Source organism: Peromyscus leucopus, chromosome 2 (assembly GCF_004664715.2).
Source record: "Peromyscus leucopus breed LL Stock chromosome 2, UCI_PerLeu_2.1, whole genome shotgun sequence".
NCBI lineage: Eukaryota > Metazoa > Chordata > Mammalia > Rodentia > Cricetidae > Peromyscus > Peromyscus leucopus.
The window spans coordinates 123,586,658-123,657,334 of NC_051064.1; the positions used below are offsets into that span (position 1 = coordinate 123,586,658).

Sequence of the window (70,677 nt, forward strand, 5' to 3'; positions counted from 1 at the left end):
AATTGATATTTAAAACCTTGAAAGGATCACATCAAGATGCTTTTAAGGTGCCCATCACACATTCATTTGGAATTTTATTTTGAATACACACTGGAGAAACCATAATTGGTCAAAACCCCCATGTAGCATACTGCCCGTTAGGCCCTTTACGCCATAAAGGTTCTCAATCTTCCTAACGCTGCGACCCTTTAATATAATTCCTCAGATTGTGGAGACCCCAACCATAAAATTACTTCCGTTGCTACTTCATAATTGTAATTCTGCTGCTGTTTACCGAATCGTAATATAAACATCTGAAATGCGATCCCTGTGAAAGGGTCGATCGACCCCCAGGTTGAGAACCACTGCTTTATGGTCTCCTCTCTCCTGGCAGCCCCTCCAGCAGCCACCCTTTGCCCACAGCCCTCCAGTTCCACTATTGTGCGACCCGAGATAAGATGTAAGCTCTGTGTGCCTCGGTATCCCTCCTCCGGATTGCCCTCAGAGTCTGTTCGGGTTGGTCATCAGGACCTGGCAGAAGCGCGCGGAAGGCGTGTGACCCCGGAGCATCAGAGCGTGCGCGCGTCGGAGGGAGCTGCCTGCAGGTTGTGCTCCTAGGAAAGCAAAAGGGGAAGGTGCCTGGCAGGCGACAAGCTGCGGAGGCTGGGATCTGGCTGCTTCTGGCGACGGAATGTGCCCCACCCTTGCGGCATGGCTGGCATCCGCCCGGCCCCGACGGCAGATAGTATGGGCACGTGCGGAGACGCGTGGTTGTGGGTCCTACCACAGCTCCGGGACTCAGGGTCCTCTCCAATGCGGAATGACCCGGCCCACATAGGACGACCCAGCCCAGGGTGCAGGTGCCTGCTTCAGAGACTCCGACGTCTCCGCACGCAGCCCGGAGTGCGCCCCGGCAGCTGGATGGGGACCCAGAACACCCTTGATGGCCTCTCCCCGACCCTCCACCCCCGACCCTCCGATACCTACCTCGAGGTCTCACCGGTTGCTCCCACCACCCAGCGCCGCAGTAGCGGTACAGACACCAGGTGAACCGGTGTCCGCGCTTGGGCCCGCCCCCGAGCCCCCATTGGTCGTGTCCCGGGCAGGGCGGGGCCGAGGAAGAGCTCCTGGGTCTAGCCCCCCGAAGGCAGGTCACGCTCCTGACACTCGCGGGTCGGCGCCCCGGGAGCCCACGTTGCCCTGCGGGTCCTACAGGCGCTGCAATCACCTGCCAAGCGCGTGGCGCTCAGTCACTGCGGAGCTGTCAGTGACAGGTGCGAACTCAGGGGATCCTCTGCGCCGTCCGGTCCTCGACGTCCGGGAGTCGCTGGATGCGCGTCCGCTGAGCATCCGAGATGGCCACGCGGATCGGACTCCTCTGGCTGCTGGGCCTGGTTCTGTGCGTTCTGGGCGTCGGCCACGGCCCGCGTCCCCCGTATGTCTTTCCCCAGCGTCGCCTGGGAGTACACGAGCGCCGAAACATGCAGCGAGAGATCCTGGCGGTGCTTGGGCTGCCTGAGCCGCCCCGACCCCGTGTGCCACCCGCTGCCTCCCCGCAGCCAGCGTCCGCGCCGCAATTCATGCTGGACCTGTACCACGCCATGGCCAATGACGACGACAGTAGGTCCCTGCATTCTCACCTGGGACGCTCCGACCTGGTCATGAGCTTCGTCAATATGGGTGAGTGCGAGGAGGGCCGTCTCCACATGGAGAGCTCATGGCCGCCTGTCTAGAAAGGACGTTCCTAGTCACCTGTTGGGAATGCTGTCCTCCAGGAGTGCGAGGACAGGGAAACACGGTGCAGCAGACACGACCACGGGAAAGGGGACTGCAGGGGTCAGGACCGGAAGATCTGAGGGCTAGAGCGGGTTCCCCGAGAGTGGGAATCTGGGGATGCCCAGGTCCCCTAGGTGGCACGGGAAAACAGTCGGTCCTGAAGACTGATGAGTAAACAGAGGCTGTGATGCTGTCGTGATAAACGCAGCCCTGAAGAGAGGGACAAAGTTCAGTGTAGACATCTGTGGTCATATCATCAAAGTGACCAGGGCTGACCCATACGCCCTGACGGCAGGTTCTGTGTAGCAGGAAGCGGGTGGGTGGGGTGCACTGTCAGGAGGTGAAGTAGACAGACTCAGACCATGACTAGTCCTGTGGGCCTGGGCCCCAGCAGTTGGACCTTGGCTTGGCATAGAGCGAGTGTCCAGGACAGTGAATGACCCAAGGTGAGGCTGTGACACTCTTCAATCTCCCAAAGGGTGGCTCCTTTCTCCAGGTATCTCTTGACCTCGGGACCACATTCTCCTACCAGTTTTTTTTTTTTTTTTTTTTTTTTTTTTTTTGGTTTTTCGAGACAGGGTTTCTCTGTGTAGCTTTGCGCCTTTCCTGGAACTCACTTGGTAGCCCAGGCTGGCCTCGAACTCACAGAGATCCGCCTGGCTCTGCCTCCCACGTGCTGGTATTAAAGGCGTGCGCCACCACCGCCCGGCTCTCCTACTAGTCTTAAAGGCATTTTCCCCAAAGCCTTTTATCTGTAAGCATGAGTGTTTGCTTTTGGTCAGGTCCCCACCTGCTTTGCTTCTGTCTGCGACGGGCAGCCTGGGGTGTAGCAGACACTAGCCTGGGTCTGGTACCAGGCCTTGAGCTGAGAGCAGGCAGAGGAAGGACCTTGCCATGGCCACCAGTTCCTTTGTGTTGTCCATCCTCCCAGGGGCACCGGGAACAGCCACAGTCTTCACACCTATTTCCCAGGCAAGGGCAGAGAGACAGTGGCAGCCTGTAAACCGCCTGGTAAAGGCCCAGGCTACATGGCTCTGTATCCAGTGCTCAGCCACGTGGCAAGGTATAGATTTACAGAAATGGATTAATTTAAGATAAAAGAACAGTTAGCAAGAAGCCTGCCACGTCCATACAGTTTATAAGTAATATAAGCGTCTGAGTGATTATTTTATACGTGGATTGTGGGACTGGGGGGCTTGGTGGAACCTGGAGAGAAGCCCTCCAGCAACACACAGGTGCTGGTGGCTACAGTAAGGGAGAGCACAGTGAAGGCCGAGGCAGTCCTTCGTCAGCACTGAAATCCCACAGCCAGGAGGGGGCTGCAGCAGTGGGATCTGGAGACTGCCTTCCTGCTTAAAGACCACGATTGGGTACTTAAGACAGACCACGTGTGGGACCGAGACTGGCCCTCCATCCTCAGGAAGGCTGGCCTAGAGTGCAGGAATAGAAAAACTAAAAATAGGATAGAGTTGTCCAAGAATGTCCCCCCCAGGGGAACCTCTGATCCAAATGAGTCACCACCCAGCCCATGCCTGACTCCCCTCCCCCATCTTTCTCCTTGGGTCAAGACAGGAAACAGCCCTGGTGGGAACTGTTGCGGTGGACAGAGCAGGATCCTGCAATGCACCTGGAGAGGCATCCTTTGCTCTCTCCAAGCCGCACATCCCTTCCTTCTGGGACCCCTAGTAAATCACTAGAGATAACAAATGGACGAGCAGGAAGCCAGTGGAGGGTGAACCAGGTCCAGTCCCTGCTACCTATCTCTGCTGCTACCCGCAGCTCAGCTTTGCACATACAACAAAATTCTCAAGTGAGCTGCTCATGGTGACTTCTGCTTGTAATCCCAGTCCTCGGGAGGTTGAGACAGGAGGATTACTACAGCTTCAAGGCCAGTCTAGGCATCAAAGTGAGGCCCTGTATCCAAACACACATATGAACGCAGAAAGAGGGCATGAGGTAGATATTCCCGTATGTCTGTCTTGTGCATATTTAAACCTAGAAACAGCTAAAAGCCAGCCAAAAGCTGCATGTCCTGTCTTTAGAATTTTCTTAGAGTCCAGAAGATCTTTGGCCTTTCGTATGCTTCCATTTGTTACTGGCTCCTAGCAACAGTACATGAATTGTATGGGAACCCCTGCTTTATGAACTCAGGTTCAATGGCTAGCCCAGGCCGACACAATGTGTCGAAGGCCACATCCATAGTTATGGATTCCAAATCATGTTTCCTACCATGTTGTGTTTCCCCCCATATTGCCTGAGTGTCCCAGTAGGATCTGTGGAGTTAACAAGCAGGCCATTGTTTGGTGCGGACTCACTGTGGACAATCCGTTAGAGCACCCCCTTTATTTTGATGCACTGGCCACACTAGTCAACTCTCCTAGCTAGAGTGATTTTACCAGCTGAGTGCCAGGCCCTGTGTGTCAGGCACGTACCCGGATGCCTTCTGTTGGCAAGCCCAGGCCCAAGCCTGAAGGTCAGGGCCCGGGAACCAGCATGCCACTGACAGCAGCAGCATCCTAGGGTGTCAATGGCTGTGACCCCGTGGAGCAGTGTGACAGCAGACTCCTGTCCCTGGTGTCCCTGAGCTAAGTTGGTATTCTCAGCACCAGACCCTAATCTTGTCCCCTCCCGCCCCACCCTCAGTCCCTGCTGGTCTCCGTCATTGTGTGCTCCCCTCAGTGGTCTTCTGTTTCTTGTCTGCCGTGACAGTATCAGAAAAGCAAGATGCCTCCCAGCCCGGACCCTCGGCTCTGTTTCATTGGCACCTGCTGGCCTCACTGTCCCATCCCTGGGCTGGGCAAGACCTTCCCAAGGGTGGAAGGGGGCAGGAAGGACCAGCTCTGCTCATGTCAGGGGACAGGCAGGCAGCTGTGTTCTGGATGGGGAAACTGAGGCACAAATAGCACCAACAGTCAGAGTCCAGGCAGGACCACATGGAGCCGTCTGCACGTGCATGGGCCCCTTTCCCAGCCCAGGAGCTTTTCTTCTGGGACCTCAGATGGCGAGGCAGGGCAGCAATGAACTGAGGGAATGAGAGACCAGGCCTTGGTCCCGCTCTGTCCCTGCCAGCCATGTGACTTTGAGGGTGATGCTTTCTCACCACTGACCTCAGGGTCATGTCCTTTGACCCTTTACCAGGGAATTCGGTCATTTCTTTACTCACTTGCTCATCCATTCATCCATTTCTTCCACAAGTAGTCAGGCAGTACCTACTATGTGCCAGGAGGCCTGGCTCTGGTTTAGTTGCTGGGGAAGTCGCACTGAACAGGCGCTGCCTGTGTCCTTTCAGAGACGACCTTCCAGTGGGAGAGACCACATGTGTCATGAAGGTGGCTGTCAGGGGTGACATAGAGCCACCCCACCCCCAATTTGGAAACAAGAGGACCTGAGAAGGGCTGAGTCAAGGGGCTCTTGACCTGGGACTCACATGGAGAGAATTCCCCTCTTGACTACTCTCACTGTGGTTGGCCTTTCCTGGCTTCCCTCTCTGAGCCTCAGTTTCCCCCTCTGTGAAATGGAGCTGTTGGTCTTTAAGGGGCTTCCAGTGCTGACTGAGATAGCAGCGCTGACTACATGGCCAGACCTCCACACCTGTTCCTGCACTTGCATTCAAAGAACTGCCTCAGGAGAGTGAGGCTCAGAGGAGGCTGGTGATATTCCCAAGGCCACACAGCAATTCGTCTGCATCCTGTGCTTATGCCCTCCTTACAGCTGCCTCCTTCCTCAGTCGGGGGCCTGTCCTGTCTGTCCCTAGATGCAGTAAGAGCTACTGTATTAGACTAAATGTGAATGTATGCTGTAAGCTGAGAATCCTGTTCATAACGTGTTCCTGAGTTCACAGTATTTTCACATGCTCACCATACAAAATTCAAACCATCCAAAAGCAGGGACTTGTATGGGAATCCTAATTTTACTAGCCAGGCCCCCAGGGCTTTGTAATTCCTATTGGCAAAGATGAGTTCGGCTTGTTTTATTTAAAAAAAAAAAACCACACACATTTGTATTTTTTATTTTAATTATGTATGCACTATATGTACATCTGTGCATACACATCCATGTGTGTGGGCATTTATGTGTACCCAGGTGCACATGCTTGTTGGGGTGGGCAAAGCTGATGTTCCATGTCTTCCTCACTTTATTTATTGGGATAGGGTCTGTCTCAGAACTGAGAGTGCATTGCTTCTACCGAGTTTAGCTGGCTAGCCTGCTTGCCCTGCAGACCCAATCCCTGCTACCCGAGTGCTGGGAAATACCCCAGGATGGAGCCTGGGTCTCACCACAGCACTGAGGCTCCTGGTGGGAGACATTCCTTCAGGTGCAGAATGCACAGGTCACCAGCCCCAGGACCCCACCCTCCTCTGAGGTCCTGCATGAGCCCAGGAGCCCAGGGTCTTGTAAGACTGGTGTGGGGCCCTCAGCCTTTGGTACCAGCAGCATAGGGCAGTCTTGCCCGGCCCCGCCTCCTCAGGGCTTGGGAACCTGTCCCCACCCTCAAAGGGCCCCGCCAGGGAAGGAGGCAAATCTCACAGCAAGGGCAGACACCAGTGGCCTCTGATGGAGACTCGCTGTGACGTGGCTGTCGCTCAGACGAGCAGTAGCACCCCAGCCCCAGGAGCTGTGAGTGATGGACCCTGAGCCAGTGTCCTGGGGAAGAACAGAAGGTCACTCTCTCTGTCCCTGGAACACAGTGGCTTGATGAACAGGCTGCTGCCATCCATCCATCCACCAGCCATGTTCAGTTACTGCCCTAAAGAGCTCACCATCTAGAGGGGACATACCCCACTGACACACTACACCACTAAGGGAAGTCAGGGAAGGAAATCAAGCAAGGCAGGACCCTGGAGCTGGGTACTGAAATAGAGGACCACAGAGGAAAGCTGCTTACTGGCTTGCTCAATGTGGCTTGCTCAACTTGCTTTCTTATACAACTCAGGACTACCTGCTGAGGGGTGGCACCGCCCACAGTGGGCGGGGTCCTTCCATATCAATCATTAATCAAGACAGTATCCTACAGGCTTTCCCACAGGCCCATTTTATGGTGGTAATGTCTCAACTGTGCTTCCCTCTTCTCAGATAACTCTAGCTTCTGTCAAAGTGACATAAAGCTAGCCAGCACAGGTACCTGTGGAACTGAGTGTCGCTTTCTCTGTGGCCAGGGCATTGCTTTTTGCATATCTTTCGATGGTTTTGCCCAGCATGTCTGGGATTCTTGCACAGCATGGTCAATTCTCTTGATTTTGCAAAATGTCTCTACACAGCATTGCTATCTGTATCTGTCTTACCTGGTGACAGTTTACCTGTCTGATCTTAACTATTACTTTCTCAAAGGCTGTACTGACCTTGTGGAAAGCATCCAACTCTTCTCCATCATTCTTGAACCTATGACACCTTCTCTGCCTTAACACCAGCTACAAAGAAATGACATTCCCTAGTTGACTTTTTTTTTTTTTTTTTTTTTGAGGTGGGGATGGTGTAGGATCAAATTCTATACCTCACACATTTACAGATTGTTTTTATCTTTACATTCCTCTTTTCTTCTTTTTCTTTCTTTCTTCTCCTTCTTTCTTCTCCTCCTCCTGCTCCTCCTCCTCTTCTTCTTCAACAGGGTCTCAGTATGTAGCCCTGGCTGTCCTGAAATTCACTATGTAGACCAATTTGACTCAAAATCGCAGAGACCTGTCTGCCTCTGCTTCCTGTGTGCTGGGATTAAAGGCGTGTGCCACCACCTGGCCCTCCCTTGTTTTTAAACCCCATTAGTGCTGGGCTTACCTGTCTTGTTCACCTCAGTGTTCCCACGGTCTAGGACAGCTGTGCAGAAATGGGCAGAGAACCACAGCTGTTAGAGAGACACCAAAACACTTGCTCTGACAGTAAAACTTCGGAGACATGCTGAGGTGTAATGGGACTCTATCCTTCCCATCCTGGGGCTGGAGCCTCCTACCTGCCTTTATAGAGGCGAACCTGTCACCCAGGCCACCCCAGCCCTGCTGTGTGCCGGCCACTGCAAGCTTAGGTCCTCACGGAAAGACAGGAAGCTGGCTTCAGCTTTGCTCTAACAGTTCAACCTGGTGCTTTGTAGAACCTGGCTTGTGGTCAGAAAGCCTAGTACCACAGAGGGAATTGTTAAAGACTTGGAAATAAAATCTCTGTTAGGTTTGGAGAAGACACTGGGCTGCTTCAGCCCCTGCTTACTGGCAACTCCGAGTTTTTTGTCATTTGAAAGTGAAAGGAGGGCCTGGATGGTGGTAGCATACTTTTTTAATCCCAGAACTCAGGAGGCAGAGGCTGGTGTATCTCTTTGAGTTTGAGGCCAGCTTGGTCTGCAGAGCAAGGGCTATACAGAAAAATCCTGTCCCTAAAAACAACAAACAAAAGAAAGGAAGGAAGAAAGGAAGGAAGGAAGAAAAGAAAGAGAAAGAAAGAAGGAAGGAAGGAAACAAAGAAAGAGAAAGGAAGGAAGGAAGGAAGAAAGGAAGGAAGAAGGAAGAAGGAAGAAGGAAGGAAGGAAGGAAGGAAGGAAGAAAGAAAGAAAGAAAGAAAGAAAGAAAGAAAGAAAGAAAGAAAGAAAGAAAGAAAGAAAGAAAGAAAGAAAGAAAGGGAAAGGAGAATTCCCTAAATATTCTTCCGTGGGCATCTCAGTGCAGCTGGGCCGATGTGGGATTTGTTCTTCAGATTTAGCCTCTGCCCTGATAGCTGTCCCCACCCTGGCCACCTCAGCTGTCACCTCCATCCTCTCCTCCCCTCACCTTCATGGGGTCTTGTAGTTGGGCTCCCCCACTACGTGGCTCCCACTGGTCAGAGCACAGCAGTGTTCTCAGCGCTGGGCTCCAGCTCACTGCAGACATGCCCCCACTTAACTCAATGCTACACCCCACAATGGTGGTCTGTGTGCAGCAGCCCCTCACCAGTGCACAACATCTCTCCTCACTTAGAGCACCCTTTGCCATCTGCTAAGACTGCTTCCCGTCATCCTCCGGGGCCTTCTGAAAGCTCCCCTCCTCCAAGAAGCCTGTTTAGCTCCCAAAACACAGTGAGACAGACTTCTTCCAGCACTTGATGGCCTGTCCAGGAGTTTGTTATCCTACGTGTGATTTTTATTCCTTTCTACTTCTGTTCTTCCACTTTTATTCTGTACCCTAGAGGACATGTATGTCCTTTGTGCCCTGGTTGATGGCACTGGGTGTCCCTCCATTTCCTAAGGTCCTTCAGCGGCCGACTTTGTAATGTGGCCTGCACTCTGCACATCCCTCTCCCAGGACACTGAGGGAAATTCAAACAGAACTGACAGCTCAGCTCAGCTGTCACATCTGAGCTCCCCCTGCCCACCCTCTCATCAAGGGCAGGCTCTGGGTGTCCTCTGTCCCACTGAAATTCAGCCAATGATGTCCCTGTAGACAGGCTTTTACCCTGGAACTGTGATAATGTTCTGCCTTGGGACCAATGTCCATCTTGCCATTGGCTCAGGAGCTCTGAGAGAAGACATTTTGATTCACTGATGGGTCCAGGGACCTGCTGAGCTCTTGCTGAGTTTCCCACTACACCGCCTCCTGGGGCCTGGTGTGCTCCCAGAGCGGACCACAGCCTGTGTGTAGAACAGGAGCCGACCCCACTCAGGCTGCCTGGGGTCCTACTCTGAGCACAAGCCATCCTGGCTCCCGGTGATGACCTCACTCCCATTTTGTCTTCCAGTGGAACATGACCATACCCTGGACTACCAGAAGCCACACTGGAAGGAATTCCTCTTTGACCTAACCCAGATCCCTGCTGGGGAGGCTGTCACAGCTGCTGAGTTCCGGATATATAAAGAACCCAGCACCCACCCACTCAACACAACTCTCCATGTCAGCATGTTCGAGGTGGTCCAGGAGCACTCCAACAGGTACCTTCACTCTGCCCAGATGCCCACCTCGCCTCACGGTCTCGTGGTCTAGGCTCTGGCGGGCCTGTCCAGAGGGGGCATTTCCAAGAAAGGAAAAGGGCGCCTCCTAGAAGAGGTGCCAGGAAGTGAGAAAAGGACTTGGCCTGGAACTCCCTGCCCTGCCACTGTGACTGTGGAGCCCTCGATAGGCCACCGTACTGAGCCACTGAGCCACTGAGCCAGTGTGCCAATCAGTGGCACACGGACACAGTAAAATGCCAGGGGTTGGTTATCAGTGGACTGCGGTACCAAAGGAGGCCAGTCCAGAGCCAAGCAGGGAAGCAGCTCTGAAAGAGGACCCCAGGCAGGCACAAGACACAGGCAGCCACGCCAACCTCAGCCCTTGGTTAATTCTTCTTTCATGTCCACAGGGAGTCTGACTTGTTCTTTTTGGATCTTCAGACGCTTCGATCTGGGGACGAAGGCTGGCTGGTGCTGGACATCACAGCAGCCAGTGACCGATGGTTGCTGAACCATAACAAGGACCTGGGACTCCGCCTCTATGTGGAAACTGAGGATGGTGAGGCTCCGGGGCTTAGCAGGAAGCTGCCCCAGGGGTGGGGGGGAGGAGGTTCCAGCACAGGCTGCCAGCCTAGTACACGGAGCCCTCTCACTGGACCATGCTTGGCCTTTCTTGAGGACTCAGTGGGTAGAGTGGCGAGGTCCTGGACAGGGGAAGGCCCCAGGCTCCTGCCTCCAGTCTGAGAGATTCTGCAGTAGGAAGGAGGGGTGGGGGATCTGCACCCCAGGTTCTGAGTGCAGAGGCCTGGGCTGTCCCTGCTCTGCAGTGTTGGAACTCAGTACCTGAGCCTCAGTTTCGTGTCTACACAGGTTAATATCACTGCTTCACTCGCAGGGTTTTCCCGGGACTTTCCTTCTGTCAGCAGTGAGGACAGAAAGGACAGCAGGACAGGAGACTGGCCCGTCCCACGTCCAACAAAAGGCTGGAGGGATAACTGGAAGGAGAGGGCAGAGAGGTGGCAGGGGTCACTCTGAGTTAGGGGAAACTGGCAAAGTGCTTGGAGAGTTTAGAGCGGTTTAAAGCAGTGGGTGACAGATGTGACTGTGGTTTTAAAAGACCAGGCTAACTTCAGCCCCGCCAGTAGGGGATCCTAACCACGCCCCCAGGTGAGTTCTTCTGGGTACCATGGGGCCCCAGAACTCACTGCCAGTTGTCAGCAGCATTTGCAAGGGTTTCCAGTGTCTGTCCAAGATCTTGCCAGACAGGCCGGAGGCAGGGATGGCCAAGGGTGTCCTCAGCCAGTGAGACCCATGGCGATCCCAGTCGGTGTCCTCCCTGCTCTATGACGCAGCGCAGAGGCGGCGTGGGGCAGGCTCACAGGGTGCATCTGGCCTTTCCCTCTCTGTCCCGGTCCTGGGAACCGCGTGGCCCGTGGACCATGGCGGCGCTGAGGCTTCTGGCGTGGGCGCTCCCGCGCGGGGTCTCCGCCCGCCGCCTACAGCCCGCGCTGCCCCACCGCCTTGTCCTCCGCTTTGCTAGCGACCGCTGCGGGCGGGTCCGCTTCTACAAGGACCCGGTGAAGGCGTTGGAGGGCGTCAAGGACGGCTCGACCGTCATGCTCGGGGCTTCGGGCTCTGCGGCATCCCTGAGAACCTGATCGGCGCACTCAAGACCAAGGGCGTGAAGGACCTGAAGATCATCAGCAGCAACGTGGGCGTGGATGACTTCGGCCTGGGCATCCTGCTGGCCTCCAAGCAGGTCAGGCGCGTGGTGTGCTCGTACCTGGGGGAGAACGCTCTGTGCGAGCAGCTGTACCTGTCGGGCCAGGTGGACCTGGAGATGACGCCTCAGGGCACCCTGGCCGAGCGCATCCGCGCAGGTGGCGCCGGCGTGCCCGCCTTCTACACGCCTACCGGCTACGGCACGCTGGTGCAGGAAGGGGGCGCCCCCATCCGGTACTCGCCCGACGGCCACCTGGTCACCCTGAGCCAGCCGCGAGAGGTGCGCGAGTTCAACGGGCGCCACTACCTGCTGGAGCACGCCATCCGCGCCGACTTCGCCCTGGTCAAGGGCTGGAAGGCCGACCGCTCGGGCAACGTGATCTTCCGGGGCAGCGCACGCAACTTCAACGTGCCCATGTGCAAGGCCGCGGACGTCGCGGTGGTGGAGGTGGAGGAGATCGTGGACGTGGGCTCTTTCGCCCCGGAGGACATCCACATCCCCAACATCTACGTGGACCGAGTGATCAAGGGGCCGAAGTACGAGAAGCGCATCGAGCGCCTGACCACGTGCGACAGCCCGCCCTCGACCATGAACAAGAAACAGGCCGAAGCCAGGACACGCATCATCAAGCGCGCGGCTCTCGAGTTCGAGGACGGCATGTATGCCAATCTGGGCATCGGGATCCCTGTCCTGGCCAGCAACTTCATCAGCCCCAAGATGACGGTCTATCTGCACAGTGAAAACGGGATCCTGGGCTTGGGCCCGTTCCCCTCGAAAAAAGACGTGGATCCCGACATCATTAACGCGGGCAAGCAGACAGTGACCGTGATTCCCGGGGGCTGTTTCTTTGCCAGCGATGACTCTTTTGCCATGATCCGCGGGGGACACATCCAACTGACCATGCTCGGTGCCATGCAGGTTTCCAAATACGGCGACCTGGCCAACTGGATGGTGCCAGGCAAGAAGGTGAAGGGCATGGGCGGGGCCATGGACTTGGTGTCCAGTGACAAGACCAAAGTGGTGGTCACCATGGAGCACTGCACCAAGACAAAGCAGCCCAAAATCATGGAGAAATGCACCATGCCGCTGACCGGCAAGCGCTGCGTGGACCTCATCATCACCGAGAAGGCTGTGTTTACTGTGGACCGGAAAAAGGGGCTGACGCTGACGGAGCTGTGGGAGGGCTCGTCCGTGGACGACGTCAAGGCCACCACAGCCTGCCCCTTTAGGGTGTCCCCCAACCTCAAGCCCATGGAGCAGATCAAACCTGATGCTTGAGGAGCCCTGACCATCCCCCCCCCCTCCAGGGCTGATTTGCGAAGGAGTTAGCGACCACAGGGGACATGCTGAGCAGCACCTGGCCAGTGTGCCACCGGCTTCTCGGGCTTCCTGATGCCAGATGGTATCTTCTCAAGAGCCGAGTGATTTTAATTAAAATTCCTAAGCTGAGCCTGTGTGTCCTGTGCCTAACTAAAGCCCTCCGCTACAACCATGGAGAAGACTGGTCCCTGTCCCTCACTTTCTGTGACCGTCACATACAAGGCTCCATCCAGAGTGTCCCCTGACAGTCTCAACACCAATGCTGCTCCTCATAACTGAATCATGAAACGTAGAGAAAAGCATAAAGGCGGGAGGAAATCCAGAGTTCACCCGGTGACACTTTACCGCTGCGGCGGAACGCAGATCTGCCGCTCTGTGAGCAGGACCAACACTCTGGCTTCTCTTCCTGGGCCTTGGTTCTGCTCCTAATCTTGTTTCCCTGAATCTGCCCACTCCCGACTTCCTCCTGGGAGCTGCTTAGGTGTCCACAGAAGAGAGGCAAGGCCTGTTTCCCATGGGATGAAACTGAGGGAAGACGGTTGGTGCTGGTATTCCACCTGAAAAACCACTGTACATAAACAGTCCCAGTGTGTGTCGGAAGAGGCCTGGGCTTAGCACAAGTGGAGTCTAGAATGTAACCAGTGTCACGGATGAGTTCTTACCTAGTAAACTGCAGCGTCTCCTGGTGCCCATACCATACTGACATTCTGTTCTGGAAGTCCAGCAGGCCTCCCCTCCTAACCCCAATGTGGCAGCTCTGGGGTCTCTCCTTCTGAATTTGTAATCTCACAAGGGAAGTGAAGAGAGTTATAGAGGTGTGTGTGTGTGTGTGTGTGTGTGTGTGTGTGTGTGTGTGTGTGTGCACACGCCCTGAGATAGCATGCCTCCAGACATGCTTTTCTGTCCAGAGCTGGGAAGCCTGGTGGCCTTCTCCCCGAGGGGTCCTAGCTGATGATGGGGTCAAGGAGCAGAGCTGTAGGGAAGGTGCGCTCTGCTTTGGGCAGTGAGCAGCTTCTCCAGGCCTATCGGATCCAGAACTCGGAGAAGAGCAGCGTCCGTCCCTCTGGACTTCCGCTCCAGCTCACTCGGTCTCTGCCTTGTGCTGGGCAGGGTGGGATTGGCTTGACTCTGCAGCTGCCTGCTCCAGGCCTTGAACAGCTGATGCCGTCTCTGGTCTTAGTTTGTGTGCCTGTAAACCGGGAGCCTTGACTTAGCTGCACCCATGGGTTCTGGTCCAGCTCCCCTTGCCTTGAGAGCCTCCAGAGGCCTCTAGCACACTTGCAGGCTAGCTTTGAGTTCAGTCAAGGCCTGCTCTGTCCAGCCGAGCCTGGAAGACCAGCGACATCAAAGGAAAACAGTGTGCCTGGGCCTGGAACACTGACGGCCTCTGGGTTCCAAAGAAGCCAGGCTCTGGGACTCCACGGTAAGTGGCAGGGACACAGGGCCTGTCCTGGGTCCCAGCCCGCCCCTTGTGTCATTCATAGGGCCTGACACTGTGGTTCTCACCACCCTTCCTGCTCACAGCTGCTCCATCCTCCCGTGCGTGGCCCTGGGGCCTTCCCTGTCTTTCCCTCTGTGCCTGAGGATCTGCCTCCTCACAGCACCTGCTTCCCAACGTCTTCATTCTGGGCCCCATCCTTCCTGCCTGACCTCATCTGAGTCTCTTCTCAGGGCCAGCCTGCAGCCCCACAGCTCTAGCCTCGGTCCTGGGATGGGGTCTCACGAGCCTAGCACATTTGTTAGTGGCAGGTGAAGTCAGGTCAAAGGCTGTAATGAGGAGTTTTCTTTCAAGTGCCTGGTGGACATCTGTGGGAGTCCAGCTGCTTGAAGGGCTGACCTTTGAGTGGACTGTCCACCACGGGCAGACAGTGGCCTTGACTCCATGTGTAATAAGGGCCTGGTAAGAGTGCAAGCGGAGCAAACAGACCTGAGTGTGCACGTGAGTGTGTTCTGTTTCGTTACAGTTTTGTGTGAGGATTATATCCAAGGCTTCAGCTTACTAGACAGATGCTCTGCTACTGAGCTGTGGCCTCACCTCAGCCCTTCGGGTTCTTTTACATTTCTTCCAGCACTGGGTGGAACCTGGGACAAGGAGCCATACTAGTGTCTGAGCCACATTAGTGTCTGAGGTTTTATATATGCACATAATGCATGTACATGTGTGCACACATCGGTGCTTGTAACATGTCAGCTGAACATCAGCGCTGTGTGCAACGATCTATAACGTGAGCGTTGTTGGGCTTTGGTGTAAGGAATCTCACACAGACACAAAGGGAAAGGGTTCTGAGTCCTGTCCTGACTCCAGAAAGGAACCTGACTGCCGGGTGGGAGGTGAGCCCTCCCAAAGCCAGCTGCTGCATGTGTGTGGTTATTGTGGAGACCATTTGTGTGGTTATTATACTGTTTGACTATTTGGTTGGTTTCTCAATACTTTTTGTTTTGTTTTTTAAGATTTATTTTATTTTATGGGTATAGGTATTTTGCCTGCATGCACAGATATGTGCATCACATGCACCCCTGGAACCGGATCCATCTGAACAGTTGTGAGCAGCCATGTGGGTGCTGGGAATTGAACCGAGTCCTCTAGAGGAGCACCCAGTGCTCTTAACCACTGAGCCATCTTTCCAGCCCCCTTTCTATTTATACTTGGAAAATCTCATATATGTACACAATGTATTTTGATCATATCCACCCACCATGACCTACATGATCTTGTTTTTTTTTTTTTAAACAGGATTTCTCTGTGTAACAGCCCAGCCTGTCCTGGAACTTGCTTTATAGACCAGGCTAGCCTCAAACTACAGAAATCTACCTGTCTCTGCATCCTGCCTGAGTGCTGAGATTAAAGGCGTGAGCCACCACTGTCCGGCCACTACCTATTTCTGGTTCCGCTAGTGCCTCCCTGTCTGTTTCCCAACTTCATGATCTCCTTTTTTTGTTGTTGTTATTAATAACCCAGGCCCTGTTACTGCTTCCCAACCACACATGGATTTGGGCTGTTCTCTGCAGTGCAGGCAACCTCAGCAGCCAGATCTATTCGGCTTTTTGCTTGTTTGAAGACCGGCAAAGCTGGAGCTGGTGGAGGAGGCTCTGCTCTCCTGGGTTGACTGTGCTGTAGAGGCATCTGCAGTCCTTAATGGATCAGGGGACCCCCCTCCCTTTTATAGGCTCCACGCTTCCTGTGGACAAGCTCCTGGCTGTCTCCTGGCAGGCCCTTCCTTTCTTTAAAGCCATAGCTGCCCTGGTGAACACACACTCGGCACTGGAATTGAGCCTGATGTGAACTGAACCCTGGACTTTGTTCTGACCTCTGACCCTGCTCAGCCTGAGGCCTTGGTAGTGGGCATCAGTGGGCATCAAGGCAGTGAATGCCCTGCCCATGGATATTCAAGCTTGTCGCGCTGGGAGAGTAAGCCCCAGCGATGTCCTTGCAGAGGCTGCCATGGGCTGGTGTGGCATGAACCACACACTCTAGTCCCCAGAAAGTGCAGGATGAAGATGGGACCTGGGTGTTAGATCACCGGACCAAGGAAGTCTGGGTCCTGAGCATCCCCAGCAATGGACTCTAAGTGACTGTGACTTGGGTTATAGTGAGGACCGACTGAGGACATTAATGGGGGAAACCCTGACACCTGTCAAATGTTTCCATCTGTCAGGTTCTCCCCAGCAGGAATGCCTGTGGCTACTGAGGTCCCTGTCCCTGTCACCTCAGACCTGCTGGCCAGAGTGCTTGGGTTGGTCCCCAGATGAGGAAACTGAGGGTCACAGGTGCCACACCATCCCCCACAAGTCAGTCAGTCTGTCTAGTGTTTCTGTCTCTGTCTCCCAGGGCACAGCATGGATCCTGGCCTGGCCGGTCTGCTGGGACAACAAGCTCCACAATCCAGACAGCCTTTCCTGGTCACCTTCTTCAGGGCCAGCCCGAGTCCTGTGCGGGTCCCACGGGCAGCGAGGCCACTGAAGAGGAGGCAGCCAAAGAAAACGAAAGAGCTTCCACATCCCAACAAACTCCCGGGGATCTTTGGTGAGGGTGGGGTTGAGCCTCCCTCATCTGAGGAAAGTGGTGGCCTGCCAATGAAGCTCATTGGTGTGCCCGTCAGGGAGGGCGGGCTGCGCAGAGGAAAGCAGAAGCCGAGTGTGCCCAGAGCACAGCCACACCCTGTGGTGACGGGGAGCCACGGGGGACTGTGGAGCTGGGTCAGGGCGTGAGCAGGGATCCAGAAGTGGAACTTGTGATCCCAATGGTTCAGTTTCCTGTTGTCCTTCATTTGTAAATGTGTCTGTCATGCCCCCCCCCACGGGAGTACCATGGCAACTCCGTAGAGCAGGACCCCTGAGGAGACCTTGCACCTTTCTGTCCTGCAGATGGTCATGGCGCCCAAGGCAGAGATGTTTGCCGTAGGCACGAGCTCTACGTCAGCTTCCGGGACCTCGGCTGGCTGGTAATTTCTGCCTCTCCTCTCTGAATGCCACCTGCAGAGCCTGGGATCCCCAGGGTGGAGGTGGAACTACTACTGTGCCTTTAGTTGTGCATAAAAGCCGTGAAAATGGAGGCAACCTGAGCCCTCTGCCCAGTAAACTGTCAGCACAACAGGGAAACTGAGGCAGGGCCTTTGGGCTCTTCCTGCCACAGCTGCTGCAGGAGGCATGGGGGCAGCTGTGGAGGAGACAGCAGAGGAGGGTGAGGTGTGGAGGACAGAGCTGGGGTCCAGTCCTGCCTGCTGAGGGTCGCTGAGGGGGATGAGGGTTCACAGGCTCAGGTCATCCTGTGACAGGTGCTGTGATGATGGTCAATGGAAGGACACTGATGCGACTCACCTTTTCCCACCCACAGGACTCCGTCATCGCCCCCCAGGGCTACTCAGCCTATTACTGTGCTGGAGAGTGCAACTACCCATTTACCTCCTGCATGAACTCTACCAGTCATGCCACCATGCAGGCCCTGGTCAGTATCACAGTGGCCTTCTTGGGACCCGAGGGGCGGGACAGGCATGGGGGTGGAAAGAACAATGGCAAAAGGGAACTTGATCTGCAGACTTCGCCATGAAGTTTGGTTCCTGCCTCTCAGTAAATGCTGTTGCTCACATGGGTGTCTCTGGACAGACACCTGAGCATACAACGTGCACCGCACGTTCATAGGTGGGAACCTGTGGACTTGTGTGGGTCCCGGACTAACGTAATACAGCCTCTGGAGTCAGAAAGATGGATGCCCACTAGGGGCCGGCATGACCCATGTGCCCTGTGCATCCGGGTAGATCTGGCCTCCCGGATGTTTATGTGCTTGTGCATCCTGCCTGGCTGGGGGACTCATGAACCCTCAGCTTTGGGACCTTGGCTCTTCCTGGGCCTGCTCCCCACTTCTTTCCTGGCTGTCTGCTCTCACAGGTTATAGTACTAATGAGCAGATGGAAGAAGTTGCCAGCAGGAAGGCAGTTGCAATTGCCCACTGCCATATATTTGTGCTTTGTAGAGCCTGGTGTTGAGACTTCCTTCGAGAACATTTTGTCTGGAATTCTAGCACCCAGTGACCTTGGCCTTGTGTTTACCTAGTAGACAGTTGTACCAAATGATGCTTTAGAGCAGTGGGTCTCAACCTGTGGGTCACAATCCCTTTGAAGTTGAATATCAGATATTTACAATCCATAACAGCAACAAAATTACAATGTAATGTAGCAACAAAATAACTTTATGGTTGGTGGTCACCACAACATGAGGAACTGTATTAAAGGGTGGCAGCTTTAGGAAGGTTTAGAACCACTGCTCTAGAGTGAACATCAAGACTTGAACAAGTTGCTTTGAGCCATTATTAAGTGTCTTTTCACAAAGGGCACTGGTGTTTGCTGGATGCCTGGAGCCACTGTCCTGGGAGATGCTCAGCCTGATGGAGGAATGTGCATGCTTTAGAGGGGGTAGAAGGATCGGCACCTGTTTCAAGCTCAGTGACACCGTCAGACAGGCATAGGGACTCCATGCAGCCTGTTTATCACCTGCAAAGACCGCTTTGTCCCGGAAATTGAGGTTAAGCTAAATGAAGGGGAGAGCCCTTGAACTTATACATTGGTTCCATAAACGTTTTTAGTTCAGTCTGCAAAAAGAGACTGCCCCTTCCACAGCTTACACCTACCTGGTGGGGATGTAGTAAGAGACAGAGCAATTCGGGGCAGTGAGGCACCAGAGGGTGCCCCATGGCACCCAATGCTGGGGACCAGTAAGCTTGAGTCACAGCAGAAGTGGATGTGACAGTGGACCAGGGGCTGGGAGCGCCAAAGGGCTTCTGTATCAGTCCCTCCAAGCCAGGTGCCTGGGCTGTCTTGAGGGCAGTGGGCAGAGCACATGTGCAAGGAGGAACCCGCCCTAGCTGCAGGTGGAGAAGGACCTTGGGCCGCTCAAAGGGGCTGAGATCTTCTGGAAGGGTAGTGGGTGGGAACGGGGACCATCAGGCCCATGTCCCTATCTGCATGCCCTCCCTACCAGGTGCACCTGATGAAGCCAGACATCGTCCCCAAGGTGTGCTGCGTGCCCACCGAGCTGAGTGCCATTTCTGTGCTCTACTATGACAAAAGCAACAACGTCATCCTGCGCAAGCACCGCAACATGGTGGTCCAGGCCTGTGGCTGCCACTGAGTTAGCAGCCTGCTGCCATTGGCCCATTATCTGGTCAGCCCCTCTGACCGGGAAACGAAGAGACCCTATCAGATCCAAGGCCAAGGTGGAAAGGTCGGGTTTTCAATCTTATGTCCATGTTCTGCCTTTGTCACAGGCTTGGCCCTCTCCTGGCCCCTCTGTTCCCTTCCTCTGCCCAAGGGTGGGAAGATGGTCCTGGTTACAACCCTGGTGACCTATGTCCCCAAGCAGCAGCCCATCTCTGCCCCTCCCCCAGGGGCATCTATTAAAAGTCCTTTGGGATTGGCACAGAAGTCTAATTTACCCACCTATTCGTGATGACTACTGGGCCAGCCTGACTTGAATCTGGAGCACTAGATGGACCTCAGGCTCTTTAGTATCCACCAGATACTTAGGTGTGTGCAGACACGACCAATTCCCTCCATTATTCCATAGCCTGTCCCTTGGAGGTATAAAACGAGATTTCTGGAGAAGCGTTTTAAAAAAAACACAGAAAAGCCAGGGATAGTGATGCACACTCTTAGTACTTGGAAGACAGGCAGAATTACCATGAGTTCAAGGCCAGCCTAAGATACATATCAAGATCTTTCAGAAGAACAAAGAAAACAACCAAACAAAACCCTTGTGTATTTATGGATCTCAGTCACTAAACCTCTGGCCATAGACAGGCGAGGGCAGCTGGTGAACAATCTGTTGTGGATTTGACATCTGGACACAGCCATTGCCATTCAGGAAACGCCAGCAGTTTCCGGATCCACAGTCCCCACTTCTGCCTTGATAGACATCACAGGCAGGCGTACAACTCGGCATTAGCCAGAAACACAAAGCTGTGTCCTGTCTTGGTGCTGGAGCAAAGGTATTGTAGGCAAGAGGACCCCAGAACAGAAGCCAAGCAGCCCCAAGGAAAGAATGCATCACCCTTCAGTTACTCATTTATGTTCCAACACTGCGCACACACACATATCCATTGTATATGTGTATATATGTATGTACACATGTGTACTGACTAGGGAATTGGCTCGTGTTTATGAGGAGTAGCAGGCCATGTGTGCACAACAAGCAGCAGACTGGAGACGAGTGAGAAGAGTGATGCTGAAACAGTGTGAATGTTAAGACACTGGAGCCGCTGAGGCCGACACCAGGCAGGCAGCTCTGATTCCTGCTGCCCTGACATGATCTGACAAGGACATCTGGCATAAAGACACATGACCCGGCATGGAAGGGAACGAGCCATGGGAAGGTATTACACCTTCACAGACTTGCCATCCCACCCAGGGGACAGTTTAGCCATGGACATGGTCTCTTAACAGATAACTCCCAGGAACTTGCTGGAGGCAACAGTACAAAAAAAAGTTTATTTCAGCAACGCCACCCAGTGGCTAGAGGCGGCCCAAGACAGACGGCAGCCCACTGCCTATGCTGGCTTTAAGGCCCAGCCGCGTCCAAAGAAAGAGCCTGGGCACTGCAGAGGAGCTGCTGCTAAGGAAGGTCACCCCAACGGGCTTGGGCCACACACAACTGCTTCACAGGACCCAGTCAGCACCAGGGCCCGAGGCCAGAGCTCCATCCTTGTCTTCCAGAGGTGGGAGCCGAGCGAAGTGTCACATGTACTCTCCGCAGTCAGCGATGATCACCTTCTGCTTTGGCTTCCCATCCTTGCTGCCCTGAGCCTTGGTGGGCAGAACAGAGAGATCAGGAGAAGCACAGGGCTGAGAGCTGCTCAGGGATCACCCTCTCCTGAACAGGGACCTCTTCCAAATGCCCCCTTCCACAGCCACAGAGAACCCCCTCCAGCTCGCCCACTGGGAAGCCCATTCCAGGTCCAGGTAGGAAGCCATTTCCAACTACCTACCTCAATCTGCCGTAAGACATCCAGGCCTTCAGTGATCTCCCCAAACACCACATGTTTGCCATCCAGCCAGTCTGTCTTATCACAGGTCAGGAAGAACTGGGAGCCATTGGTGTTTGGGCCAGAATTGGCCATGGAGAGAAGGCCTGGGAGAAAATAAGACTCCTCAGTTCCCTCCAGTTTCCAGCCCATGGTGCATACCAGTGCTGACTGCTGACAGTGCTTCTGTATACTGGCTCAGGCTCCAGGACAGGGACCTGAACCCATGACACATGCCTATGCTGACTGCTGACAGTGCTTCTGCATGCTGGCTCAGACTCCAGGACAGGGACCCTGAGATGTAGCACCTCATCTTTCCTCACCACAGAAAAGGACAAGTGGGCTGTTTCATTTTGTTCATGTTCTTTCCATTTGTAACAATAACTTGCTGTTTACTGTGTAACCAGGCCCATTCATTTCAATGGAATAGTATGGGCTGGGGAGACGGTTCTCCAGAGAAAAGTGCTTCCTGTAAAAGCCGGACAATCTGAAGTTCATCCCCAGAAGCTACAGTAAAAGGGACGGTCTCCTGAAGGCTGTCCTCTGGTCTCCACACACCAACTGCAGTCCATGCACTGGCACTCAAACACATGCACAGCACACACAAACCCACACAAGTGATAAGTATGTACATGTATTGTAAAGGATCCGGTGCTGTGACAACTAAGATGCAGGGACATCTGTGCTGGGAAGAGAGGTTAAGGCAGTCACGTGGGGGAGGAGGGAAGCTGGGCCAGGACAGGAGCTGGAGACAGGCAACAGCTATGCTGGCAGGGGAGATGAATCCAAGACGAGCCCTAATTCTTTTTTCAAGACAGGGTTTCTCAGTAACCTGTTCTGGAACTCACTCTGTAGACCAGGCTGGCCTCGAACTCACAGATCTGCCTGCCTCTGCCTCCCAATACTGAGATTAAAGGTGTGTGTCATCATTTCTTTCTTTTTAATTTTAATTATGTTTATGTGCCTACATTCTTGTCTATGGCCCACATGTGTGCCTGGTGCAAGAGGAGGCCATAAGAGACTCCCCTGAGAAAAACTGAGACTGGACTTACAGTTTTGAGTCACCTTGTGGGTGCTGGGAATCAAACCTGGGTCCTCTGGAAAAGCAGCCAGTGATCCTAACCACTGAGCTATCTCTCCAGCCCCTGAGCCCTAATTCTTGACAAGTAGACAGTGTATCATCTACTAAAACAGGGGGACATGAAGGGAGTTGGGGGAAAAGCTATTCTAATCTGTGAAGTCTGAGGGTCCTCTCCAAGAGCATCCAGTGCTCTTAACCACTGAACCATCTTCTCTCTAGTCCCTTAAGAACTAAGTCTGTTATATTTACATAAACTCTAAGTCTTAAGGGCTTTCCCCAAAATGGAATCTTCTAGGGAGCTGGATGTGGCAGAACATGCCTATAAACATAGCACTCAGGAGGCAGAGTACTCAGGAGGATCCAGAGTTCAGTGCTAGGTTGAGCTACACACTAAGACCCTGTCTCAAAAAACAAAAACCAAGCCAGAGATAGTGGTACATGCCTTTAATCCCAGGACTTGGGAGCCTGGAGCAGGTGGATCTCTGATTTCCAGGCTAATCTGGTCTATATGTCAAGTTCCAGGTCAGCCAGGGGTACATAGTGTGAGACCGAGTCTCAAAAACAAAATCAAGATCAAACCAAGACAAAGAAACAACCCAAGAATTACAACTACAATATAAATCAATGCAACCTCATTCATCATTTCACAAACCAGGTCAGCACCAGCAACACTGTGGTGTTCGAATCACCAGCAGATACATCTCTCTATTTCTAACTGCTGCATCTGAGTGTGGCACACAGCGGAATAACTCTTGTGTCCTCTGGTGTAACTGCAGCTATTACAACATTCTTACTTTTTAAGATAAGGTAGGCATGCCGGGCGGTGGTGGTGCACGCCTTTAATCCCAGCACTCGGGAGGCAGAGGCAGGCGGATCTCTGTGAGTTCGAGGCCAGCTTGGTCTACAGAGCGAGATCCAGGAAAGGCGCAAAGCTACACAGAGAAACCCTGTCTTGAAAAAAAACCAAAAAAAAAGATAAGGTAGGCAGAAGAACTTATTGTCCTCGTACTTCAGTCTAGCACAAACTTGCAGGAAGGAAATAAAGGCACAGTGAACAGGTTTCCATGGAGAAATCAACTGATCTCTGAGCCACCTCCATGCTTAGGAATCAAGGCAGGAAACAGCAAGTCAAAAATGTAGCACAGTGGGCAAAGCAACTGGAAGATGGAGGAGCCGACTCAGAGCAAGGTGAGAAACAGGAGCACAGGGCCAACAGTACAGGATGCTGCTGGAGATGGAATAAGGTGAGGCAGAAAACTGGCTGCTGGCAAGAAAGATGGTTGGCATCTTTAGCAAGAAAGTGGCCAGCTGGGGTCAAAAGTCTAGACAGAAGGACTTCGAGAGAGTAAAAAGGCAGAGAGTCTATACATTTTTTCTAAAAGTTTTGCTAAAAAGTAGACTAGAGTCAAGATGACAGCCGGTGAGAGGAACAAGAGTCCAAAGATAATTTACTTTAAGGATTGAGATCGCATGCCTGGACACTAATGGACCAAACTGCTAAGCAGGAGAAACACATTATATAGGTCAAAGGGAACCAGCAGAAGATGCCAACTTCCTAAGCAGGGCAGAGGGACAGACTCCCTCATAAAAAGGGACAGTCAGTCTCTGTAACAGGAAGGAAGTCAGAGCAGGTACCTGTGGTAGGCAGGAGGCAAGACCTCAGATCAATATGGAGGTCTCAGAAGACAAACAGGCATGGGCCTGGGATCTTTGATTGGGACTGAGGGCATAAAGGGGATGCAGAGGTTGAGGGCACAGGGAACCTGCAAAGATAACCATACTCTAGGCTAGCAGGGAACACCAGCTCGTGGAATGGAGGAGGGACATGAAGAGCACAAGGCTGGAGGCGAGCAGCTCACCCCAGCATCTGTCTCTTCAAGGCTGGCCGACCACTTGGGGCGGTCAGTCGCCCTGGCCCTGCCTTACCCACCACCCCAGAATTAGTGCTTACCTGCTCCTGTGTGTTTGAGAATGAAGTTTTCATCATCGAACTTCTTCCCATAGATGGACTTGCCCCCCGTGCCATTGTGGTTTGTGAAGTCACCACCCTGGCACATGAACTGGGGGATGATGCGGTGGAAGCTGCTTCCCTTGAAGCCAAAGCCCTTTTCATGGGTGCACAGGCAACGGAAATTCTCTGGTGTTGAGAAAGGAAACGGTGTTGAAGACAGTGTAGTTTCCTGATCAAAATTAAAGTAACTACCCAGAAAGATGAGGGGGTCGGAAAGGGGGAAAATAAAACATGTTTTTCTTGTTTAGTTTTGCACAGCTACTCCTGGGTATGCACATGGGGATGATTCCCAGGACTCTTCTGGATTCTCTATCTTTTCTACCATCTCTATATTATCTAGGATACACAACACAAAAGCTCCATAAATGGTTGCTATACTAAATTATCTAGGGTATATAATGGAGGACAATACAAGCATGCTTAGTAGAGACGCAATGTTCCCTCAAGTAGATGTAGATTTTTATTACAATCATTATTGTGTGTGTGCGTGTATGTGTACATGTGTGCATAGGTCTGAGGACAACTCACAGGGTTTGGCTCTCTCCTTCTGTCATGTGGGTCCTGGGCTCGAACTCAGGCTATCAGACTTGGCAGCAGTACTTTAACCTGCTGAGCCATCTGACTGGTCCGTCACATATTTCTGCTATGGTTGGTTCAGTTCAGAGATGTGGATCCCACGGATAGAGAGGGCTAATTGTATTCTCCTATCCTCCTTATAAGCTGTTACGATACTGATTTACTAAATAACCACATGCCACCCTGGTTAAATAGGACAGAATTTGTATGTTCTATCTATGCTGTATTCTCAAACTATACTAAAGTGATAATGAAGTGTTTTTTTTTTCAATTTATTTGTATTTTATGTACATTGGCATTTTGCTGCGTGTACATCTGTGTGAGGGTGTCAGATCCCCTGGAACAGGCATTACAGACAGTTGTGAGCTGTCATGTGGGTGCTGGGTCCTCTGGAGAGTAGCCAGTGCTCTTAACTGCTGAGCTATCTCTCCAACCTGATTTTTTTAAAAAAGATTTATTTATTTTATATATATGGTGCTTTATCTGCATATATACCTGCATGCCAGAAGATCATGCCCATTATAGATGACCATGAGCCACCATGTGGTTTCTGGGAACTGAACTCAGGACCTCTGGAAGAACTGCCAATGCCCTTAACCACTAAGCCATCTCTCTAGCCCCATGCAGTGATTTTTTTTTTTTTTTTTTAAAGAAAAGGGGGCGGGGAAGGTGGAATCCAGGGCCAGTAAGAGAGCTCAACAAGTAAGGCTGCAAGCACTTGCTATGCAAGCCTGGAGACCTGAGTCGGACCCACAGAATCTATGTGGAGGCAGAAGGACAGTGGTACTTTTCTCCGAGATACAGCTTTATGATTTGACTGAGGCATTGAAGATGAGGAGGGTTGAGTATTCTGACCCTGCTAGCTACGGGGTTTGCAGGAAAGCTTGTTAAGACTCAGGATGTTCTAAAGCTCTTTGTCAATTCAGGAAGTCCCTGAAACTGACTAGATTCAATAGGATCCTCTCTTCCCTAAGCAGGAAAGATTGCTGGGAGGCACTGTCAACAAATGGAGCTGTCTGTGGTCACCTCAAAACACAGAGCTGCCTGAAAAACCACTCTCTAACCTGCCAAATTGCCCGAAGTTGTGCAGTTAGCACCAGGTTCCTAGCTTTCATGAGCCATTTTGGGCCTTTGGTGATGCAGCTGACTTTGGGTCAATTTCTGCTCCTGTTAGTAACTACCTACTCATACTCTGTTCACGACTTTCCTGGAACTTGCAAGTTGTCTTCTAACCTCCGTATGTCATGCACATGCACACACACGTACACAATCATTTGTTTTTGACAGGGTCTCACTATGTAGCTCTGGCTATTCTGGAACTCTATGTAGACCAGGCTGGCCTAGAACTCAAGGGATTTGCCTACCTCTGCCTCCCAAATGCTGGGATTAAAGGGGTGTACCCCACCACACCCAGCCACAGTAATTTTTTTCTAAGATTTTTTTTTTTTTTTTCAAGACAGGGGTTCTCTGTGTAGTTTTGGTGCCTATCCTGGATCTCAATCTATATAAACCAGAGATCCGCCTCCTCCGCACCCCCCCTCCAAGTGCTGGGATTAAATGCGTGCGCCGCCACCACCACCTGGCTACTAAGATTCTTTTTTTTTTTTTTTTTTTTTTTTTTTTGGTTTTTCGAGACAGGGTTTCTCTGTGTAGCTTTGCCTTTCTGATCTCGCTTTGAACCAGCTGCCTCGAACTCACAGAGATCCGCCTGGCTCGGCCTCCCGAGTGCTGGAATTAAAGGCGTGCGCCACCGCCGCCCAGCTAAGATTCTTTTTTTTAAATCATCTTCATTTAATGTGTCTGTATGTGAGCATGTGGATGTGAAAGTGGGTGCCAGAAGAGGCATCCGATTCCTTGGAGCTGCCTAGCCAGGCTTACAGTAACTCACAGCACTACAGAACAGGCCCCCCTTGTAGGCATATCTCCCCATGCTCACCCTCAGACATGCCAGCCAAGACAGATAGGGGTTGTGGAAGGGGAAAAGACTAATTCCTTTTCTAGGGCAGTAAATCAAACGATAATGCCTTGAATGAAAACATAGATATGTTTAAAAAAAAGGGAAAGAAAGAGAGACGGAGGGAGGGAGGGAAGGACGGAGGGAGGGAGGGAGGGGGAGGGGAGGGGGTGAATACATAGCTATTTTCTTCCAATATGGAAGTCAAAACCAAAATAATGAGCTAAGAAATGAGACCGCTGCCTCTGAGGATGGCCAACGGTGCTGATGGCAGGCGCGGACGGGTTCACTGGTCCCTATTACAGGGCTAACGACTTGTCAAACCAACCTTGTGATAACAACTCCTTAAACTGTATGTGGAAATAGTAAAATTTACATTAAAAAATAGTCAATATTTTAATAAACAGGAAATTAGTACTAGTTACTTCTAAAGCATAGAGCTGAATGTACTACTGTTGGACTATATATGTATGTGTGATAGTTTCTTTTAAACAATTAATACATTATTTACAATGTATTTGTAATAATATATTACTTGTGCTATTTTCTAAAACTCCTCTATTATTAAAGAATAATAAATCAGCACTTATGAAACCTCAATGTCAGCTCTGATCTGTTACTAGATCCTAGGACCTTAGCTGCCACGAATTAATTTAGTCAGGTCAGAAACAACGTCAAGGGTCTAAGAGCTGAGGCAGTGAGAGCCTTGAGAAGGCTTCCTGCCAATCTGACCACAGGGGTCTGCTTACCTGCTGTCATGGGCACAACATCAGAACGCAGCAGCATTTGGATGCGGCCAGCGGGCTTGTTCCCTATCTTGATGTCCATGTACACCTGAGGATTTGACCGTGCCTTTTTTGTAGCGGGCTCTCCCTAGGTCAGGAGAAAATACTAGTTAGAATGCTAGTGTTAGTGCTCCCTCCATGGGTGTACCAGTAATGGAACCCAGCACCACAACTCCAGTGACCAGCCTGAAGACAGGTGCTGACAGGGAAGGTCGTGGGCCCTGATAGGGCCGCAGGAGGCAGGAACTATGGCCACAGCACCCAACTGGACAGCCAACGACAGGAAACCCCACTCAGCACTCTAAAACGGGGCCCCCACCTGGAGGCATCTCTCTGCATGCTCACCATCAGACATGCCAGCTCACGTCTCCTTGTCCCGCAGCTAGCAGGGTCAGAATACTCAACCCTCCTCATCTTCAATGCCTCAGGGAGTCATAAACCTCACTACAGTAGTGGACACACCCATGCACCAACACTTCTTTCCTCCATGCCCAATCATCACTGTCACAGGTTCACCTTGAAAGCACAGGGGAACCCTTCGGACTGGAGTGTCAGAGGACAAGAGGCTGAGGCTCACTTTGTACTGCAGCAGGGGAGACTACGCAGAGGAAGGCAGACACGGAATACAAACATCCTATGTTTTGGTTCAGCTGATCGAATGCCAAAGCATCATGCAGATGCAGAGGCTCTGGCTACTGCTGGTTACGTTGGTACTAGCAATACCACAGCAGCAGCAACAATAGAGCACTTGCTGTACTTGCACCAAGTCACAAAGGTAGTACGTGATGAGTAGGAACTGAAAAACAGGCCACCCTTTCCCCTCAAGTTCACGCTTAGTCCAGTATTCCACCCCACAGTACAAGGCCCCAGCTTATCAACTGTACTGCCCAGAAAAGGCAATGGGCACAGGAGTAGTCTGTGCAAAAGCAAGCGTGTGCATGGAGACTCTAAGCGTCAGGCGGGGACTGTACTACAGAGCAGCAGAAAATGACACCTGCAAGTGGGCAGGATGGAGACCTGGGAGCTTGTGTCCTGAGACACATGACAGGGGAGTACAAAGTTCTGAGCAGGAGAGGAAAGAACAGGATCTGTACCCCAGGAAGATTATTCTAGCTTCTTAGGGAAAGCACAAACCAGAGACTTGAGCTTAGACAGGGGCTGCCTTACAAAGACAGGCTGTCAAGGGAGGCTTCAGAGAAACACCTGAAGAGTGTGCAGATGCTGGTTCTACCATAAAGAAGGGACGAGGAACACCTGGGGACCCCCTAAGTGGGCTACTTTAAGTAGCCCCTACGGGCAGCAGGAAACAGCTCAAGTCCGATGTTAGAAACAGACGATCAAAATCAACGGTGCAGCACAGCACAGGAAGGCTGCAGCCAGCCCAGAATGACTGCTACCGTTGCAGCTGAAAAATGACAGAAAAGCCATGTGCCATGAACAAAGCATAGAAGAACGTCAACCTCATAGGGTACATAGAGGAAGTGAAGTGTGGTGATATATTGTGTACCCTAATAAACTTGCCTGAAGATCAGAGGACAGAGCCATCCACTAGATTAGATATAGACATACACCTTTAATGCAGCACTTGAGATCTCATGCCTTTGCTCGGGAAGCACACACGCCTTTATCCCAGGAAGTAAGATGGCGGGGCAGAGAAAGGTATATAAGGCGTGAGGAAACAGGAACTCACTCTAGGTTGAGGATTTCGTAGAGGTAAGAACTAGCAGCTGGCTGCTCTGCTCCTCTGATCTTTCAGCTTTCACCCTGATATGTGGCTCTGGTTTTTTTTTTTTTTTTTTTTTTTTTTAATTAAAAGACATGTAAGATCTGAACAACAGTGAAGTCCTGCAGCACTGGTCATGGAGGTGTGCTGAGAACCGGGAAATGTGCCAGAGCAGAACTGCCTTAGGCCAACCCAGAAACCACACACAAGCTAAAGGGAAAACTACCTGTCCTGTCACCTCTGTAGGAGAGCAAGGCCCTCAGCACGAGAGGGCCGCCTGGAGGGGTGTAGGGGCACAAACATGATCCCCAGAGCTGTGCCCTTTCCCTCCCCCAGCACACCTTCACCAAGTCCTAAGTCACTGCCGTAAATACACACATCTCCAAGTCCCCAAACGATGGGAAGCACAGCCTGTCTTCTGGGGAGGCGCCACCTTCCGTCTCACCTCTTGGGTTTCTGCTTTGGGAGGCTCAGGCCCTTCCTCTTCTTTATTCTCTTCAAGAGTCTTCCCAGAAAACTTCTTCAACCAGTCGTCATCCGACCAAACTGGAAGGAAAAGACACACACAGTGAGAAATCAGACTGTCCCTCAACTGCCAGGCAGATGCTTTGGTCATCTCTGTGGGCCTCTTGGCCTGAGAAGTCCCCTTTGAGAATGCTCTAGACCAAGCTCCCACTGGGACTCCCCGGAGGTCCAGAGCTTAGTAGGACCAAGGGAAAAGCTGTGCCAAAGGCAAAGATGAGCTTTGCTGGCTTCAGCCCTTCCCCAGGAGATGAGAAACCAGGCAGGGTTCTCTCAAGAGGAACAATTACTTGGGCTTTGCTGTTGTTCGCCAATAAAGGTAATGTATTCCCCTCGCCAGTGTGAACCACCCTCTTGACCCCCCTCCATTCCTGTCCACCAGAAGCAGCAATGAGCATGAACATAAAGGAGGCCAAACCACAGCACCCAACGAACACCTCAAAAGGTGCCCCCCTCACCTGGTCTGGACGAGCCCTCTTTAATTCTCATTGGTTTGGCCAAATTGACACGAATAGTCCGTCCAAAGAGCTCAGATTCATTCTGAAAAGATTGTAAATCCAGTTGCTTAAACTGTCAGATTAAAAATCTCCAGCAGTAAGCCGGGAGTTGGTGGCGCACGCCTTTAATCCCAGCACTCGGGAGGCAGAGCCAGGCGGATCTCTGTGAGTTCGAGGCCAGCCTGGGCTACCAAGTGAGCTCCAGGAAAGGCGCAAAGCTACACAGAGAAACCCTGTCTCGAAAAACCAAAAAAAAAAAAAAAAAAAAAAAATCTCCAGCAGCTTTTCATTTACTTCTGAGACCTGATCAGTCTCTTCCTTTCATCAGGATCCCTTAGCAACAAAAGCTATGCCCTCACCAGACAGTACCAAGGAAGGAAATTAGAGGAAACTGCCCCCTGGAGCTGCTGCAAAAAATTTTTTTTCGGTTGAGATGGGGTTTCTCTGTGTAGCCCAGGCTGTGCTCAAATTCAGAAATCCTCCTGCCTCTGCCTCCCGAGCACTGGGATTAAAGATGTGCGCCACCGCCTGGCTAGCTGCACTTTTAATACCAGCGAAGATCTGCACTGCTGAGAGTAATTTTGAGCTCCAGGGACTCAAGTGACAAGAATAAATGTAGGCAGGCCCCGAGTCCACCTTTAAAAGCAAGATCAGCTTTGAGATAGTATATATGGAGAATGGGGAGTAGAGAACAATGAAAAGAGAACTGCAAAGTGGCACTGGGAAAGGCCATTCAATGTGAACCTTAAGGCAACAGTGAAAATCTCATGAGAAAAAAAAAAAAAAAAAAAAAAAAAAAAAAAAAAAAAAAAAAAAAAAAAAAAAAAAAAAAAGAAAATCTCATGAGAAAAACCTAAATTTCTTCCAGTTAATATCAGAATCAATTATGTACTGATTTATAATGGAAACAAGTAACCAGAGATGATTAGCTTTAAAGACTTTTTTTCAGCAAAATTGTAGCAACAGTACAATATTTTTGCACTTCATATCTGACATAAAATGACACAGAAGTGTCTTAGGCCAGCCACAAATCTTAAGAATGTCATCATGCCCAAGGACTTTTCCAGGCTGTTCCAATCATCTGCATCAGTAGCACAGCCTTCAGTTACTGAATTTCTCTTTTCAATTGTTAACAAATCTTACATTTCACAAAACCCTTCCCTCTGCAAATATGCAGTTTCAGGGAGCAATCAGTTGACATTGGGTTCGCCATTCACCATCCAGTGAGAGACCAGCCAAGAAGGATGAGCAGGAAGTACACTTTAAGTGGGGAGGTGTCTGAGCAGGAACTAATTTTACCAGCAATCAGCTCACAGTATTTTTACTTGATGGCAACTTTTACCACCCCACCCAACCCTGACACTTCAGAGATTCAAAATACCAGTATTTGAACAAGGCCCCCTGTACCAGCAAAAGGCAACTTCAGTGAGACTCAGGATTCCCAGCCATACCATGTTATCAATAGCTGCTGCAGCATCCTGCCAAGAAAATGCAAGGTGTAAGTTTAGGCTTCTTTCTGAATGCATGTGTCTAAACGCACACTTGGTAGCAAAATAAACAGGAAAGAGCCACCTCTGCACTTCCTGCCTAGTTTGTGTGTGTGACTAACAACACTTCCTGGGCAGTTTTCAAGCTTGTAGTGCCACGATCTGCTTCTAGCTGAAGGCATAAGAGACAAACACCAGCACTGCCAGCAGGAATGCTCAACAAACAGAGCTGTAAGAGCTCTGCGGAGCAAGACAAGCAGCGTCTGACCGTCAGTCTGAGCTGCTACCGACAGGTCACAGGATGATAGGAAGCTTTCCTTCAAACAGCACTTCCCAGAGCATCAGTCTAAGACCCCAAACCTAAGTAAATGGGAAACAGCTTCCTCTACAGCACTGGTCCTCAACCTCCCAAATGCTATAACCCTTTATCCAGCTCCTCCTGTCTGACCCCCAACCATAACATTATTTCGTTGCTACTTCATAAATGTAAGTTTGCTACTGTTATGAATCGTAATGTAAATATATGTGACCCCAAAGGGGTCGTGACCCACAGGTCAAGAACTGCTGCTCTATAGGAACCAAAGACTAAACCAGGATAGCACCGAAGTCTTACCTCTGCCAACTCAAATTCAACAAAAGCAAATCCTCGGTGCTTTTCTGCAAAAAGGAAAAGACACAAGAACAAGTCATTACCATGTGAGGCAATGGAAGGAAAAAGATCAGTCACACGCCATGTCCAGACGCCAGAAATCCTGCCCAGTCACTATCTAGAGAGAAGGAATCTCATTGATCTCTTTTAAATAATATTGGAAACAATAATAAACATCTTCTATGGACAGAGCTAAATAATTGTACATTTGTATGTGTTTGGGTGTTTTGAATACATGCATGTCTAAAAACCTGGCGTACCTGAGGAGGCCAGAAGAGGGCACTAGATCCCACAGACTAGAGTTACAGATGGCTGGGAGCCACAGTGTGAGCCAGTGCTCTTACCACTGAACCATCCCTCCAGCCCTGAACTGATTTTAAAAAAAAAAAAAAAAAAAAAAAAAAACAGGGTTTCTCTGTGTAGTCCTGGCTGTCCCAGAACTCACATTATAGACCAAGCTGGCCTTGAACTCTTAAGAGATCCCCATGCCTCTGTCTCCTGAGTATTGAGATTAAAGGCATGTGCCGCCGCCGCCGCCACCACCACCACCACCTGGCTCCAAACTTTATTTTTAATCTTTAAAATGAGCGTTGAGGGCTGGCGAGATGGCTCAGTGGGTAATGGAGCTTGCCACCAAGCCTGACAACCTGAGTTCAATCTCAGGATCCACATGGTAGAAGAACCAATTCCTGCAAACTGTCCTCAGCCATACCACACAGAAATAAAGAAAAAAAAATTTTTTTTTTTTTTTTTTTGGTTTTTCGAGACAGGTTTTCTTGTAGCTTTGCACTTTCTGGACTCACTTGTAGCCAGGCTGGCCTCGAACTACAAGATCGCTGCTCTGCTCCCAAGTGTGGATTAAAGCGTGCGCACAGCCGCTGAAAAAAAAAAATTTAAAGGGCATTCTATTCATTTATGAAAGTCAAACATAAACCTTAACCTTCACACAGTACAACTGGCAAGGTAAGTTAATATGTTATCAACTATTTATCCAAATATACAATTTGAATGCAGGTGCCATAGTATGTATCTGTAATGCCAACTTCTTGGGAAGCTAAGGCAGAAGGATCATCAGTTAAGAGGCCAGCCTGGACAACAGTGAGATCGTTTTGAAACAGAAACAAAACAAAACTAAAACAAGCAAAAAGTCACCAACCAAATATACAATTTGACCCATCAACTACACATAAAGCATACATCCTAAAATCTGGTACGGATATTCAGTCTTCCCCCCCAGACAAATTCCGACGTAAATAGAAAGCCCCCACACAACAACGTCAACTTAGTTACACAGTCCATTAGAAAGCCAGCCCGGCGGTGGCGGTGCCCACCTTTAAACTCAGCACTCAGGATGCAGAGGCCAGCCTGGGCTACAGAGTGAGTTCCAGGGCAGCCAGAGCTACACAGAGAAATCCTGTCTCAACCGCCCCTCTCCCCACACCCCTGAAAAAGTCAATAGATTTTTTTTTTTCAGACGGTGTCTAACTATGCAGCCCAGACTGACCTTAAACTCTATCCTCCTGTCTCAGCCTCTGAAATGCTGGGATTACAGGCATGTGCCACCATGCCCAGCAAATACTGGCAAAAAAGATTCCCTAGGCTCAGAGAGTTTAAAGATCTTGTTATCCCCTGCCCCACTACCCTTTCTCTGTGTGTGTATATGTGTGTATAGGTGTGGTCAGTGCTGGGAACTGAATCCATGGCCTTACATGTTGGGCAAGAATTCTGCTGAGCTATATCTCCAGTCTAAGAATGCAAATTTAGAGTTGGAATGTGACTTTTTTGTTTGTTTGCTTGTTTTGGTGGTTTTTCGAGGCCATGTTTCTCTGTATAACCCTGGCTGTCCTAGAACTCAGAGATCCGACTCCCTCTGCCTCCTGATTCCTGGAACTAAAGGCATGGGCCACCACCACCTGTGTGACTAATCTTTTACAATTCTCTTCCTCTAGGAGGGTAATGAACATCAGAGGCACCCAAAGGACCCACCTGTTTCATAATCCAGAGGAATCTGAATATCTGTGATGTCTCCAAAGGGGATGAAAGCGGCATGAAGAACCTTGTCGTCCACTTCTTCTGCCAGCCCACCTGCAAATAAGCCAAGGACACTCTGAGCCCGTCGTCCTCCACACTCAAAAGTCGCTGCAGCCATTGGCACGACTGGCAAAGGAGAGGGATCTTTCCATCCAGTCCTTCATCTACACAAACACCTCTCTCTACTGCCCCGCCCCCCGACTACGTTCTTTTTTTTTTTTTAAGATAATTTTATTTTATTTTATTTTATTTATTTATTTATTTTTTTGGTTTTTCGAGACAGGGTTTCTCTTGTGTAGCTTTGCGCCTTTCCTGGAACTCACTTGGTAGCCCAGGCTGGCCTTGAACTCACAGAGATCCGCCTGCCTCTGCCTCCCAAGTGCTGGGATTAAAGGCGTGCGCCACCACCGCCCGGCCCGACTACGTTCTTTCTCCAACCTTTTTGCAAACAGATCTGAATCTATCCCCAAGATTCCACAACAGCTTCATAACTGACCCCGCCCCCTGCAAAAAAAAAAAAAGGGAAAAAAAAAACCAAAACAGTAGGAATATTTTGGGGGAAGTGGAAACAAATCCATCAGTTCTCTTGGACAAGTCTTAAACGTCACCGTCCTCAAGATAAAGTGAGAGCTCCTTAAACAGTAGTGTACACAGGGCTATCACCCGAGCCACACTTCCACTGTTTCCCTGGGTTTCTCGAAAAACGACTCACTTGCCCCCAGGCATCAGGCTATTTACATCTTTGGGCTTCGGCTGCAGCTAACAGTTTTGCCTATCAATATTCAGACCCCTTGCCTAACTCCTGCTCGGGTTCTGCGTCCCCGGCAACAGAAAGTTTGCACTCACCCAACTTCCTGTTCTCACAGTTCGTCCCTACTACAGCGCTTATCAAACTGTGATGTTTAGGTTAATTCCCACTTTCTTCTTCCCAGTCTGGTAACTCCTTCCCTTAGGGCACTGACCCAGACATTCCCGCACTGTAAAACGAATAGGCGGGAGGATTTGGAAGCCCGTAATTCCTGTCACTGGTCAGGGCTCCCGTGCGCTTAGTGGACTAGGAAGGTCGCCGGAATGGTTCCTTCCATCTCGGCTCACACCCTCAGGTCCAGCAAACCCTCCTCCATCGAGCTGGGCTGCTCGCCGCCTTCCTCACATTTCCCAGAATCTGCCTAGCTCCCGTTCTGCTCACCCACGTACAGCACACGCTTGGTGGTAGCCATCTTGCTCACTCCAGTTTCCGCCGGAAGCCGTCGCTCGGCACTCCCCCCTAGCCGTCGCCTTTTCCCTTAGGTCCTGGTGGGTCCTGGTGCGCGGCGGCTGCAGGCTCCGCCCCTTCCCGCCCATTGCGGCGTCCGGTATCCCTGGCGGTGTGCGGACCTGAGTGATGTCAGTGACCCCGCACGAGCTGGACGCTCCGGTGCTGATGGTGTTGGGGGGAACAAACCGTGGTCCGATCCATCGGGGAATTATCGGCAGTTGTGACCCACTACCCACACACTGCCGTCCGGGCTGTCCAGCCGCTTGTTTCTGGCCAACTCGGAAGCTAAGAGTGATTTTTACATTTTGAAGGGGCGGGAGGCGGAGAGGATCAAGACAACAATATTTCATAACAGATGGAAATTACATAGAATTAAAATTTCAATATCGCGAAGTTTTATTAGTTACAGCAACATTCGTTCCTCTGTTTCCTGGCTGCTCTCATGTTCCACCCAAAGCCTGTGATATTTTACTCTCTGACCCTTTGGGAAAACTGCTATTGTTTTACTCTTGTACTTTTGTACAAGAACTCCTCTTGTTCTACATTAAGTAATATTTAAATTTTTTTCTCATTTACAGTAGAAAAGATCATGTTTGTTTGCTTGTTAAAGTGTCTCGCTTTCGGTCGTGTACCGCCAAGATACCTCAAACAGAAATTTAACTAGTTTCATTTTCTTTATTTTGAGACAGGATCTCCCTAGGTACCCCTGGCTGTCCTGGAACTCACTATGTAGACCAGGCTAGCCTTCAGCTCACAGAGATCGGCCTGCATCTGCCTCCCAGGTGCTAGGACTAATAGTGTGAACCACCACACCAGGTTTTACTTTATTTATGATGGTGCTGGAGATCAAACCCAGAGCTGTAGCCCATTGCTAGGCAAGCGCTCTACCATTGATCTGTATACCCTCACCTATTTTAGATAGAGCATTTAGACTTTACTGAGGTAACTTTTGCGTTCGTGTGCCTGCGAGCGAGTGCGGGTGCAGGTGCGCATGTGCATAGCGCGGCGCGTCCTTGCATGTGAAAGCCAGAGGACAATTTGATGGAGTTGGTTTTCTCCTTCCACCAACTCAGGTTTGCAAGGCAAGTGTCTTTACCGGCTGAGCCATCTCACTGCCCTTTGTGGAGACTTTTTTTTTTTTTCTTTTTCGAGACAGGGTTTCTCTGTGTAGCTTTGCGCCTTTCCTGGAACTCACTCTGTAGCCCAGGCTGGCCTCGAACTCACAAAAATCCACCTGTCTCTGCTGGGATTAAAGGCCTGCGCCACCACCGCCCGGCTTGAGGAGACTTTTAAGGTGAAACCTGAACTGAGAGGCAGGAGCGCGTGAGGTGGAAATGGACCGCATAAAATCAGGCGGAAAGGTGGGAAGAGGCCACACCATGCCAGGGCCTGCAAACTCTGTGGAAAACTTAGCTTTGAAAAGTTACAGTAGGATTATAACACGGAAGTTACATGGTCACATTTACATTAATCTTTTTCCTTTTTTAATTCTGAGACTACATTTTAATTACAAGGTTTCTCCCTCCCTTTCCCCCATCCTACAAACTCTCCTTATGCCCCTCTCACTCTCCTTCAAACTCATGGCCTCTTTTTTTTTCATCAATTGTTATTTCATGCCTATATGTATTTGTATATACACATATGTTCCTAAGTATAGCCTGTTGAGTCCATATAATGTCCCCTGTATGTATGACTTTAGGGCTGACCATTTGGCACTGGACAACCAATCGATGTGCTCTTCCTGAGGGAGACCATCTCTCCCGCCCCAGCTTTACTCAGTTGCATGTGGTTCTTTGTGTAGGGTTAAGGCCTTGTGGGCTTTTCCCTGTGCCGTTTAGTGTGTTCGTTGGTGTCCTTGTTCAGCTCTCCTTTGGATGATCATGTCGAGACCTTATGGGTATAGCCTCTGACGTTACTAGGAGACACAATCTAGAGCAAGGTCCCTGATCCCCTGGCTCTTTCAACCTTCCCGCCCCCACTTCTGCAATGTTTCCTGGGTCATGGGTGTGGGAGTATTTTGTAGATGTAGCTGTTGGGACTGGACTCCCCAACTCTGCCTATTGATTGGTTGTGGTTTTCTGTAGTGGTTGTCATCTGTTGTAAACAGATGAGGGATGAAGGCTGCACTTATGTGTATATTTTTTTAAAGATTTATTTTACACATATGAATGTTTTGCCTGCAGGCATGTCTGTGCACCATGTGCACACCTGGTGCCCACAGGTAAGAAAAGAGCATCAAATCCCCTGTAACTGGAGTTATGGATGCTTGTGAGCCACCATCTGGGTACTGGGAATTGAACCTGGGTCCTTTTCAAGAGCAGCAAATGCTCTTAACCACTTAGACATCTCTCCAACTGCTGCCCCTCCCCCATTTACATGTATAGACACTAGCCTGACTTGTCTAGGATGGACTGAGTGGAGCCCAGGAGAACAAGGTGTTAATGCACTAGACTAGGGAAAGCTGGTAGTAGTGGCTTTCTCCCTTCAGCACATCTATGAGCTATTTCTGGGGCAATCTTCTTCAAAATAAACCTAAACCATCCCATGCTCCCTGCTTACATCACTGATGCCAGCACATCCCCTGACATGGGAGCTGTGCCTGCTCCATGTTAAGCCTGATCTCTATGCCAGCCCTTCAACCCCTGACCACATACCTATGTTTCTTGTCTCTGCCTTTGTTTATTGGGTTCTCTCCTCTTTATCCGTGGAGGTACACACCAGTTCTTGTCAGAGGTCCTGTTTACTCTGCATTCACCTGTGACCCCACAGAGTCCGTGGCCCAGAAGTCCAGAAGTTGACTGGCAGCCTCCTGTAACTGTAGTCAGGATGTGTCTGTCTTCCATTAGATCCAGGTCTTTGACACCAAGGCCTGTGCCCACTGTGTCCCTAGAGCTAAGCACATAGCTGACTTCACCAATCTCATGCCTTACTAAGACATAATGCTTATGGGAATAAGACTTTGTAGTCTGGTTAGGAGAAGTAAGTGTGTGTGTGTGTGTGTGTGTGTGTGTGTGTGTGTGTGTGTGTATCCAAAGTATTCTAGAACAACACTGTCACTCTGGGGAATTTTTCATGTGTCCTTTATGTGGGTATGGCATACTAAAAATATGTATGTATGGTTTATCTTCGTCTAAAGTTCTAGGTACAGAGCTCTTTAAAACCCTTGGAATTTCCCAAATAATATGGCTGAGTCTTGTTATTCATAATTAGCCCATTTTGATCCTATCTGAGTTCATGTTCACCATGACTCATTGTGGGGCCCTTTCATAGTTTCCAGATGGAAACTGGTTACCAGAGGAATCATTGTCTTCATCAGAGGCTGAATTTTTAGCTCCACCTTCAGATCCCTCAGAGAGGGTAGGAAATAGGAAATTGAATTCTACTACCAATGAATCAATGGTGCCTATGTAAGGAAACTCCATGCTTGGAGGCTTTCATGTAGCTGAATATGTGATATACTTCAAGGATGGCAGGTCTAGCATGCTTGAAGAGTGTGAAAACTCCACATCTCCTCCAGTCCCCTCTTGCTCGGTGCATCTTCCATTCAGCTCTTCCTCAGCTGTATCTTTCATAATAAACTGCAATCATAATGCATTCTTGAGTTCTGTGAGTGTTTTAGAGAATTATTGAGTCTGGGGAAGATGGGATCAGGGGAGCTCCCAAATTTGTAGCTGGCTGTGCAGAGAGACAGGTAACGTAGGGACTTCATTTTGGTCAGTGTCTAAAGTGGAGACAGTCTGATGGGGCTGAATCCTTAAACTGTGCTGTCTGTGTTAGCTCAGAATTGAGTTGAATTGAATTCTGGAACATTCAGTTGGTGTCAGAGGATTGCAGAATTGATCTGCATTAGAAAAAAAAAGCCACACAGTTAGCCATGGGGGAGAGGTTGAGGCAGTAGAGTTTCAAGTTCAAAGCCAATCTGGGATACACAACTCAAGGTAACACACATCTGTAATCCTAGCAGCAGGAGAATCAAGAGTTCGAGGCCAATCTATGTTTAAGCCTTGTACTACAGGAGACCCTGTCTTAGGAACTGCTGGGGTCCAGCCTCGGCTCAGGTTCAAGGCAAGGAAGGGGCTTCAGTAAGGAAAACTTCTTACCACCAAGTGGATTGCACTCAAGTGGCCCCGAATAGCTCAGGCCATCTTTACTTATATTTAAACAGAGCTTTTTCTACAAGGCTTATATGGACAGCTTTATTATTGGCTTCTATTTTTGACTTTAAGAAATACATCATAAAGGAATATATCATGATCGTTATGAAAAAAACCATTGTTCCCCTTTATACCTCCCTAAACACACCTTCCCAGCCCCTCATAACCTTATTCTAGACATAGAGTTCAGTCTTTTTTTTTTTTTTTGGTTTTTCGAGACAGGGTTTCTCTGTGTAGCTTTGCGCCTTTTTCCTGGAACTCACTTGGTAGCCCAGGCTGGCCTCAAACTCACAGAGATCCGCCTGCCTCTGCTTCCCAAGTGCTGGGATTAAAGGCGTGCGCCACCAACGCCCGGCCAAGATATGCTTTTATAGTTTCCTTTTCTACAAGAGGGTCTCATGTCTCAATCTCTCTGTAAAAGGTAGACTTTGATAAAGCACTCTTTTTCCATCTCACTATACCATACTTTTTCCACCAACATAAATGCCTATGTATGGTAAAGGTGGATCTATCTATCCATCCCACATTTTGCATTGTATTTTTTCCTCTTGGAGCATACCAGATCCTACCAATGAGTCTATACTTGGTGTCCAGGGAACTTACTCTCAACAGCTGGCACTATGTGTATTCCTGAGACTTTCTTCCTTGTCTGTGTATACATGCTTTATTCTCCTTTCCAGAACTGTGATATATGGTTAATATTCCAAGTGTTGTTTTCTCAAATGTACCTAACTGTCTCTATTGAGTTAGAAAAGTTCCCAGGATTAGGAGTTGTAGTTAGTAACTCCAGATAAGAGATTTGAGAAGCATTAGCCCCCTGCTGAATCTTAGGAGAAATTATTTTAGAAAGAACACAATTTCCAGGGAAAATTACAGCTGTTGTACTTGTGACTGACAAAGTAAAACTAAAAACCACCCAAAGAATCACCAATATAATGAGAAAGAAAAGAACCTGCAAGCTGCATGAACTTTGCAAATTCCTATGCTGTCCTGTGGACTACTGGTCCTTGCCAAGTGAGAGTGTGTTTCCACTGGTGCCTTGCCCTGAGGAAACCTGTTGGACAGGTAGTCATATGCCGATCGGAGACTACTAGGCTGCATGGCTCCCAACAAGGAACAAGACAAACAACCACCGGGTGGGAAACTGTTGTTTACATCTCCTTTTTCCTTACTAACTTCACATAATAATGACAGACACAAAGATTGCTTTTTCCTTTGCCACACCTGGATGTACAAGGACACATCCCCTGTCCTTTTGAACAGAGAGCTGAAGTCTAGGGGTCTAAGAAACAGCTCAGTAAGGACTGTAGAGAGACTAGTGTCTCCAGCATGTGCTTTAGCTGGGAGCTTCCCACCTCCAGCAGCATTCCACAGATCTTTTTAGAAAGGTTTGAATGCTCTATTTGGATAACCAAAAACAAACATTTCTCTATGTGCAGGACAGTTAATTAAAAAAAAAATCCCAATGAAGAGTGATGCCACTGTGGTAGGTATCAAGTTCTGGCCCCTGTCCTCCTGTAAACACTTGGGGTACCTACTTTTGTTTCTGAGATGAGTTTCACATCCAGCATGGCTGAGTCCAGAGACCTTACTAGGGGCAGTGAGAGCATGAAGAAAGGACAGATACACAGACACTCACAAAGAAAAGCTGGGCCAGGTGATGGAGCCACACCAATACCATAGCAACATGTTTATTAGGTACACCACAGTAGGGAAGAGTTCTCTGGTCTCTGTAGGAAGTCTCATCCAGTGAGCAGTCCCCAGCAGTAAACATCTGGGAGAAGCTGCAATTGCTAGTCTTTGCACACATTGGTATGATTCGTAAATATTCATACTTGGACCAGAGGAAGACAGCTTTGCCTTTCCAAGCCTGACCTACAGGAAGGTTTTAGCAATTTCCTATGGCTCCAAGGCCTTGGTTCTTGACATGGCCCTCTCAAGTCAAACAATACACATTACTAAGGGCTTCCTCAGCTCCCCACAAAGGGTGTTTCCAATGCCAGCATGGAGGTAGCCATGAGTTCCTTTCCCAGTTCCATGGATTTCTGGAAGACAGCATGTTAGCACTTCAGAAAGGACATGTCAGTGGCTAAGATTAGGCTAGTCTAACCACTGAATGCTGTTTCAGAAAGCCAGGGGAAGGGGTGAAAAGGTAACAGCTCCTGACTGAATTCAGAAGTAACAACCATATAGCTTCTGACACATAGGCAAATAAAAACTCAGCACAGTGAGCAGGGGAAGTCAGCCCATGTAGGACACTCATTCCATGCCAGGCCTTGTGCCAAAGAGCTGTTTTCAGGTTTACTTCTCACAAGCTTTCTGTTGTTGAAACAGGGTCTTGCTATGTGGCCCGGACTGTCCTAAAAACTCCTGAGATCCAGTGACCCTTATGTCCTAGCCTTCTGAGAAGCCGGAGCTACAGGTGTGTACCTCTGTGCCTGGTGCCACATAAACGTAACTTTTTTGTTTGGGGTGTGTGTGTGGGGGGGTGTATATGTGTGTATGTGGTGTGTGAGTGTGTTTATGTGTGGCATGTGTAATCAAGCACATGCATGCTACAGTGTATGTGAGGAGGTCTCCACCACTCTGGCACTGGAACCACAAGTATGCACCACCACCCTTGGCTTTTTTAACATGGGTTCTAGAAGTTGAACTTGGGTCTTCACGCTAGCTCAACAAGTAGTGTTGAAAGACCAGGCAGACACCATGACAGGCTGCTCAGTCTTCTTTCAGAGATCAGGCCTCAATTTCAGTTTCCTGAGACTTGAGCAAGCAGTTTCTGGGAGGGCCGTGAACAAAAGACATAGTCCTTGCAGTAGCTCCCTTTCTGCACGTGCTCTGACTGCTCAAGGTTCAGCCAGTTGTTTACTGTCTGGGACCCCTCACCAACCTTAGAGCTAAGTGCATGGGGTCAATGTGAATGTGCGAGGCCAGACAGCCCCCATGGCAGCTCAAGGACAAAGCCTGGGACTTGTCCAGGCCTGCCCAAAAATAACCCCCAACCTGTAAATTCAAAGGTTACATACCCTGACCCAATCACATAACGCCAAGGCTTGTACCACCCTGTTTGCGGGGTTTTTCCTTTAAAAACCCCTCACCCTGAGACTCAGAGCCATCCTCCTCCACCCACTGTGTCGAGTGTTGGACATGGACCAAGCCCAGGATTGCTTGTTATCAATAAACCCCTGTGTGTTTTGCATCGGATATCGGCTCTGTGGTGGTCTTGCTCGGGGGACTCACAACACGGGCACAACAGTATATCTTCCCAGCACCACAGAAGCCTTTGGTTTTAGACAGAGTCTTCCTATTTAGCCCTGGCTGGCCTGTAAGGAGCTAAGTAATCCAGGCTGATCTCAAACTCACAGAACCATCTGTTTCTGCTTCCTAAGTGTTGGGATTAAAGGTGTGCACGCCAGGACCCATACACAAGCTTTTTGAGGTACACATCATCACCTTACTTTACCTAGACACCCCGTAAGCTCAACCAATTTGTTCACATTAGCACAATAACCATTCAGCTTGTTTATAGAATGTGTAATGCCACAGAACCATCTTAACAGGACAGCTGTCTGTCTGTCTGTTTGTTTGTTTTGCTAAAGGCCATGTACTGGCTAGTTTATGTCAACTTAACACAAGCTACAGTCATCAGACAGGAGGGAACCTCAACTGAGAAAATGCTTTTTTTAGGATTTGGCTGTAGCCAGGTGGTGGTGGCACACACCTTTAATCCCAGCACTTGGGAGGCAGAGACAGGGGGATCTCTGTGAGTTCAAGGCCAGCCTGGTCTATAGAGTTCCAGGATAGCAAGGACTGTCACACAGAGAAACCCTATCTCAAAAAACAAACAAAGATCTGACTGTAAGGCATTTTCTTAATTACTGATTTATGCTGGAGGACCCTCATTGTGGGAGGCACCACCTCTGGGCTGGTGTTTCTGGGTTCTATAAGAAAGCAGGCTGAGCAAGCCATGGGGAGCAAGCCAGTAAGCGGCACCCCTCCATGAACCTCTGCGCCAGCTCCTGCTTCCAGGTCCCTGCCCTGCTAAAGTTACTGTCCTGACTTCCTTTGACCATGAACTGAGATTTGGAAGTGTAAGCCAAACAAACCCTTTCCTTCCCAAACTTGCTTTTGGTCATGGTGTTTCGTTGTAGCAATAGAAACCCTAACTAAGACAGACCATGTTATCCCCTTTAGAAGGAGTCCCAGAAGTAACTGGGCCAGCCAGAGGGTATAACCACCAGAGCAGTAAACGTTGTAACAAACCATACCTGTCTCTCTCATTAAATGCTCTAGAAACATTAGTCTGTGATGTCAGTGATGAACTCAAGATCTGACGACAGTAGGCAGGACTCATCTTTCCACACAGTATTGCATTTTAAAATTAACCATCTTTATGGCACTCTTCGTCAGGAAAGTGAGGAAAAGAGTGGGAAGCATCCTTTCCTATGTTACAAAGGCGGGGGTGTACATATCACGATCACACTGGGCACCCGGTGCATTGTGTTCATTCTTGACACCCTTTCCTCTCCTGCCAGAGAAAGTGTCCTGACTGCCAGGATCTTGCCAGGTTGTTTCCCACTGCATCCTCAGCCCACTGCACGGTCCTTCGGCGTTTAGTCGAGCTTTAATATCTGATGAATGGAGCAGAGGAAAGCGTCTTTTCCATAAAGCTGAAATGGAAAAGTCTGTTCTGAGTGCCTTGGGTGTCTGGGTCTCTCCCGCAGAGGCTGAATCCCAGGCTGTGGGGTGCCAGCGTTGGGGGTGGGTTTATGTGGAGCAGCAGCCCTAGCAGGAGCAGCAAACCTAAGTGTGGTGGGCCAGGTGCTAGGAGCCACACTGCAGCAGGACCCCAGAGAAGAGAATGAACCTGAGGCTGGGGATGTAGCTCAACTGCAGAGCATCTGCCTAGCATGTGCAAGGCCGTGGGGTCCGTCTTCAGTCCTGGAGAGAAAAAAGGAAAGAAAGAGCAACCAAATCAAAGCTCGCTGCTCTTGGCAGCCACTGTCCCCAGGAGTCCTCTGGCTGAATCAGTGTTTGTAGCGTGGAGACTGTTTGAGGGACTAGAAGCTGAAACAGCCTCTCTGTGAGCCAGGCACACATTTCTGTGAGCAGGAGGAAGCATTGTTCAAGTCTGCAACAATCTAGAGCTGGTGGCCACTTTCCTGCCGCACGCAGACATCTCACTGCACCGGGTTCACCAACACCCCAGGCTTCTGTCACCATATCTGGAAGGTTCCATGTCCCCAGTCAGCTGTGCTAAAACCCGAGCAAGCGTGGATCATGGGTTTGTTCAGATTGCCGAACTCCACTCCCAGGGTAGACCTTGGAGAAAATCAAGAAGACTGGTTTCTAACCAAGGTCCCAGGTATGCAAAGTGTTGGTTTGGGGATCACTCTTAGAGACACAGTTTCCCCAAGGAAAGTCATAACATGTGAAGAGAATGGAGATGGGAACAGAGTTCATTCTGGATGCAAAAAGGGGGTGGGATGGGAATGGAGGCTGGAGAGACCAATCAGCTATTAAGAGCGCTTGCTGCTCTTGCAGAAGCCTAGGTTTAGTTCCCAGCATCAATATGGCAGCTCACAAGCATCTGTAACTCCAGTTCCAGGGGATCCAGCACCCTTTTCTGACCTCCACTGGCACCAAGCACACACATGAAGCACATACACACATGCAGGCAAAACACTCATAAACACACACTAAAAATAATTAAATATTTTAAATAGGGAATGTTTATAGATAATCTTATTGCACTTTAATTTTTAAATTTAAAATTTTTTTAATTTATTTGTAAATTTAACCAGAGCTGTCTATGGTTGTAAGCTGTGATGTGGATGCTGGGAATCCAGCTCAGGTCCTCTGAAAAAGCAGCAAGTGACCTAAACCACTGTGCCTTCTCTCCAGACCCCTTAAAATTTCCTTCATTTTATTTTATTTTATTGGTGCTGAGGATTGAACCCAGGACCTCTGTCTTGTTTACTTTTTATTGCTATGGCAAAACATTTTATGACCAAAGAAACTTATAAAAGACAGCATTTAATTGGGCTTACTATTTCAGAATATTAGAGTTCATAACGGTGGAGCAAATGTTCTGCCCCAGGAGTAGCAGAGAACTCACATCTTGACCCACAAGTAGGAGGTAGAAAGAACACACTGGAAACAGCATCAGACTTTTGAAACCTCAAAGCCCACCTCCAGTGACACACCTCCTAATCCTTCCTAAACAGTTCTACAAATCGGGGACCAAGTATTCAACCATGAGCCTATGGGAACCGTTCTCATTCAAATGATGACAGCCTCATTCACATTAGGCGTGCCCCCTCCCTGGTCTACAGGTCCAGTCCGTGAGATATGAAACTCTAAGATGCCCGTGGGGGACCTGGAAAAATGGCTCAGAGGTTGTTTAGAGCGCTTGAAGCTTTTATAGAAAGCCATGTTTTAGTTCCCAACACTCAAACTGGGTGGTGAACAACTGCCAATAACTCCATTTCCAGGGGATCTGATGCCTTCTTCTGGCCTTCTCTGGCAGGTGCACACCTACAGTCAGGCACATATACATAAGTAAAAATAAATTAGTAACATGTTAAAATGCCCATGGAGAGCTGAGCAGGTAAAAGGCACTTTCCTCCAAGTCAGATGACTTTAGTTCAATCCTTGGGATGCACATGGTGGAAAGAGAGAACCAACTCCTGAAAGTTGTCTCTAACCTCCACCTTTGTGCTGTGGCATGTGTCCACCCCCCATTTATTCACTCACACGCTGAGTAAATCAATAGATCAATAAAATGTAATTTAAAAATTTGGGGATTTGGCAATGATTTCCTAGCTAAAATATCAAAAGCACAAGCAGTAACAACAACAACAAAAATAGATAAATTAGGGCCTGGAGAGATGGTTCAGTGGTTAAGAGTACTGGTTGCTCTTCCAGAGGACCTGAGTTCAATTCCCAGCACCCACATAGAGGCTCTCAACCATCTGTAATGAGATCTAGTACCCTCTTCTGGCCTGCAGGCATACATGCAGGCAGAACACTGTGTACATAATAAATAAATCTTTAAAAAAAATAGATAAATTAGACTTGATTAAATTTAAAAACCATTATACACCAATGAACCCTACCAAGAGATGACCTACAGAAAGGGAGAGAACATTTGTAAGTAATATCCAACGAGAGTCTACTATCCAGAATATATAAAGAATTCCTAAAACTCAATGACGAAAAGATAAACAACCCAATCTAAAAATGGACAAAACGCTTGAACAGACATTTCTCTGAAGAAGACAGATCGATTGTCCACAAGTACACGACAAGATCAACATTAGTCACTAGGAAAATATAAATGAAAAGCACGGTCAGGCATGGTGGTACACTCCTTTAATCCCAGCATGTAGGAGATAGAGGAACACCATCTCTGTGAGTTCAAAGCCAGCCTGATCTGCATAGTGAGCTCCAGGCCAGCCAAGGCTACATAGTGTAAGACCCTGTCCCAAAAAGCCAAATACTAATACTAACAATAAATATGTAAATAAACCTGACTTCGTACCCTGTATGATAGCTGTATTCTAAAATGAACAATACTAAGCACTGGTCCTTGGTAAGGATGTGGAAAAGTTGGAATCCTTGTATATTGATAGTGGGAACTTGAAATGGTGTGTCTCAGTGGAAGATAATTCAGCTCTTCTTCAAAAAATTAAGCATTGACTGACTGCATGCCCAAGAATTTTCACTCTGGATTCCTATCCTCAAATATTAAAAACAGATGTCTCAGCCATTCATTCATATGTTCATGAATAGTACTCCTATTCATGATAGCTAAAGGTAGAAACAAATAAATGGATTTTAAAATATGGTATGGCCACATAATGCAGTGGTTCTCAAGTTATGGGTCACGACCCCCTTGGCAACCCTCTATCTCCAAAAAATATTTACATTATAATTCATAACAGTAGCAAAGTTACAGTTATGAAGTAGCAACAAAAATAATTTTATGATTAGGGATCACCCCAACATGAGCCACTGAGATAATGGAATATCTTTCTATCCCCAAAGAAGCAAAGCACTCATACATATTAAAACATAATGAACCCAGGCTAGAGAGATGGCTCAGTGGTTAAGAGCACTCGCTTTTCTTCTAGAGGACCTGGTTCAGTCCCAGCACTCACGTGGTGGCTCACCATCTTTAATTCTAGTTTCAGGGGGTCTAGTACTGTCTTCTGACCTCCAAGGGTACTAGGCACGCATGTGCTGCACATAAATACGTTCAAGGCAAAATACTTAGATGCATAAAATAAATACAATCTTAAAAAATAGTGCACGGGGCTGGAGAGATGGCTCAGAGGTTAAGAGCACCGACTGCTCCTCCAGAGGTCCTGAGTTCAAGTCCCAGCAACCACATGGTGGCTCACAACCATCTGTAATGAGATCTGGCGCCCTCTTCTGTATACATAATAAATAAATCTTAAAAAAAAAAATAGTGCACGATAAACCTTGACAATATTACATGAAACTAAAGAAGACAGATACCAAACACACACTACATAATTCTATTGTAGGAAACATCCCAGATGGGCAAATCTATAGTAAGAAAGCAGTGTAGTGGTCACCAGATCTGGGAAGGAGGGGATAGAACCTGACTGCTTATTGAATACAGAATTTTTTTTGAAGACATGAAGACCTTCTGAAGCTTCATAGTGATAATGGTTGCACAATGCTGTGAATATACCTAATAATAAATATACCTAATGCCACTTTAGGGTCTTTTAAAAATTATTATTTTGTGTGTATAGGTGTTTTCCTGCATATATATACATATATATATATGATATGTGTACAGTGCCCTTGGAGGCAAGAAGAGGGCATCAGAACCCCTGGGACTGGAGGAGTTACAGATGGTTGTGCGTAGCCATGTGGGTGCTGGGAATAGAAGCAAGGTCCTCTGCAAGAGCATTCACCGACCTTAACCACACTGAGCCTTCATCCCTCCAGCCCCTGAATCACACACTTTAAAATAGTTAAGACGGCAAATTTTATACCAGATATGTGTTACCATAATTGAAAATTGTCTAGGTAGGAAGTGCAGCTCAATATATTTGCCCAGCGTGTGTAAAGCCCTTGCCCTAGCACCACACACAATAAAGTTTTTTATTGTGTTTATCGTATGTATACATGTAGCACATCTAGTAATAACAACAACCCAAAGGAGGTGCTAAGAAATACAGGTATAGGAACCAGGTGTGGTGGCACATGACTTTAATCCCAGCACTTGGAAGGCAGAGGCATATGGATCTCTGAGAGTTTGAGGCCAGCTTCATCTACAAAGCAAGTTCCAGGACAGCCAGGGCTACACAGAGAAACCCTGTCTTGAAAAACCAAAAGAAGAAAGAAAGAAAGAAAGAAAGAAAGAAAGAAAGAAAGAAAGAAAGAAAGAGAGAGAGAGAGAGAGAGAGAGAGAGAGAGAGAAAGAAAGAAAGAAAGAAAGAAAGAAAGAAAGAAAGAAAGAAAGAAAGAAAGAAAGAAAGAAAGAAAGAGAGAGAGACTGGTGGTGGTGGCGCAGGCCTTTAATCCCAGTACTCCGGAGGCAGAGGCAGGCAGATCTCTGTGAGTTCGAGGCCAGCCTGGTCTACAAAGTGAGTTCCAGGAAAGGCGCAAAGCTACACAGAGAAACCCTGTCTCAAAAAACCAAAGAGAGAGAGCGGGGGGGGGGGGGGGGGGGGGGGGGGGGGGGGGGGGGGGGAGGGAGGGAGGGAGGGAGGGAGGGAGGGAGGGAGGGAGGAAGGAAGGAAGGAAGGAAGGAAGGAAGGAAGGAAGGAAAAAAGAAAGAAGAGAGGCCGGGCAGTGGTGGCACACGCTTTTAATCCCGGCACTCGGGAGGCAGAGCCCGGCGGATCTCTGTGAGTTCGAGGCCAGCCTGGGCTACCAAGTGAGTCCCAGGAAAGGCGCAAAGCTACACAGAGAAACCCTCTCTCGAAAAATAAAAAAAAAGAAAGAAAGAAAAGAAAAGAAAAGAAAAGAAAAAAGAAATATAGGTATAGAAGAGCAAAATGACTACATTTTAACCAGCTTGGTATTTGTTTTTAATTGAAGTCGGGCTGTTCTGTGTTCAACAACTACCACTTAAGTCGTGATCTGGTATCTTTATTGCATGCAGCTGGATACAAGCTCTGGGATAGAAAACATAAGATTGATAGTTAACCACCATAAAAATTAAAACATAAATTTTTACATACCTCCCCCCCCCACACACACACACAAAATCAGGATGGTAGGATAACTCAGTGGTAAGTGTGATTACCACCAAGCCCGACAACATGAGCTTGATCCTTGGTACCCACAATCGTGGTAAAAGTAGAGAACCAACTCCCAAAAGCTGTCCTCTGACTTCCACATGCGCATTGCTGCATGCGTGTGTGTGTGTGTGTGTGTGTGTGTGTGTGTGTGTGTGTGTGTGTGTGTACACTCAAATAAATAACATTTTTAAGAAATCTGTCAGACCTGCCTGGGGGCAGCTCAGTCAGTAAATCATGAGGTAAGTCTTGTCACATGGGTGTGAGGACCAAGCCTGATCCCCAGAATCCTTGTGAAAAATGCTAGGCATTTGGTGCACACTTGAGACCCCAGCACTAGGCATGTGGTGCACACTTGAGACCCCAGCACTAGGAAGTTAGGTGGAGGTGGACCATCGGGGCTCACTGGACCACCAGCCTAGTCCAGTTGGTGAGTTCTGGGCCAGAATCCTTTCACCCATCACACTTTCTAGTTTCTTACTCTTTTAAGCAGAGCATACCGGGTTTGACTGTCGTGGCTGATCCCATATCTAGCAGTTCTACTGAACTCTCTTATTAGTTCATATAGTTTTCCTCTGGATTTTCTGAATTGGCAGGCGTATCACCTACATGTAAGGATAGTGCTATCTCATTTTATTTCTTTCTTCCTTTCTTTCTTTTTTCTTCCTTCCTTCCTTCCTTCCTTCCTTCCTTCCTTCCTTCCTTCCTTCCTTTCTTTCTTTCTTTCTTTCTTGACAGGGTCTCACCATGTAGCTCTGGCTGTCCTGGATCTGACTACTTAGACCAGGCTAGCCTTGAAATCACAGCTATCCACTGGCTTCTGCCACCTGAGTGCTGGAATTAAAGGCATGCACCACCACAGTTGGCTCCTTCTCATTCTTATGCCTGTTATTTACTTCTCCTATTCCATAGGCTAGGAACTCCTATTCCACAGGCTGAGAACTCACATTCCACAGGCTAGGAACTCTGATTCCACAGGCTAGGAACTCTGGGTAGAGGGTAGATGGTAGTGCTGATACAAGCCGTACTTCAATTCTAGATTTTCATCCTAAGCATGAAGTTTGGGTTTGGGGTAGATACCCTTTAACAGATTGAAAATGTTCCCTTCTACTCTTAGCAATTTCTTTTTTATACAGCGTCTCACTGTGTAGTCCATGGAACTCACTATTTAGACCAGGCTGCCTTTAAACTCACAGAGATCTGCCTGTCTTTATCTCTTGAGTGCTGGATTAAAAGGATGTGCTACCATACCTGTCCCCCCCTTTCATTTTTAATTTGCCATCAAATTTTTAAAGAAATATTTATTTATATTTTTGTGAGTATAAGTATGTTTGCCTGAGTATGTATAATTACACTGTGTGCATGCAGTGCCCATGGAAGCCAGAAGTGGGCGCCAAACCTGGAGTTACAGGTGGTTGTGAGCTACAGTACCAGTGCTGGGAACCAAACCCAGGTCCTCTGCAAGAGTAGCAAACACTCTTAAGCACTGGGCCATTTCTCCAGTCCCTGATAACAATGAAAAAAAAAAAAAAAAAAGAATCTGTGTCTAGTTGTTTTTTTAAGTGCTATTTCTGTATCTATTTCTGTATATTGGAAAAGCTCATGTCATTTCCCTTTTACCATTTAACTGACATCCAGAGTGCCAAGTTTTTGATTTCCAAACATTAAATTGTCCATTTGTGAATGAAGGGAAAATCAATATCAGTTTGGGGCCCACGCAAGCCTGAACCGCACTGGCCTTGGCCTTCAACTCTACTGTTTCCTTGGAAACTGCAGCGTGAAGATAAATGGGGGGGGTTGTGTATGTAGCCTTTGTTGTGTGGGTTTGGAGGTGTCTCTGGTGGGCGTGCTGGCCATCTGCTCACACAACTGGAACTGTAGGAAACACTAGTGAGGAATGCAGGCTAACACTATGAGCCAGAGTCACACACACACACACACACACACACACACACACACACACACACCACCGCCAAAGCCTTGCTTTCCACGGCAGCTGCCTGTTCCCTGTGGATGAGTGACGGCAGGATTGGGGGTTGGGCAGCTGCTGGGCCTCTCAGTGAGGTGGAGGTGCATCATCTCCCATGTCTCCTGGGGCCTGTGGTCAACTTGTAGCCATAATCACACTGTGGTGCTGCACATCCATTCCAACGATTGGCGTGTGTGTGTGTGTGTGTGTGTGTGTGTGTGTGTGTGTGTGTGTGTGCGTATGTGGGAATATTTGTGTATTTGTTTGTGTGTACATGTATGTGGGTGTAAATGCACATGTGTGCAAATGCATGTGGAAGTCAGAGGTTGATGGCAGTCTGTCACTGAAGCTGGGCTACCTGACCAGTGAGCTCCGGGGATCCTTCATTTTCACCTCCATCAACGTTAGAGGTGCACAAAGCCACTGTATGGGCTTTTACATGGTTGTTGGGAATCCAAAGTCAGGTCCTCACTCTTGTATGGCAAGCACTTTGCCCACTGAGACGTCTCCCCTGCCCCGGAGTGTACTGATTTTACACAGTGCCAGATTCTGTTTTCTAGTATTTATTTTACTATTTCTCCCAATGCATTCACAGTTGAATTTGGATTGAATTTTCTCTCTCATACTGTCCTGGATTGGCATTGGTTGTTGTAGGTCCAAAATCCTTATCTGTAATTCCAAAATTAAATTTTATTCTGAAAACTAGAAGTAGATACTTTTTTGTTTGTTTGCTTATCGGAGGTAGGGAAAGAATTTGAGCAAGCTCACTGGGCAGCAAAACATATTGTGGGCTTCCGGGACACCCTTTAAGTTCTGTTTGTTCTACTTAGTCCGTTTTGTCTCTGGGATATTTGATTGTGTGAAGCTAGCCCGGCTGTACTAGGATGTTAGAGTTCAACAAACAGACCTTCTAAACTCCCAAACTCATATAAGTTTAAAGATTTATAACGTGTACACATGTGCGTTTGTATTCGGGCATGTGTATGAGCCCATATGTACACACACACATGGGTGCAGGTGTCATTGGAGGCCAGAGGATTCCCTGGAGCTGGAGTCACAGGCAGTTGTGAGCCACCACACATGGGTGCGGAGAATTGAACTTGGGTCTTCTGCAAGAGTAGCACATGCTCTTCACTGTTGACCCTTCTCTCCATCCTCCCACACTCGTATAAGTTTAAGATAAAAGATTGTAGAGCTATTTTAGCCCAATAAGATGAATTGGGTCATGTTCTCTTGGCTTTCTGGTTTTTGTTTTTCAGTAGGCTATTTGTTATAGTTTGCATAACACATGGGTTGTCTGTTTCTTTAAAGCATGGTTGTTGCTATTGTTGGTGGGCAAATTTTCATGGGACTTGGTTCTTTGGAGCCCTTCTGTCTTCTTGAACCCACACTGACCAATTTAAGCACAAGCATGTGCTTGTGAGTGAGTGTGTGTGTGTGTGTGTGTGTGTGTGTGTGTGTGTGTGTGTGTGTGAACATGTGGTCCTATGGTTGGAGGTCAGAAGACAACCCCCAGTGTTGTTACTCAGCCTCATCTACCTTGTTGAGACAGAATCTCTCACTGATCTGGAGCTTACCAAATAGGCTAGGCTGGCTGTCCCCAAAATTCCAGGGCTCCACCTGTCTGCCCACCTCTAAGCTAGGATTACCACCACACCTGTTTTATTTTGTTGTTGTTGTTGTGTTGTTGTTGTTGTTTGAGACAGGGTTTCTCTGTGTAGCCCTGGCTGTCCTGGAACTCATTCTGCAAACCAGGCTGGCCTCAAACTCAGAGATCCATCTGCCTCTGCCTTCTGAGCGCTGGGATTAAAGGCACACCGGTTTTTTTTTAAGCATCGTTTCTAGGGAGGGAGCTCAAGCGCTTGTGTTTTCAGGACAAGGACTTTACCACCTGACCCATCTTTCCAGCCCTCTAACTTTTCTTAGTCCCCGTGAAGAAGCACGGATTTACAATTCAAAGCGTTCCAAGTCACTGATGACTAATTATCAACAGGCTGTTTGACTTGCAGAAACTGCTGCCTTTGGGGCTGGACAGTTCTGAGGTTCTAGTCAATGTAGTTATGGAGGCAGCATTCAAATTTTACCTCTAGGGGGCAGTCATAGACCATAAGTTGATGTCCTTTTTTTTTTTTTAATTATCTTGCGTGGGTATCGGGTGAATAAATGGAGTCTAACAAAAGCTGAGGGATCTACTTGGATGATGTAAGCTTTAAGTAGTAAAAGGCGATTCTGAGCTATTAACCAGGATCTGTTTGCCACCATGTCCACTGTCTTAACAGTATGCAAATCTCTCTCCCTCCTCTCTCCCTCCCTCCCTCCCTCCTTTTCTTTGCCCTTTCTTCCTTCCTCATTGAAGCAGAATACCACAATGTTAGTTGCATTGTCTCTGAAACAACCTGCTTGACCAACAGCTTGGTCCATGCAGGCGCCTGCAGGGTATGACTGCAACCGGAAATGGAATCATATGAAGAATAGGTTGCCTCTTATACCCATCAAAGCCTGAATATTGACAGCCATGCACCAAAGGAAGGTGACTAAATTGCTTTGTGGGCCAAGTTCCTCATCTATCGCAATGAAATAACAAAATGTTGGCTAAGCCTTGAGCATAAGCAGACAGACAGAATTACCCACTGCATGGCTTTGAGCCTGGGTAGGTGATAAAATGCAGACGAGAAAAGGATATCAAAGTATCTTGGGAACAGCGGTTCCAGGAGCACCCAGCCACCCCTTGGGATGAGGGGACCAAGGGAAGGTGTTTAAATGATCAAAACTCAAGCTTACCTGAGGGGTCCTGCAGAGGGAGGGGCTCACATCTCCAAGGAGGGTTGCTGCTCAGCCAGCGGTCACTGCAGTTTTTAACTGAAGCAGGATGGGCTTGGTCGGCAAGAATGGAAAACTGCCGCCTGTCTTCAGACAACCCGCAGGAAGTAACTTCAGGGGTCTCGGGGAAGAAGGATTGCTGGGTGATGTTCACAAGTTCAGAAACCCAAAGGAAAGAGACAGTCCCCTCCTCCTCTCCAGACCCATCCTATCCACTTGCTAATGGGGAGCCTGCTTTGGCAAAACAGAAGCATGGCTCTGCTTCAGCAGAGTAGAAAGGGGGTTTGAAGCTAATAGGTGGCAGCTAAATAATTATTACACAGTCCGTAAACACATTACTCTAGTCATGAGATGAACCATTCAAAACCCAGTCACCTCCCAAAGGCCTCATCTTCGAACACTGCTGCGTTGGGGACCAAGCCTTCCACACACCTGCGGTCTGCCAGACCACAATGATCTTGTTCTTGTTTTCAAATTTCCTTGGGTGTTCTTGCTCTCGTTGAAATATCTCAGGATATCTTTGGGATATCTTAGGGTATCTGCCTAATGAAAAAGAACTATCATTCAGTCCTTCAAAGAAGGGCACTGAATCCTGACCCAAATGGGGAGATACAAAGTTTTAATGCTCTTTTTTTTTTTTTTTTTTTTTTTTTTTTGTTTTTCAAGACAGGGTTTCTCTGTGTAGTTTTGCGCCTTTCCTGGAGCTCACTTGGTAGCCCAGGCTGGCCTTGAACTCACAGAGATCCGCCTGGCTCTGCCTCCCGAGTGCTGGGATTAAAGGCGTGGGCCACCACCGCCCGGCTTAATGCTCATTTTAATACCTAATTTTGGGAGACATTCATGTCATCCTCTTCTCTGGCATGTTAATTGTGCTGGCTAGTCTTATGCCAACTTGACACACTAGAGTCATCTGAAAGGAGGGGACCTTAACTGAGAAAATGCCTCCATAAGATCAGGCTGTAAAGTGTTTTCTTAATTAGTTATTGATGCAGGAAGGCCCGGCCCATTGTGGGTGGTGCCATCCCCGGGCTGGTGGTCTTGGGTTCTATAAGAAAGCAGGCTTAGCCGGGCGGTGGTGGCGCACGCCTTTAATCCCAGCACTCAGGAGGCAGAAGCAGGTGGATCTCTGTGAATTCGAGGCCAGCCTGGTCTACAAAGCGAGTTCCAGGAAAGGCGCAAAGCTACACAGAGAAACCCTGTCTCAAAAATCAAAAAAAAAAAAAAAAAAAAAAAAAAAAAAAAAAAAAAAAAAAAAGCAGGCTGAGCAAGCCATGAGGAGCAAGCCAGTAAGCAGCATCCTCCATGACCTCTGCATCAGCTCCTGCCTCCAGCTTCCTTCCCTGTCTGAGTTCCTGTCCTGGCTTCCTTGGGTGATAGAATACACTGTGGAAGTGTGAGCCCAGTAAATCCTTTCCTCCCCAACTTGCTTTTTGGTCATGGTGTTTTCTCACAGCACTAGAAACCCTAGCTAAGACATTAATTATCTATCAAATTTGATCACAATCCCAAATAAACACCCCCTCCACCCTCTCTGACCAGGCTCATGTATACTAGGCAAATTCAATACATAGCTGAAGATGACTTTGAACTTCTGATCCCCAAGTGCTAGGATTACAGACATGGGCCACTGAGGCCAGTTCATTTGATGTTGGGAATTGAGCCCAGCGTTTCGTAACAGGCAACCACTGTACCAGTGAAGCTACATCCCCGGGCTGCTTTCTTCTTCCTGTAAGCAATCTATCCCATTCAGAAGACTGTGTTCTACATCACAGTTATTATTACTGTCATAATGGTTAAGTGAGACACCACTTTGTGCCCCAGAAAACTTTGAGTAGTCACGTCATGCAGCCAACCACAGGTGATCATTTGACTGGGATGTCACAGACTGCTAACATCCACTTTTCTATGAGCAAAGAGCTCCGCATTTTAGTTTCAGCCAAGAATCAAATCAAATCAATGTCACCTCCCTCAAATCCCCTCTTCAAGGGTCTGTGTTCTGTGTCCACGTCTAGCACAGATTTCTAGCCAGGCAGGGCACAATCAGAAGGTAGAATCTTCAGTAATTTGAACAGTGAAAATTCAACATAAAAAAATTGCTAATTATATCGCTGAACCCCCCAAAAGGTTTGGGTTGAATGGGACTGAGATTGGAGCCATACTGACTATGACGGGTTATCTCGACTGTCAGCTGAATTAGACTGAGAGCCACCATGAAGATGAGTAAGTACGCGTCTGGTAGAGAAAGGAGGACAGCAGCCAAGCTGTGCTCTTCCTGCTGGGGCTGATGCTGGCAGACACCAGAGTCCAGCTTCCCCAGCACTCAGTGTGGGCTCACACCAGTATCTCTTCGGGGTGTCCAGGCTGTCTGCCTCAGACTGGAGCTGTTTCACCTACACTTACACTCTGACACTTCCAGCTTGGGCCAGCTATAGTTTCTTCGAGCCTCTAATCTTCGGAAGGCAATAGTCAGACTATCCAGCCTCCAGTGATGGAAGCCAGTCTATCATAGCCCTGTGATAGTTGCATGCCTATTACATTTATGTTTCATTAGCATTTACTAACTACACTTAATACTGAGTTCCAATATGGCATTTTCATACATGTATATATTGTATTTTGATTACATTCACTCCCTCATGATTCTCTTAACCTTCTCTTCCTCCCACAGGTCCTCTTCCTCTCCCCAACTGGTTTTCTTCTAACTTAACAGATATGTGTATTGGTTTATTTAGTGACCCGGTGAGTTTCACTAGGGTTGCTTACAGCCATGTGGGTGAGAGGTTATTTACAGGAGCATGGGTGCCTGAGTAGTGGCCGCACCAGCACCACTGAAGTAATTGCCTCTCCCTTCCCTGGTAACCCCTTAAGTGCCTAGAAATCCTCAAGGAGGGGCGGGGCCTCATGAGGCTCCCCTCTCCACGCAGGATGTTGACAGCCCAATCTTATGTAGTCACATCTTGTCGGCAGTCAGTGTTACACAGTGCTCCATCCCTTCCTCTGGCGCTTACGTTCTTCCTTCTCTCTCTCTCTCCCATGATGCTTCTTGAGCCTTCGAGGGAATGATACAGATGCTCCATTTATGACTGAGCCTCCAACAGTCTCTATTCTTAGCAATTTGATCAGGCATGAGTCTCTGCAGTTCCCACTGCCTAGAGCTAGATGAAGCTTCTCTGACCAAAGCTGGTTTTGGTTTTGTTTGTTGGGGGGGGGGGGTTGTTTGTTCATTTGTTTCTGTTTTTTTTTTGTTTGTTTGTTTGTTTTGTTTTGTTTTTTTGGACATAGGGTGTCTCTATAGCCCTGGCTGTCCTGGAACTCACTATATGGACCAGGCTGGCCTTGAACTCAGAGATTGCCTGCTTCTGCCTCCCGAGTGCTGGGATTAAAGTCAAGCAGCCACCACCACAGCAGGCTGGTTCTGTAGAGCATACCTTTCACATGCAAATAAGCCCAACAAAGCTGTGCTTATAATCCTTACCACCAGCTCTTTTAGACTCTAGAGGGTTTTCTACCTGCCCTAATCATGAAGGCCAAATTCTAAACACCTAAGGGGAGCCCCTGTACCCCCAAAGTCTGCTGAAATGATTCAAATCAACCAAACTCAAGGCTGCTCACTACGCCTTGCTCAGTTCTTCTCGTGAAAAACACAACAAAGAGTCCTGCCCAGGTTTACCCCTCCTGTGTCCCCACCTGACCTTGGTGCGTCTCCACGTGCGCCCCCCCCCCAACCCTGCTTTGCAGGGCCACGCCTCCCGTTTTCAGGCACCCCTGAGACCCTTCTCCCTTCCTCACAGTCACTGCTGTGTTTCCGCAGCACCCCTGATTTAAACAGTCCCATGCAGCATCCTCCATTGACAGGGCCTAACGCAAAGCCAGTTAGCAGAGCACAAATGTGGCTTCCAGAGCCCAAGCCCGGCCTCACAAAGCAGATTACCGCGGGGCGGGAAGGAGCAGAAGGATACCAGCTTAATCTCCGGCGCAGTGCTCAAGTTAGATAAGGCCCCAACTATTAAGGAGCTTACCGTGCGTGCGGGGCAAACTGTTTGTGACTCAAATGTCGCGGAGCAGAAAATGCATCTCCGAGGCCTGCCACACTCGGGAACATCGTGTATAGGAAGGCTAGCAGAGACAGGCAGGGAGTAGGGAGGCTAGGAAAGGCTGGCAATGGGGCTGTAAGAGAGGCCTGCCATGCCGACATTCAGCATACCCGTGGGTATCTTACAGCTCCGTGGATATCAGAGAGCAAAGCCTTAGGGCAGAGAAGGGGAAGCAGAAATCCCGAGATAAGACATGTATCAACCCTCAAGAGAGGCAAAGAGGCTGTGAGTGCTGATTTTATTGTTAAATAGCCCAGCTATGGTGCTCAGGTGTTTGGTCAAACACTAGTCTTGCTGTTGCTATTGGGATCTGATCAGTATTTAAAGCAATAAACTTCAGCACACTTTGAGTAAAGCACACTGTCCTCCATAACGTGGGTTGGTCTCATTCAGTCAGTTGACAGCCCTAAGATTACAGTTCCCCAAGGAAGGAAGAATTCTACCTCCAGACTCCAGTTTAAAAAATCCTGCTTGTCTCTCCAGCCTTCCCACTCCACAGGAGTGCAAACCAACTCCTCCTGCCTGGATTGCCAGCCAGCCTGTCTCACAGACTCTCCTGACTCCTCATCACGTGAGCCAGTTCCCCCAAGGCTGTGTCTCCGTGCATGTCAAACACATCCCATTGGTTCTGTCTCTCTGGAGTGCATCACTGCAGGCCGGTGAGATGTGTGAAATGGGCCCAGGTGGAGTAGGAGGAAAGGCAGCGAGGGCAGGTTTTGCTTGGGAAGGACCAACAACGTCTGTTCAGAGAACAATTAGACTGTACGTAGAGGAAGGCAAACCACTTCCAAGGCTGTTCCGGCTCTCCAGGCAAGTGACAGCAGCTGTCACCAGAGATGCAAAAGCTGTACCCTCCCCCTATCCCCCCATCCCCCCCACCCCCCATCCCCCTTCCTCCCAGCCCCCCCCCTCAGTCCCCCAGCCCCACCTCTCTCTCTGAGATGGGCTTTCACTATGTAGCCCTGGCTGGCCTGGAATTCCCTATGTAGGTCAGGTTGGCTTTGAACTCATGGAGATCTGCCCGCCTCTGTCTTCTGCCTCCTGAGTGCCAGGATTAAAGGTGTACACTATCACAGCCAACTTTTTTTACATTTTATTTTTATGTAGATGGGTGTTTTGCCTGCATGGGTGTTTGTGAACCATATGAGTTCCTTGTACCAGGAGAGACTAGAACCTCTTCTGGCCTCTGGTAACAATGGCAAACCACCACGTGGGTACTGTGAATTGAACCCAGGTCCTTTGGAAGAATAGCCAGTGCTCTTAACCACTGAGCCATCTCTGCAATCCCATATATTGCCTCTTTATCCCAGATATATGCCTTTAGGTTCTGGGTCTTTTAAGAAAAGCATCCTGGGGCTGGAGAGATGGCTCAGAGGTTAAGAACACTGGCTGCTCTTCCAGAGGTCCTGAGTTCAAGTCCCAGCAACCACATGGTGGCTCACAACTATCTGTAATGAAATCTGGTGCCCTCTTCTGACCTGCAGGCATACATAATAAATAAATAAAACTTAAAAAAAACAAAAAGAAAAGAAAAAAGAAAAGCATCCTCACACATACTACAAATATTACCACACACAAGCAATGAACGGTCACATGGGGAGGCAGGACTCTCGTTACTGGCCAGCCTGCTGTCCTGTTCCAGGGCGTTCCATAACCTATTCTTCCTAAGCAAGATCAAATGGAAAGTCAAAGTGAGGCTTAGCTTGTTAAGGCTCGAGCAAGTGAGTAATTCAGGATAAAGATAAACCAATGCTTTTTCTCCAGCAATGAGCAATGCTCTGCGTGCTGTCAGCTGGGACGTGGGCGAGGCAGCAGAGGCTGCTGCTGTTTCTCAGGGGTGGCTATTTTGGGAGGCTCATTTATCAATGGTCACGACGGTGCCCTAACGAGTTTATAACTTGTAAGGGGTTCGCTCGCTCTTCTTCGCCGTTTCGATGTGCATTGGCCAGTGAGCACATCTGTATTTGATACTTCCTCACTCCTACCCGCTTCCAGCCCTGCTTCACACACAGCGCCTGTCACGGTGGGGTTAACAGGGAGGTTGTCAGAACAGGATTTTTTTTCTTTTTGGCTTTAAAATTTATATTACATTTATTCATTTCTTTGTGTGTATGTGTACCATAGGACACATGTGGAGAACAACTTGAAGGAATTGGTTCTCTCCTTCTGCCATGAGGACTGGAACTTGGGTTTGGGGCAGCAGCCTTTACTGTTAAGTCATGTGACTAATCCCACACTGACAGGTTTCTCCTCACCTGTAAATTCTCCTTTCAGAATGCAAGTTTAACTAATTAAAAAAATGTTTTATGTACTTCTTGTAGTAGTAGTAGTAAGTGAGTAGTAGTAGTAGTAGTAGTAGTAGTAGTAGTAGTAGCAGCATATTTTTGTTTGGTTTGGTGTTCGTCTGTTTGAGACAAGGTGTCATTTGTAGCCCTGGTTGTCCTGGAAGTCTCTGTGTAGACCAGGCTTGTCCTCAAACTCACAGAGATCTCCCTGCCTCTGCCTCCAAAGTGCTGGGACCCAGCCTTTTTAGGGTAGCTTTTGTTTGGTTGGTTTTGTTTTAGATTTATTTTTTACTTTATGTGTGTGACTATTTTACATGCTTGTATGTATGTGTACCACATGCCTGCCTGGTGCCCCTGGAGACCAAAAGAGGGTATCAAGATTCCCTGGAGCTGGAGTTACAGATGGCTGTAAGCCACCTGTTATGGGTTCTATTCTTGGTTACTTTTCTATTGCTGTGACAGAATACTGTGACCAAGGCAACTTAGAAAAGAAAGCGCTTAAGTGGGCTTATGATTTCAGAGGGGTGGAGTCCATGATGTCGGAGCAAAGGCGTGGTGGCAGCTGAGGGCTCACATCTTGACCCACAGCCTAGGGGTCTCCATTGGGTATGCTTTCTCTGCCATTTAAAGAATGAAAAGGCAAAAGAGAAAACACAAAAACAAACAGAAACAGAAACGAACAACCCAGGGCAGCAGGTGGGGGGTGGGAGGCCTCAAACACCACAGACCCCAGCAGACAGACCAGCAGGTGAAGAAAAGCCTTCACTGGGCTGGGGGTGAGGAAACACACACATGCAGCAGAAGCTCAGAGGAAAAAGACCCTCTGCAAAGCAGAGCCAGACTCAGGAAGCCAAAAAATCCAGTCTCCACTTAAGGGCTGGGATGTTTTTAAGTCTCTGAAGAATTTTCCTCCCCTAACTTAGGGTTGGGCAGTTTGAAAAAAAAGACAGGATGGTCGGTTGGCTGGCAACTGTGTGTACTGTGTCCTGATTCAGGCCTGTAACTTGTTGAACCAGTCCATCAGCCAGGGGCTTCATGGTGGGAGACAAAACATACAAGACCTTTGTTTTAAGCTGCCAGGCTTTTGTCTCAAGTCAGGAGGGAAAGAAGAACTTGTCCATCTTGGAAATCCTCCACCTTTATTACTCAGCCACGGCCCCTCCCTGTCTGTCTGTCTGCCTCCCAGGGAATCTGTCTCTTGGTTAGTCTCTCAGTCGGAGGCAGAGAGGCATGTAGGAGGCACAGTGGGAATGCTGTAAGTCCTTTGAAACCTCCGAGCCTGCCCCCAGTAACATCCCTCCTCCAGCAAGGCCACACTTCCTAACCCTTAGCCAAACTCCACCACTGGGGACCAGGTATTCAAACACCCAGCCTATGGAGGCCGTTCTCATTCCAACCACCACACTGCACACTGATCCCTGTAGGCTTGTGGCCATATCCTGATGCAAAATGCCGTTAATCCATTTTTAAAAGTCCCCATAGTCTTTCACAGCTTCAACACCGTTTAAAAGTCCAAAGTTCGCTAGGCGGTGGTGGCACACGCCTTTAATCCCAGCACTTGGAGCAGAGCAGCGATCTCTGTGAGTTCAGTTCGAGGCCAGCCTGGGCTACCAAGTGAGTCCCAGGAAAGGTGCAAAGCTACACAGAGAAACCCTGTCTCGAAAAACAAAAACAAAAACAAAAACAAAAACAAAAACGTCCAAAGTTCAAAGTCTCTTCTGAGACTCAGAGCAATCTCTTAATTGTAATCCCCTGTTGCAATGAACAACTTTGGGGGAACCCTGGTACCCTTGAATCATATTTATAGCAGTTTTCATTTGTTATTCCTTTTTTAGGAATAGAAAATTTCTTTTTTCATGCTGGAAGCTTAGCTGGGTGGGGTCTTTCCCTGAGAGCACCCTCCCCCACCCCTCTTCTGACCTCCTGAGGTATTGTACTCTTGTGCATAAACCCATGTGCAATATATATATATATATGTATATATGTATATATATATACATATATATATATATGTATGTATTGTTTTTGAGACAGGGTTTCTCTGTGTCATCCTGGCTGTCCTCACACTCACTCTGTAGACCAGGCTGGCCTCAAAGTCAAGAGATCCACCTGCCTCTGCCTCCCAAATGCTGGGACAAAAGGCATGTGCCACTACTGCCTGGCAAAGGATTTTTTAAGAAAAAGCTTGAAGGCACAGACTGAGGGTGAAGGGCGATGACTGAGTGTGGATCCCAGAATCCACATGGAGTGGGACACAGCAGCGTGTGCCTACAAGCCCATCTCTCCCATGGCCAGATGAGAGGCACAGGCATGGGAGGAGTTAGTGGGCCAGCTAGCCTGATATACACAGTGGCCAACACCCAGGGACTCTGTCTCAAACAAGGAAGACGCTAAGAACCTACATCCAAGGCTGACCTTTGACCTCTGCATGTGCACCCTGGCACATAGCCCCTCAACCATACACAACTATTTAAAGCTCAAACTGAGAAAAATACTTAGTAACTATATGATAGGCAAAATATTTTACCTATAGCACATAAAGAGATATGATAAATTAATAAGAAAAAGATAAGCCACTTGCAAACTGGCCCAGAGTTATAAAAAGACCAGTCATAAACAAATAGGAAAAAAAAAGAGACAACACTAGTAAAAAAAAAAAAAAAAAAAAAAAAAAAAAAAACTGCAGCCGGCGGTGGTGGCGCACACCTTTAATCCCAGCACTCGGGAGGCAGAGGCAGGCGGATCTCTGTGAGTTCGAGGCCAGCCTGGTCTACCAAGTGAGTTCCAGGAAAGGCGCAAAGCTACACAGAGAAACCCTGTCTCGAAAAACCAAAAAAAAAAAAAAAAAAAAACAAATAGGAAAAGACAAAAGATATATTCAACACTAGTAATAATCAGAAAGGGCTAAATCAATGACAAGATCTACTTTCTTATTAAACTGAAAAGTTTGAAGTAGATACTCCTTTATTGGACTAAAGTGAGAGAAATAACCTGTGTAATTTATGATAGGAGTGTTAACTGACAGAGAACAGTATTAAGAACTTACCAATCAAAGAGATTCTGAAATATCCTGAGAGTGGTGGAGCATGCCTTTGATCCTAGCACTGGGGAGGCATAGGAAGGCAGATCTATGAGTTCAAGGCCAGTCTGGTCTACACAGCAAGTTCCAGGACAGCCAGGGCTACATAGAGAAATTCTATCTTGAAAAATAAAAAAAGACATGGGGGGTGGAGAGAGAGAGTATAAAATCTATTCTTTTGTTTTGCTTATTCGAGACAGGTTTCTTTGTGTAGTTTTGGTGCCTGTCCTGAATCCCGCTCTGTAGACCAGGCTAGCCTTTAACTCACAGAGATCCACCTGGCTCTGCCTCCCAAGTGCTGGGATTAAAGGCATGAGCCACCGCCGCCCAGCTTCTTTTCCTTTTTATTTATTTATTATGTATACAGTCTTCTGGCTGCCTATATGCCTGCACACCAGAAGAGGGCACCAGATCTCATCCTAGATGGTTGTGAGCCACCATGTGGGTGCTGGGAATTGAACTCAGGACCTCTGGAAGAGCAGCCAATGCTCTTAACCTTTGAACCATGTCTCCAGCCCCTCCCCCTTTTTTAAAGACATGGTTCACTCTGTAGCTCAAGTTAGCCTCTAACTCTTGGTAAGCTTCCTGCCTCCGTGTCCTAAGTGATGAGATTGAAGGCGTAAGCTACCACACCCAGCTAAAACAAAGTTTCCAACAATGAAAAGTAGAAGATTAATTATAGATATCCAAATTGGTTTGTTTTGCGTTTATATGACCAAATACCCAAGGTTATGTAACTTATAAAGAAAAAAGCTTACAGTTTTAGTCCAAGGTCAAGGGCCTATAGCCTTGCCAACAGTCTCAAGGCTGTAGACTATATCACATGCTAAGATGTGGGAAGCATACATGAATATGTGTGTATTTCTTCTGGTCTCTTTCTCTTCTTAGGAAGCCACCAGGATTCAATCATGGAGGATCTACACCAAAGACCTTATATAACCCTAATCACCTCTCAAAGTCCTCCTTCTAAATGTCAGTCAGATTCCATTCTCATTCTCCTAAGAGCTCACAATGAGGATTAAATTTCAACACATGAAACCCTAGGGACACACTCAAACCACAGCAACATCTGATAATAGAAGAATGATTAAATGAATTATGAGCAGTTTGTGCAGGGTATGTGTGTGTGGTGTGGGGGTGGGGGTGTGATGTGGTGTGTGTGGATGTGGTGTGTGGGTGGGGTATGGTGTGGTGTGGGGGGGGGTTGGGGGGTATGGTGAGGGGTGTGTGGTGTGTGTGGATGTGGTATGGGAGTGTGTGGGGTGAATGTGTGAGGGATGGATGTGGTGTGTGTGGTGTGGTATGTGTGTAGTGTGGTGTGGTGGGTGTGTGGTGTGTGAGGTGGGATGTGTGTGGATGTGGATGTGGTGTGTATGGGGAATATGGGGTGTACATGTGAGGGATGGGTGTGGTGTGATGTGTGTGTGGTGTGTGTAGTGTGAATGTTTGCAAGTGAAATCATGACCAAAAGAAGTAAAGATTTCAAGCTTAACTAAGAATGCCCCTGTAGAATTGGCAGGATAGAGTGGAAAGGGGAGACTCGCCCTCTGCTGTGCGGCTTCTTTTACTGTCTGAATTTATTTCAACCAACTTGAACTGCTCTTTTTTTCTTCGCTCTTTCTCTCTTCCTTTTTCTTTCTTTTTTCTTTCTTTCTTCCTTTCTTCTTTCTTTTTTTTTTTTTTTTTTGAGTGGTGGTGGAGACAAATCTCATTATGAAGTATAAACTGGTTTTAAATTTGTAATCCTCCTGCCGCAGCCTCCAAATTCTACAATTCCAGGAGTGTAGCACCACACTTCCATCATGAAAGACTTTTGTAACTAAGAAGCAAAGAAAGAAATCTGGACATTGTGTCTCATGGCTGTAATCCCAGAGCTCAGAAGACTGAGGCAGAAGGATTGCAATGAGTTTGGGGTCAGCTGGGGCTATACAATGTGTTCTAAAACAGCCTAGGGCAGGGAACCCGTCTCAAAAACAAAAGAACAGGTTGGAGAGATGGCTCAGTGGTTAAGCGCACATGCTGTTTGGGCATCAGTTTCCAGCCCCCAAATGGAGCTCACAACCACCTGTAAGTCCAGTTCCAGGGATTTTCTCACCCTCTTCTGACTTCTCTGGGCATTGCATGCGTGAAGTGCACACACATTAGTGCAAAACACATACAAATGAATGCATTTTTTTTTTAAATACAGGAAAAGAGAGAAGGACTGACCTTCAAAATTTTAATAAACATTTAAATTTAAAAAAATGGCAGGTGGTGGTGGCACACACCTTTAATCCCAGCACTCGGGAGGCAGAGGCAGGTGGATCTCTGTGAGTTCAAGGCCAGCCTGGGCTATAGAGTGAGTTCCAGGACAGCCAGAGCTACACAGAGAAACCCTGCCTCAAAAAATAGATAAATAAACAAACAAATAGATAAAATTACTAAGCTGGGGTTTGGGGAGGCGGCTTAGTAGTAGCGAAAGAGCTTGCCGAGCAAACATGAGGCTGCTTACCCAAACCAGGTAAAAGCACTGAGTTTAGTTCTGTGCCTGTAACCTCAGCTCTGAGAGGCATGACAAGAGAACCAGGGACTCCCTGGCTGGACAGTCTAGCCAATCCATGAGCTCCAGGTCCAGGGAGTGATCAAGGAACACTTGATTTGATTTCTGGCCTCTGCAGATCCATCTACGGGCATGCATACACACACATTCACCCAAATCCTAATCTGTAAGACAGCTGCTGTGAGACTTGAGGTCTCGTAGGCTACGGAGAGCAATTTGATGTCTTGTGTTCCTAGGAACTGACTATACTTGGACAGGGAGAATGGACTTTTCCAAGGAATTTATTCAGGGAGGCAAATACACGTCACTCTTAACTCCTTCTTGAATACTGAATTTTCACCATGAGGATATATTTCATAGGAATATTTCATATTTCTAGACTTTGTCCTGAAGGTAAGCCATAGACATTAGCTAATGCCTAGCCATAAGGATGGTCTTTGCACCATGATTTCTAATAGTGGAAAGCTGTAAGCAATATTTCAATATCTAACAAGAGCAAACTTCCCGAATGAACTACAGGGCATGGAAAAGTGGGGGTGTGGGGGAGTGATGACTTGGTCAGCAAGGGCCTGCTGTGCAAGCCTGAAGGTCAAAGTCAGGGTCCCCCAGATAGTGGTGCAGAACTGTAGCCACAGCGCTGGGGGAGTGGAGAGAGCAGATTCCTGGCGCTCACCAACCAGCCAGCCTAGTGGAATCCGTTAAGAGACCTTGACTCAAAAACTGAGGTTTGGGGAGGCAAGGCAGGCCAATCTCTGTGAGTTTGAGGCCAACCTGATCTACATAGAGAGTTCCAGGACAGCCAGGGCTACATAGTAAGATTCTGCCTCAAAGGGAGAAAAAAAAAAGCTATCAACTCTTTGTCTATTTGTCTATCAGTGCCTGACTAACATCATTGACTTAACTATAATATTAATTAATTTTAACCATTTTGTATGGCTAATGCTTTGAAATCCTTACAGTAGCCTCATAGTGAAGGAACTATAATTGAACTAGTTTGGAGTTGAAGACATGGGATCAAAGAGGGCCAATGACTTTCCTAAGGTCACATGGCTAGTGAGTATGAAGCATGCTGCTTGATCATCCTGGATCATCCTTGATTTCAGCCATTATTCTAATCTCCCAGGCCCACAGTACAATGTGTGGCAATGCCTATTGTGTACACTTATACACATACACAACATTTGTACAGTATATATATTATACAAAGACCAGTTCTCCTGCTTGGGTACAACCTTTTAGTGTTTCTATGACAACCAATGCATGTATCTAAGAACACTTCCCCTCTGCCCCCGACTCCTGTTTGTCAGTCAGACCATCACCCTGGGTCTCCATAGTAAAGAGCCCATCTCTGGAGGCCCTAAACGCCTAGAGGGGGGTGCCTTATGCCTGGGGCCTGGACCCGGTCATACCACCCTAAATTTCAGAAATGAGCTATTCTCATGTTCTGGTCTTCAGATTTTCTGTTTCCAAGATTACTACAAACTCTTTCAGGAAGATGATGAGTTATCCCACCTATTCACCTTCAGAGCTGCACATTTTAGCTTGTCTGAAAGAGTGCTGTGGTCTGAAGTATATCTATGCGTTCATCAGAGTCTCTGTAATATTTTGAGTCTATACAAAAGTGACATGAGAGCAATAACAGCAAAAGCAAGGGCTAGAGTTATAGCTCAGTGGTAGAGCACTTGACTAGGATACATGAGGCCCTGGGTTCTAGCCCCACAAAAGGAGGGAGAAAACTGTATTGTCAACACATATGCTGGACAATGTTCTCAGCAGTACTTGAGATGTCTTGTTATATTCAGTCCTTGCAACATTCTCATACAGGAGGTTCTGGTTATAAATGAACAAAGCAGGAAGGTTATTTGATTTGTCCAAGGAAAGTCACACAGTGGGAGGGGTCAATGATGTAATTGTGATGGCACGTATCTCCCTGTGTGCCTTCCCTGCCCTTGCTGGGCTGTAATACTGCAAAGGAGAACCTTTTGGTCTCTGCCCGGCCCTTCCACCCACCTTCCCTTCGAAAACCCTTTAGGGCCACCCAGAAACCCTTCCAAGTGAACCCACAGTCCCCTCTGCTGGCAGCTGCTTTTCACTGCAGGCTGTCCCTGACCTTGAATGGCCTCTATTAGTTGAGATGCCTCTGGCTTGGAGCCATAACAAGCAGCTCTGGCTATCTGAAGGGGAAAGGGTGGGGGTGAGAGATGAAGACGGGGAGGGAGGTGGGGACAGCCGGGCATGACAGGTTAGAAGTGTTATGTGGTATCTCAGGGACACTGAAAAAGGGGTGAACAACCAAGGGATTGTCACAGAAGGAAAGGGCAGGTCCCAGTTCCCACAGTTGGAGATCATGTGACTGTCTTCATACAGCATCCTTATCCAGGTGACTCATCTCTAACAAGAGATCTCTGTGTCTCTCCATTCAAAGTTCCAGACTACCAGGACATAGCAGTCGATTGGGCCAGGCTGGGCCCTGTGTATCTGGTTATGGACTCCCAGAGGGCCATGGACGCATCTAAGACCAAGGATGCTGTTCCCAACATTGAACAGCCGGAATGGCACTGGCAGGGACCCATCAGAAGTCGTTGACCAATCTCTAAGCAGTGTGCTAAAAGTTCTATGCTGTGCCAGGCTGGCGGGAAGGGAAATAGACTCCACTAGCGGCTCCTGTGACAGCTTGTAGGAGGTGGCTCTGTACATACCCAGGGACACCGAAGTGCTTCTGTGTGTTGGCCATCCGTGTGGCTGTCCTGATGTGGACTCCGCCCCTCCACCCTATGCTAACCCAGTTCACCATCTTTACTCTCGGAGCCATCAGGGAAGCCCTGGGTGAGGGCTGCCATCCTAAGCCATTCTCTCGGGTATTGCTGGTCTGTGAAACACAGCTACATTGTTCTGCAGATGACCTGACAGCAACATGACATGTTCTTTCTTAACAAGGGTCCCAGGGAGCTCAAGGCTCCTGATCTTTAGTCTCGGTACCCCAGACTTAAAGTTTCCAAGTTTCATTCTCTGCTTCCTGAGTCTTCTTTCTTGCTCCCTTTCTTCTTCCTTTCTTTTTTCTTTCTTTTCTTTCTTCAGCTCTCTGATCTTTATCTCTCTCTCCTCTTCAGTTTCCAAGTTTCATTTATTTGTTTGTTTGTTTTTGTGTGTGCATGTGTGCATATGTATGCCATGCTGTGTGTGTACAGGTCAGAGGATAACTTATGGAAGTAGAATCTCTCCCACCTCATGGGTTCTAGGGACAGAGTCAGGTCGTCAGGTTGGTGGCAGATGCCTTCACCCATGGAGCCATCTCATAAGCCTAAATTTTGTTTTTGTTTTTTTGTTTTTTGAGACAGGATTTCTCTGTGTGTAGCCCTGGCTGTCCTGGAACTCACTCTGTAGACCAGGCTGGCCTTGAACTCAGAGATCTACCTGCCTCTGCCTCTCAAGTGCTTGGATTAAAGGTGTGCGCCATCACCGCTGACTAACAAGCCTAAATTTAAGGTTTCTAAACATACTCTCCAACCTAATGACTATGGCTTGCATAAGATTAATTGAATTTAAATTAAATGGAGTTAAAATTCAGTCACTTGCCAGGTGGTGGTGCACACCTTTAGTCCCAGCACTCTGGAGGCAGAGGCAGGTGGATCTCTGTGAGTTCAAGCCTGGTCTACAGAGTGAGTTCCATGACATCCAGAGCTGTTACAAA

General features: G+C 48.5%; 3 protein-coding genes across 3 annotated transcripts; 2 read left to right on the top strand and 1 right to left on the bottom strand.

Moving 5' to 3' along the window:
* Positions 1-1,125: 1,125 nt before the first annotated feature.
* Positions 1,126-20,547, top strand: LOC114681161 (bone morphogenetic protein 8A-like). The gene is made up of 7 exons (XM_037202915.1): positions 1,126-1,659; positions 9,445-9,634; positions 10,045-10,193; positions 16,507-16,701; positions 17,043-17,119; positions 17,512-17,622; positions 19,152-20,547. Exons 1-7 carry the CDS (start codon positions 1,335-1,337, stop codon positions 19,299-19,301), a joined length of 1,197 nt encoding a protein of 398 aa, XP_037058810.1. The 5' UTR covers positions 1,126-1,334; the 3' UTR covers positions 19,302-20,547.
* Oxct2 (3-oxoacid CoA-transferase 2) lies at positions 10,985-12,806 on the top strand. Its single transcript, XM_028854493.2, is given in 2 exon segments — positions 10,985-11,254; positions 11,257-12,806. Coding segments are annotated over 2 exon segments (1,560 nt in total). The 5' UTR covers positions 10,985-11,073; the 3' UTR covers positions 12,636-12,806.
* Positions 20,548-20,637: 90 nt separating the features above from the next.
* On the bottom strand, positions 20,638-35,768 carry Ppie (peptidylprolyl isomerase E). The gene is made up of 10 exons (XM_028854496.2): positions 35,695-35,768; positions 34,461-34,559; positions 32,439-32,482; positions 31,790-31,816; positions 30,300-30,381; positions 29,765-29,865; positions 27,561-27,684; positions 24,222-24,407; positions 21,154-21,296; positions 20,638-20,971 (listed from the first exon to the last, which is right to left on the bottom strand). The coding sequence occupies exons 1-10, from the start codon at positions 35,723-35,725 to the stop codon at positions 20,903-20,905; spliced, it is 906 nt and encodes a 301-aa protein (XP_028710329.1). The 5' UTR covers positions 35,726-35,768; the 3' UTR covers positions 20,638-20,902.
* Between the last annotated feature and the right edge of the window lie 34,909 nt (positions 35,769-70,677).

Coding starts and splice junctions, on each gene's coding strand:
- LOC114681161 (XM_037202915.1), top strand. CDS start 1,335: ATGGCCACGCGGATCGGACTCCTCTGGCTGCTGGGCCTGGTTCTGTGC. Junction 1,660..9,444: donor CATGAGCTTCGTCAATATGG/GTGAGTGCGAGG, acceptor TTTGTCTTCCAG/TGGAACATGACCATACCCTG. Junction 17,623..19,151: donor ATGCCACCATGCAGGCCCTG/GTCAGTATCACA, acceptor CCTCCCTACCAG/GTGCACCTGATGAAGCCAGA.
- Ppie (XM_028854496.2), bottom strand. CDS start 35,725: ATGGCTACCACCAAGCGTGTGCTGTACGTGG. Junction 32,483..34,460: donor TCCTCTGGATTATGAAACAG/GTGGGTCCTTTG, acceptor TCCTTTTTGCAG/AAAAGCACCGAGGATTTGCT. Junction 30,382..31,789: donor CAGCAGCTATTGATAACATG/GTATGGCTGGGA, acceptor CAATCTTTTCAG/AATGAATCTGAGCTCTTTGG.